This window comes from Enhydra lutris, unplaced genomic scaffold, assembly GCF_002288905.1.
Source record: "Enhydra lutris kenyoni isolate GAN:26980312 unplaced genomic scaffold, ASM228890v2 scaffoldscaffold38, whole genome shotgun sequence".
NCBI classification, from domain to species: domain Eukaryota; kingdom Metazoa; phylum Chordata; class Mammalia; order Carnivora; family Mustelidae; genus Enhydra; species Enhydra lutris.
Window position 1 is genome coordinate 1,908,549 of NW_019154122.1, and position 60,948 is coordinate 1,969,496.

General features: G+C 47.2%; 1 protein-coding gene across 1 annotated transcript; it reads right to left on the bottom strand.

The window, feature by feature from the left end:
* Positions 1 to 8,026: 8,026 nt before the first annotated feature.
* On the bottom strand, positions 8,027 to 59,082 carry LOC111154866 (NIPA like domain containing 3). The gene is made up of 12 exons (XM_022514800.1): positions 58,993 to 59,082; positions 55,371 to 55,676; positions 33,593 to 33,661; positions 31,906 to 32,077; positions 29,196 to 29,255; positions 26,451 to 26,596; positions 22,351 to 22,447; positions 20,203 to 20,338; positions 18,258 to 18,346; positions 16,548 to 16,611; positions 14,348 to 14,442; positions 8,027 to 10,007 (listed from the first exon to the last, which is right to left on the bottom strand). Exons 2-12 carry the CDS (start codon positions 55,461 to 55,463, stop codon positions 9,808 to 9,810), a joined length of 1,221 nt encoding a protein of 406 aa, XP_022370508.1. The 5' UTR covers positions 55,464 to 55,676; positions 58,993 to 59,082; the 3' UTR covers positions 8,027 to 9,807.
* Between the last annotated feature and the right edge of the window lie 1,866 nt (positions 59,083 to 60,948).

The following is a 60,948-nucleotide window of genomic DNA, read 5'->3' on the forward strand; positions in this document are numbered from 1 at the left end:
CTTCTTCCTGCAGCCTCACAGTCCCCCTCACAGGCGGGCAGGGGGCAGCTGGCCCAGCGGAAAGGTGGCGTGTGGGGTTCCAGCCCCAGCATCCCAATGCCTTCCCGAGAAGGGCAGGTTTGGAGCCGAGAGAAAATAGCTTAATGACTTGCTGTCTTAATCGGTTCTGGTTGCTATAATAAAATACCATAAAGCAGGTGGCTTATCAAGAACAGACATCGATTTCTCAGTTCTGGAGGCTGGAAGCCCACAGTCACGGCGCCAGCGTGGTCGGGTTCTGATGACCGCCCTCTGTCTGGTGATGGCTGTCTTCTTCCGTGCCCTCACATGGTAGGGAGAGGGCAAGCTGTCTCTCTGGCCTCTTCGTGTAAGGGCACTAATCCCACTCAGGAAGGGGTAGAATGTGTGCATATCAATACGTGAAAATACCAACAGTTGAGTTCGCCTTGTGCAGGCTTTCCACTGTCCTGATAAGAACAAAATACATCTTCATGTATAGGCGATGAAGTACGAGATGTCTAATATCAGTGATTCCCATACAAGAGAAGTGCTCTTCTGCTTACATTTAAAATGGGTATTGTGGGCGCCTGGGTGGCTCAGTGGGTTAAAGCCTCTGCCTTCGGCTCAGGTCATGATCCCAGAGTCCTGGGATCGAGACCTGCATCAGGCTCTCTGCTCGCTGGGGAGTCTGCTTCTCCCCCTCTCTCTCTGCCTGCCCCTCTGCCTACTTGTGATTTCTGTCAAATAAATAAATAAAATCTTTTTAAAAAATGGGTATTGCATGAAATAAAAAATGAATGGTAAAAAGTTGTTCCTTTGATGGTAATTTTCCTGCTCTTTGAGCAAGGAATCCCTGCATTTTCACTTTGTGCTGGGTTCTGGAAGTTGGGGAGCTGGCTCTGCAGCCATCCTAGTTTGGATTGGAAAAATCCTTGGTCTCTGCCTTCCTCTGAACTCTTTTCTTTCCTCTTGGCCCACCCTGGGCACCGGGTCAAGCTAGGCCCACCCTCTGGGGCCACCCTCCCTGCTTCCACGGCCTTCCCTGGTTCTCTCGCCTCCTCCTTAGTCCTGACCCTGTGGCATTTCCTCATGGCTCCCTGCACTCTAACACTCTCATACTAGCTTATACTAATTCTTCTCATACTATGTGCCCCGTGCTCTGACTCCTTTGCATGGACTCTCCCTTTTGTTCATTGGTGCATGAAGGTACCTAGCACATAATCAGTGCTCAAAAACCCTCTTTCATTTAAAAATTTTTTTCCCATGTTTTATGATGAAAATTTCAAGCATACATAAAAATCGAGATAATAATTTAAACAACCCTTGTGGACCATGGCCCTCTTTATCTACAGTATCCTGTCTTCTGTGTCATCTCACTCATTTGTCTTTCCCTTTTGTGCTGATGGGTTTCCTCAAATGCCTTGTGATTCTTGATCACCAGCTCCCAGTTAGGAATAAAGAGCTGTCTTGCTTTCTGTGGAGAGTTGGTGTGGATCTCCTTCGCAGTTGTCTGGATCTGTGGACCCAAACCAAGGCCTACTGTCCCCTGAATGTGAGGGGTGATTTTTTTTTTTTTTTTTTAATCTCTGAGGAAGTGAGCTGGGGCTGTCCATGGCCTTGTGGGTTGGGTCCCAATTCCGTTAGACCTCTCCTCCAACCCAGAGACATGGCACCAGCCTTGGTTTCAACGTCTCTGAAGTTCGGCTTCGCAAGGGCCCCTCCTTTAGACAGAACATCTAAGTTTTAATAATTCCAACCTCTTCCTCATCTTCCCCCAGCCCTTGGTTGTTGCCTCTATGATACCTCGGCATTCTCTCCATCCCTTTTCTGCTACCTAATCACCAATTCTTTCTGTTCAGTTCTCTTTTCCAGTAATGGGTATGGTTCTGGTCTCCTGATTGGACCCTGATTGATTTACTTAGGTACTAAGTGCTCCAAGGGAAAGAAAGATGGCGTGTCCCAGGCCACCGTGAAGATGGACAAGCCGATGCTCTCACACCACTGCAGACTCAGGGACAGTTACACTCAAATGCTGAACAATGAATGAAGTATTGAGAAGTAAAAGCATTATTGCCTATTGATATAGCAAGCACTGGATTTAAAATACCTGGAGAGAGGGATGCCTGGGTGGCTCAGTCAGTTAAGCTGCTGCCTTCGGTTCAGGTCATGATCCCAGGGTCCTGGGATCGAGTCCCACATTGGGCTCCTTGCTCATAAGGGGGCCTGCTTTTCTCTCTGCCTCTGCCTGCCGCTGTGCCTGCTTGTGCCTTCTCTCTCTCTCTCTCTCTCTGACACATAAATAAATAAATAAAATCTTTAAAATACCCGGAGAGACTCTGGGGTCAGGTATATCTGGGTTTGAATCCAGGTTCTGCCACTTACATGCCAAGTGGCCCTGAGCAAATGGCTGAACTTCTTTGAGCCTTTGTTTCTGTGTCTGTAAAACAAGGACCGAGCAGCTTCCTTGTAGAGCTGTTGCGAGGAGGGAACGAGACAATGCGGTTAGAGGATGAGCTCAGGAAATGGTGGTGGTTGTGGAGCATAGGCTGTGGCGGGACTGAATGGTGCGGTAGAAGAGGAAGAGGCCAGAGATCTGAAGACCTGGGTTCTAGTCCCGCGCCTGGAGCTAACTGGCTGGCAAATCCCTCTGAGGGCCCCCCTTTCCCAACATGTGCAACCCCACATTTGAGTCACAATCAAACCAACTCTGGTTCCCTAATGCCGGTGTCATCTGATGGGCCTGCAACCAAATGAGGCCAATCATGACGCTGTCCTACAGTTTTTCAAAAAGCTAAATTATTCAGCTTAAAGGATTATCTGTTACTGTGAGATTTTGCCCTTCTTACCATTTGGGTGTCAATATCCTGTTTTAATGAAATGGTAATATGGTAATATTTTTTTTCCTTTCGATGTCCTTATTTGGTAAAATATGAAGTATGAGTAAGAACAATGAGAGGAGACTTGCCCTACCAGATACGGAAGCACAGCCTTAGTTAAAACCCTCAATAATTTAAACAGCGTATCAGTGGTGAATGGACAGGCTGACGGTTCAGCGGAACAGAGTGGAGAGTCCAGAAAAATAGAGAAATTTAAAATATTATAGAAATGGCATCTCAATTCAGTTATGTTTGTAAAATACATAGAAAAGGACATATTTTTAAAAAAATTTTAAAAGATTTATTTATTTTGGGAGGGTGAAGGGGGAGGGGGAGAAAGAATCCCAAGCAGACTCCCCATTGAGCGCAGAGCCCTACGTAGCGCTTGATCCCACAAAACTGAGATTACAACCTGAGCTGAAACCAAAAGTCAGACACTTAACTGACTGTGCCACCCGGGTGCTCCTAAAAGGGCATATTTTTTTAGAAATAATTGGATTATATGTAAAATAAAATACATAAAACAAACAAAAAAGGTTTTCCTCATAGCAAAAAAAAACTATAAGCAAATCAAAAAGCAAATAGCAAACTTTGGGGACTATTTTCAGTTCACGTCACAAAGAAAGGGTTAATCAACGCAAAATACAAATAGTATGTTCAAGGCCCTCAGAAGCCCACAGAGCCATAGACTGTGGGCCAAGACTGTGGACAGTTCACAGAAAAGGAAACACAAATGTGTATAAACACATGCAAAGACACTTAGTGTCACTCACGTGAAGGGAAATGTCTGCGACTTGAACATTTCGGTAGAAGATGACATTTTGGCAAAAGGATAAGACAGCTGTGTAGTTGCCTCAATCAGTCTGGGATGCTTACACAGATCAGAGTGCAAGGGACACCTGCAAAGATAGATTTCTGGTCCTGTTGTTTTCATGACCAACAGGTTTCTGGGGAATTAAAGATGGGCTTTGTGGAGGTTTTGTTTTGTTTTGTTTTAACTTATAAAGTAATCTTGAGAATTAAGCACACGACTGTTTCTAGGGTGCACTCTTGAAGATCACATTTCTGCATCAACAGGAGAAGGCAGCCTGCAATGTTTGCCCCGCGATGAGAATCTTCTCTCATTATACTGGCCTCTTGGTCCATTCAGGCTGCTGTAACAAACACTTCCATAGACTGGGTGGCTTCAACAAACGAGCATTTAGTTCTCACAATACTGGAGGCTGGGAATTCCAAGATCAAGGTGCCAGCAGGTTCAATCTAGTGAGAACCTGCTCCCTGGTTCAGGTCTTCTCGCTGTGTCCTCACTTGACGGAAGGGGCAAGGGAGCTCTCTTTTTATAAGGGCGCTGTGAGATAACGGAAAATGCACATATTGGTCTCTGCACCCTGTCGCTGGCACAGAGCTCCTAAAACCCTTGTGATTTCCTCAGTGGTAAGAACACTCAGAGCAACTCTCGTTCTAAAATTGTCTTTGACCTTGTTCCTGACTCAGGGCCCCTGAACTTTGTAAATTTGTGAGTGATACGAGCACTAGGAGTGTATTTTTTTTCTTTTTTTAGAGAAAGACCACAAGTAGGCAGAGAGACAGGCAGAGAGAGAGTGGAGGAAGCAGGCTCCCTGACAAACAGAGAGCCTGATGTGGGGCTCGATCCCAGAACCCTGAGATCATGACCTGAGCTGAAGGCAGAGGCTTAACCCACTGAGCCACCCAGGCGCCCCTGTTCTTTTTTTTTTTTTTTTTAAGATTTTATTTATTTATTTGAGAGAGAGAGAGAGAGAGCACGGCAGGGGGAGGGGCAAAGGGAGAGGGAGAAGCAGACTCCCTGGTGAGCAGGGAGCCTGAAGTGGGGCTTGATTCAGGGACCCCGGAATCATAACCCGAGCCAAAGGCAGATGCCCAACTGACTGAGCCACCCAGGCACCCTGCATATTTTGTTCTACAGAGGCGATGCCGTGTGGGCTCCTGGATGGCTCCTGGGTGGGCTGCTCACTAGAAAAACCAAATCCTGATTAGAAGATGGGAATTTTCAGCCCCGCCCTCCAACCCCGGGAGAGGGAAGGGGCTAAAAACTGACTTACTAATTGTTCAGTCTCCATAAAGTCCAGTCACACAAGGAGGTGGGCAAACACATCCACAACGGGAAGTCGAATGACCTCAACGCCCCGGGGACAGAAGCTCCTGCGGTCAGGACGCCCCCTTGCTTCAGGATAATGTAACAACCTGATGGGATGCTAAACATAGTTGCAAGACTTCACACCTCTTAGCTCATCTGAGCCTCATAATAACCCTTAGGTTGATCCTGTTACTGTTCCTGTCTCACAGATATCACAGATGAGGCTTAGAGAGTTAGCAGTAACTTGCCATTGCCACACAGCTAATAACGGAGTTGGAATCAAACTTAAGCAATTAGCTACATTGTCTATAGCCATAACTACTGCAGGAAAAACAAAAATAAAGTGTTTAATTCAGCCTTCACTGCAATCACCGGCATCTCTAGGACCGTATTACTACAGGAGCCACTAGCTACGTGTGGTATTCGAATTTAATTAAATTTAAATAAAATAAAAAATCTAGTGTCTAGGTTGCACTTGCCACATTTAAAGCGCTCGATAGCCACATGTGGTTAGTGGCTGCGGTCCTTGGCAGCAGACACAGAACAGAACCTTCCGTCACTGCTGAAAGTTCTGCTGGACAGCACTATTCCCAACAACTTTAGGAAGTATTAGCCAAACATAAGACTCGAACTAAATAGGTGTCACATGGTCTTTTTTTAATTAAATACCACTTCATGATGTTATTTGCACCTAACACACACATTTTTTGAAAAATAAGACATGCTATAATCAGTCATGGAGTTAACAAAATATAAGCATCCACATAGAATATATTCTAAGGTGACTTCAGTTACACAGCTTCTCAGAGAAACACGCATTTCTTTTTTTCTTTTTTTTTGCTTATCAGCCACTGTTGGACCAGATATGGAATTCACAAGAGGGCGCAGTGGAGGGTCTCCAGCACTACCCTGATGGATGTCCTGTGTATACCAGTACCACCAAGCTGGCTGGTTTCCCCTGGAAAAGCAGTGGAAACGTCGGTCCTCCCTTCCCTACACAGCAATCAGTTTCACGCTGCAAAGACCCCACATGACCTGAAGCTTAATGCAATGGCCTCATCAGATCTGCGGCTGGGGAGGGTCTGAGCTCTCATTAAAGCCCACTGGGACCAGTCTTGGAACTGGTTCTAATGTCTGATTAGAGAACCCAGAGTCCCAGTCTTTAGAAGAGGCGGACAGAGTGGAGTGCAGAGAGGAAGACCAGGGAACAATGGGAAGTTTGAACCCAAGTTTGGTGACCTTGCTTTAGGTCCTGGCTGCTAGGAAAGAGGGAGAGGCATGCTTCTTAACGTGGCTTGGAGCATTCCAGAGCCAGGAGAAAAAAATAAAGAAACTGGGCTGTGAGTAAAAAGTTGATATCCTCCCCACCTCCCCGGTCCTAACAGCAAGTGCCACCAGCAAACAGTCCATTTCTACTTGGAGACAAAGGGTGGGAGAAGACAGCCCCAGACAGACTCAGAACTCTGGAGTCCAAGGCCCCAGATCGGCTGCTCTCCCAGAGTCCCCAGGAGCCTACCCCCGGCTTCCCATCAGGAAACTGTCCTGCACTCTCTGCTCAGACTTCCTGTGCTCAGCTTCAGAGGACAATGCCATCACCCACAACCTGCAAGCAGAGGTGGCCCAGGCCCCAGAGGTGGGGACTGGTGGTACCGAAAGCATGACAGTCAGCTGACCTGAAACTGAAACACGCTTTTATCCATTCCTCTCATTCTTGCCTGGCTTGAGACCAAAAGGCGCATAGCCAAAAAAGGGAAGGGGCAGAGTGAGGTTGGAGCACATAACACCCCAGAATGATCACCTGGTCTGACACACTGAGATGGCTTCCCTGCTCACCTTCCTTCCTTTTTTTTTTTTTTTTTAAGATTTTATTTATTTATTTAATTGACAGAGAGAGAGAGAGAGAGAGAGAGAGCATAAGCGGGGGAGCAGCAGTGGGAGAGGGAGAAGCAGACTTCCTGCCAAGCAGGGAGCCCAATGAGGGGCTCAATCCCAGGACCCCAGGATCATGACCTGAGCCGAAGGCAGATGCTTAATGACTGAGCCCCCCAGGCGCCCCTGCTCATCTTCCATTTATCTACTCTGCCCTCATCTCACCCACCTTAGAAAAGTCACTTGGAAAATCTGAAGAACAGCAAAACCAGGTCTTAATTCTCCTTTTTTGTTTTGTTCTGGTGGGCTTACAGCTTGACCTTGAAAAGTGACTTTTACTGTCCCTTCAAATTCCCTATACTCGGCATAAAGCTTCCTTTCCAATCAGTGTTGATCCTGCCGTTCTCTCTTATGAATCATCAATGGCTCCCATGCTCTCTGAGATACACCTTGATCTCCTCTAGCTGGCATTCGAGACCTCCATGACTGGGCATCCACTGCTTATCTTTCCAGCTCATCTCCCATCACCCTCTCTACCTCTCTTTTCTTTGCCAACACCCACTCCCCACCTCTGCCCCTTTGCAAATGCTGGCCCCTCTGACGGGGGCAGGGGGAGGTGGTCACCCTACTCACATCTTTGCAAGATTTGCCCCCATTGATGAGCAAAGCCCAAATCATCACCAATTCTTTTTGTTTTCTAATTAATTAAAAACTTTAAAACATTTTTAAGTAAAATCTATACCACACATGGGGCTTGAACTCATGACCCAGAGATTAAGAGTCACATGCCCAACCGACTGAGGCAGCCAGGTGCCCCCAAATCATCTTGGGTTCTGAATAACCTGCTCTGGGCTTGGACCTAACCTTTAGCAGGGCTCCCCTAACTGTCCTTTTTCTGTGGCCCATGGTTGCTCTGTGCCCCCTCCAACCCTCCCTGTTATATCTTCCATTGCGGGTCTGCAGGGCAGAGACCAAGGCTGTTCTTTGTAGCCCTCACCATCCAAATGCTTATTTATTTAGTTTTTTAAAAGATTTTACCCATTCACTTGAGAGAGCAAGAGTGAGAGAGAGAGAGAGAGAGAGAGATCACACACGAGTGGAGAGGGGGGCACAGGGAGAGGGAGTAGCAGACTCCCCACCGAGCAGGGAGCCTGACAGGGGACTAAGCCAAAGGCAGACACTTAACCAACTGAGCCACCCAGGCACCCCCATCCAAATGCTCAGTAAAACACAGCAAATGCATCACAAATATTGTTGAACTGAGTGGATACGCATCCTGAAGAAAAAAGGTCATTGCTGCCTTCTTAGGCACGTCAGACACAATACCGGAGCGGTTATCACAAGCAACAGATGCCAGTTTTCGAAGTCAAGGTAGTAAATCGGTATGAAGCACAATCCATAAAGGTTAATGATCTATCAACACTGTTCTATTAACACTGTTATCTTGCCTATTAGTTAAAGAGTGCCTAGGGAAACAGTAAGTGTCGTTCTAGGTAGTAATCACGGGACGGATAAATGCCTCGGATCCTATGGGAATTATCTGACCTGCTCAATGAGCCCTAGACAGGAAACAAGTTGGGGTAATAACAACTTTCCAGGAGGGGTGTGGCGCCCCTCCCTGCCGGCAGGTTTTCGCAGCCCGTCTCTCTCAATTTCAAGGTGTGTGCTCCTTGGATCGCCTGCATCAGAATGACCCTGCTGTCCATTAAGAATGTGGACTCTTTTTCCTCCCCGTCATTCCCACAGAGGAATGGGTGTAGAGGTGTAGGAATCTGCATTTTAAACACACTCCCTAGGGGATCATTATGCTCAAGTCCGCAAACCCTTCTGTCATTCTCAGAAGTCTATAGTCAGTCCAGGAGAAGATAGTTATGGATGTAGCTAGAAAGAAAGCAGCAATCCCTTACCAAGAATGCCCGCTTTCCCAGACATACGCACATGGTGTGACCTAAAGGGTCTCGGTCAACTCCAAGGAAATGAACCAGTAATTCAAGTTTGGTTTGATGGAGAGAGGATGGAGGCTGTCTCTGCAGTGCGCACCCCCAAGCCTTCCAGAGGGCACTGGTGGGCAGGAACACACCCATGAAACAGCCAGATTTTCTGCCTATCCTTTTATAAGTGGTACAATCACCTTTTGTAAGATGAAAAGGGATTTTTCTTCCTTTATGGGCTAACGCATCATTACCCCTGCTCCTGTCCTTATTTCCCTCCTTCTCTTAACTCTTAACCCGGGGTGAGGTGGGGGGGCGTTGGGAGGAGAAAAGCAATTACATAGTTCACAGAACCAAAACCAAATTAGTTTTCAGAGCAGATCTAATACAAACACACCAAGCATGTTTTCTCCGGAAGGGCACAGACCACTGGAAGGCAGAAGTGTATTTTCTACAGGTGAATGATAGGATGTTCCCAGGGCTGGCCTTACTATGCTTTGGGACGACAGCACAGATGTTAGCGGAAATGTGGAATGTTGAGTGAGATGGGGAGGATTAGGCAAGGGAAGATTAGATTCTGAGGTCTCTAGCCTTTCACGGGATGTGGAAAGTAAGAGCGGAATGTCTGCCTTGCTTTAGCCCCGAGGAACGCGGCAATCTTTGGTCACTGCCAGAGGAAGCTCAGTTACCATCCTCAGGGATCATGACTGCTTTCCCAAGCGGGCTGGACAGAACCAGGCGGAGTCTGAACTCCGTACTCCCTCTGACCCCGGGGAAGGGGGAATAAAGCTTTCATCACCCCCCACCCCGGTCGTCTGAAACCTCTGAGACCAAGATAATATATTCTTTGCCAGAGACAAAGGGTCTCCGAGATCCCCTTCTAGAGAGTTCTCTGCTTAAAAAAAAGTAAGAACTTGAAAGGCAAACTTTAGAATTCAGGGTTGAACGGCTCACTGTCGGCCTGGCTTGAGAGCAGTTATAAATGGAGGGAAGGGCAGTCTCCTTCGAGGCGGGCTCATTCCTTCTTGGTGTGTTCCAGGACTCGGTAGGGCACCCCGGAGGCACCCCCGGAGCTGTGTTCCTCTTGCATGATGGGCAGCGTGGCAGGAGCGTAGATCTCTGAAACGTTGTCGTTGTTTTCCAGGGCCCCATAGGAAAAAGAAGCTTTGAGGTCGGGCTGAACTGTCATTCCCTTGTCATGCATGTTTTGCACACCTGAAATGAAATCCATGTTCTCCAAATCATTATGGGGCAAGGGGGCCCAAGGATGCTGCATCTCCCTCCACCCTACCACGGCCTGATTACAGTGCTCGGGCGCTAATTACGTGCCTTGCCAAGCTCCTGAATGCTTTAGGTTGAAAAAAGAACAACCATAAATGTATGCTAGAAATATTATGGTTGCCAAGCAACAGGGACAAATCTTCAGGAAACAGGCACACAGACTAGTCCCTGTCGAGAGAAGCCCGGGTTGGTCTAGAATGAGGCGGGATTATGTGCTTGGGTCCCAGGGGAAGCACGACCAGCACTGTGCTTCGAACGTGGTAGATGCCAATACTTTTCTGCTGAATTAAACTAGGATCATTATCCCCTGGAGAGAAGAGGGTAACTTCCATGTCATGGACACCTGGTGGGGACACAATGCATCGTGACACTCAGAGAAAGAGATCTGACCTTTAACACTGAACATCGCTGATCTGCAGAGAGGGGAGGTATGATACAACCTGCTGCTTTTGAGCATGTGGGGTTGCTGGATGTCTACTTAGTCGAGAACAAACACTTTAGTCATTAATTCCGTTAGTCTTACTCGGCCAATCCTCCCACAGGTGGGCCCTGGGCTTGGAAGCCAACTCTCTTCCTGGCAGGGAATGGAGATTTCAAATTCTCTTACCCCCAGGCTGTCCTATGAAACTGAACGCCAAGTGTCCTCCGTGAAACTATGACAATAACAGCAGGTGCTAGACTATTCCCTCTGCCCAGGCTCTGGGCTGAGGGTTTAGATCAGGACGGTACCAACAGCAAGCGTGAGAATAGCTAACAGGTACTCGAGTGTTGAGCTGGGGACAGACCCCACTCTAACCAGCTGAAAAGTTTTCTCTCTTCTGATTCTCATAACTACTGATAAGGGAAATGAGGCACTTGGAGGTCAGGTTACCTTGCTTGAGGTCATCAAGATGTCAAGTGGCCGGGCTGGGATTCAAACTCAGGTGGTTTGAACGCTGAGGACCACGCTCAGCTAGAGTGCTGTACGGCCTTCCTAGGCGCTTCCACTGAATGCCCCCCAGATCCCATCCTCCTCATCTGGGTAAGAAAACGGATTCTGAATGGTGAGGTTACTTGCTGAAAGTCACAGAACTGAGATCGGACACCACAGCCCATGGCCTTGTGACTCCGTGAGTGGCCTGGGGAGACTCTATGCTTTCACAGCACTAGCCTTAGCTCATAAGCATTGGGAAGGGTACGGTCTAAGAATCTGTGGTTTGGATTTTTGGGGGGGGCGCTTGGGAGAAGTTGAGGGGTGCCTGTTGGCTTACCAGGCACAGTTTAGCTCCTGGATTTTTTTCATAGTTCCTCAGCCAAAGAGCACCAGGATTACACCTAGAGTCTAGCAGATGTGGCTTTATCATTCATGATAAAGTTGTCCATGAGAGAGTTGTCCACCACGGGGAACTGTGGGATGCCTCAGTAGGAGGGTGCTAGAAAAGTCGGGATTGGCGTTAGGCGATTTGGGAGAGGGTTTAAGGAAGCTGGGCTAGGGTTTGGATTAGATGCTGTCGGGAAGTGGGACCAGTTTAGTAACTGGGAATCTTAATAATTCTTATCTAGATGGAGAGAAGGCCGTGTAGGCTCAAGCTGTAATTGGTAAAGAGGTGTCAGTCCCCCGCAGTTCGGTCAACGTTCACGTTTCGTCTGCATTCATACGTGACAATGGAGTGGCCCTGTTTGTGTCTGGCCTATCATGGTTGGAGTGCCCCTGTCTGATGCTGACGTTCTGGGAAGCTGCTTTTCGTCAGCCAGGGACACTGAGGCCCAGCTGGGAGGGCTAGGCCAGCTCCCAGCTCTCAGGGACAGCTTTATCTTTTCTCATTTTTTAGAAGTCTTTCCCGTGCTGGAATTACTGAAACCCTCTCTAAGTTGTGACATGCGGCACATTTTTTGGAAAACTAAACGCCTCTTGAATTGTAGCTACTGTCTGCTGTGGAGCTGTTGATCTAGATGGACCAAAAGCAAGGTTCTAATGCTGACCAGGGAAACCGAGTAGCTAGGAAAGACAATCTGTTGAAGTGGTTTTTTTTTTTAAATTTTCATTGGTTAATTAATTTATTTCTAAAGTTTCAAAAAAAAATTTATTTAAGTGATCTCTCCACCTAATGTGGGGCTCGAACTCATGACCCCAAGTCACAGAGCCCGGATCTGACATGGATGCTCTTAGGCTCTTTCTCTTCCGACAGAGCCAGCCAGGTGCCCCCCTCCCTTTTTTAAATAGTTTTATTTTTCATGTTCTACCTGGCATCAGGTCAAACAAGTGTCTGAAATTTTCAAGGATTTTTTTTTTTTTAAAGCAAAAGGGACGTGAAATCAAATTTAACCAGGCATCTACCAAGTCCCAAACACTGTGCAAGGGGCCTTTAACATATTATCCCACTACCCCGAAAGAAGGAATCCCAATTCACAAGTGAGGGTCGGAGGTCTTGGGAGGTCCAAGGACATGCCCAAGGTCACACCACAGGTGGGTGGTAGAGCTGGGATTTGAATCCAGGCCACCTGGACTCCAAGCCCACACTTTTCATTGCAGAGAATATGTCTACCCCCAAGTGTCTTGACATGCTACAGCACCAGGGCAGGGTCTCCCTTGGTCAAGATCTCACCTCCCACCCATCACAAGGTACAAAGAGGAGCCCAGAGCCACATCCACGAACAGACCACAGAATGTTGGTATCTAAGTTTACCTTAGGTTACCTTCTATTTTCCACTAGCAGAAACGTCTGTATATATGCATACACAAATACTTAGATGTATACACATACACAATTTGTAAACACACCAACACACAGATACACACACTTGCACACACAGAGTTGACACCTCACCTATCTGGAATTCAGCTATCCAGCGCCCTCATCTATCGGGGACACAGCCGAGAAACAAGGAAGTAAGCAAAAAAAAAGGCATCTGAGCAGCCCGATTAGATGTTTTAAAAGTCCATGCACTAAAGCTCATGCACTTAACTCCTAGGAGAAAGCGTAAGGTCCCGACTCAAAGCTTGTTTATACTAATTTTACGTACAGTTCAAACAAGTGGGGTCAAATGAGATGTTTGACCCGCAAATGCTATACACAGGCGGGTTGGTAAGAGCATGAAGGACAGACAACAGCTTGATAGGAAAGGATGAGGAAATTATATAAAAGTAGACACATACACCTTGGGGCTGTTTAAAGTCGGGGTACCTCAGTTGGCTCTGAGAACACACTGGTATCCCAGAGTACTTTAGTCAGCGGTACTGTATGCCGTCCGTGGGCTTACAGTGTGCTCATTAGGGTGTCTTCATGAAGGGTGGGGCTTATGTTCTGCAGAGTTCCATCTTTTTTTTTTTTTTAAAGATTTTATTTATTTATTTGACAGACAGAAATCACAAGTAGGCAGAGAGGCAGGCAGAGAGAGAGGGGTAGGCAGGCAGAGAGAGAGGGGTAGGCAGGCTCCCTGCTGAGCAGAGAGCCTGATGTGGGGCTCGATCCCAGGACCCTGGGATCATGACCTGAGCCAAAGGCAGAGGCTTTAACCCACTGAGCCACCCAGGTGCCCTTGGAGAGTTCCATCTTTACACCTAAAATAAAAATTCTGACTGAAAGTGAAAGCTAGTGGTCACGGGCAACCCACAGAACTGAGCTCAGCACACCTGGATGAACCTTCCTAATGTGGGTCCCTGTGGGCGGGGCAGGCACTCTCTGGTTCTCCACAGACTCCCCTACTCCCTTCTGTGCCATTCTCTGTGGAGTCACACCTTTGTTACTGTCACCAGCTAAAGGCATTTGAGCTTGTGCTTCTCAGTGTGAACCCCCAGCTCCTTGGGAAATAAGGCTTTCCAGAACAATCTGCACTCTGGTGCCACCTAAGAAGTGAGGCGATAGTCTCTGAATTTCATTCATCCTATTTTCCTTCCCCTCTCTGGTTATTCCATTCCATTTCGATGAGTGGATTTTTTTTTTTTCCCCTTCTGCAGGCATGAAGCCTGATGTACAGATCACAAGTATACCCGGTGTGAATCGGGCCTGTCTTTAAAGAGATCCCAAAATAAACACGGGAACTGGCAAGATGGGCTCAAAACCAACCGAGGTGCCTCCACCATTGCCTATTTGGCACAGAGAGATTTAAAAAAAGAGAGAGGGAGAGAGAGAGAAAGAGAGAGAGAGAGAGAGAGAGAGACGGTCACACCATAATGGCACAGCACACCTTCCCTGTACCGAACCCAGCGGCTGGTTGTCTCTTTTTAAACAGGAAGTAGCAGTCATTCTATATGGACGGGCTGGCCAGCGGGACACACGGGGTTTCAACGTTACCTGGCATGGCATCCATGGAAATGTAGGGCTCGAATGGAATGGCCTTCTTCCGATTACGTGTGATTAAGAAGACGCCCAAGAATGCAATGAGGCACCTGAGGAACAGGGATAAGGGAGGGAGAGAAAAAAGTCCAGGGTGAGGGCAGGAGGGCTCGCTTTCCAACCCCAGGTAATGGGAAAAATGGAAAAAGAGGGCTGCAGGCCGCAGAGCGGGGCTCGCTGCCGAGGAGCCCCGGGAGGCCTCCGGGCTTGAGATGGGCAAGGAGCAGACATGGGATAAAGAAAAGCCTCCCATGCCTTGCAGGCCACACCGCATTCATCAGAATAAATTAGACAATCCAGGGCAAAGCTCCCATGGTTCTTTACTTCCATTTCACCTGTATCTTAGAACCTCACCTTAAAAAAACATTTTTTTTAATTAAAAAAGTTCTTTTTTTAAAAAAGATTTTATTTATTTATTTGACAGAGAGATAGAGAGCACAGGCAGGCAGGGGGAGAGGGAGAAGCAGGCTCTCTGCTAAGCAGAGAGCCTGATATGGGACTCGATCCCAGGACCCTGAGATCATGACCTGAGCCGAAAGCAGCTACTTAACCAACTGAGCCACCCAGATGCCCTAAAGAAAGTTCTTTATGGCCTAAATTCAATCAATACAGGAGGAGAAAAAGAAAAAGTTAAAAGTCCCTGAACGCCCCCTGGTCCTATGTCCCCAGATAGGGGTAGATTCTTCTAGAGTCCTTTTCTCCCCCCTTTTCCCTAGAGCTTAAATAAGTGCACTTTTTAAAAACTGAGGTGAAATTCACACGCAGTAAAATGCACAAACCCTAAATGTAGTGCTTGAAGAATTTTACCTGTGTGTACCCTCTTGCGATGACCACACAGGTCAACAGAGAAGAGATTTCCATCCCCTCCACCCCAGAAAGTTTCCTTGTACCCCTCCCAATCCATGCTAAACCACAGGAAGCCACTGGCTACTATCATCTGATACTTGATTTGCCTGTTCTTGAACTTTTTAAAGGAATTTTTAAAAAGAGTTATCTATTTAGCTGGGGTGGGAGGGGCAGAAGGAGAGGGGGAGAATCTGATGCAGAGTCCACGCTGAGTGTGGAGCCTGATGTGGGGCTCGATCCCAGGGAGCTGAAACCACGAGTTGGACGCTTACTGACTGAGCCACCCAGGTGCCTTATTCTGTCCTTGAACTTCTTACAAGTTAAATCATACAGTGTATACTCTATCTGGTTTCTTTCCCTCGTAAATATTTTTAAGGTTCATTCGCTTTACTGTATGTATTAGTAGTTCATTATTTTTCATTGTTATACTGAATTCATTGTCTGAATACACTGTATCATTTGTTTTTCACTCTCTCTGTTGATAGACATTTGGGTTGTAACCAATTTGAGGATATGACGAACACAGTTACTATAAATATTTAGGTACAGGTTATTTTGTCAAAATATGTACTCATTTCTTTTGGGTATATATCTAGATGTGGACCTGCTAGATCATAGGGTAGACCATACATTCAGAAAAATGTAACTTTTTCCATTAATGCATCCTAGACATGGTTCTATGTCGGTATCTATAGACTGGCCTCAATTTTTCAAAATGGCAGCATGGTACTTTATTATATGGGAATACTGCAATTTATTTAATCTGAATTCTACTGTTGGGCATTTAGGCTACTTTCAATTATTTACTTATACAATTAATTTTAAAATTAATAAACAGCCTCATACATGCGCCTTTGTGTCCCATTTAGAATGTTGCACCAAACATTGCTCATTTGTAATTTTTAGTGGTACTGCCAGATTGTCCTCTGGCATCAAAGGTCCCCTCGCTGTGGCACAGAGCTGGTCTCTTCATTCTCTGGCCGACATGGACACCCTCAATCTTGCTGGGTTTTGCAACATCATGGCATCTCCTGTGGCTTCAAAATGCATTTCTGTGATCTGGGGTGAGGCTGAGAGTCTTTTCATGGGTCTAAGAGGGATAGTCTAGAAACTATGTCAAGGAGATTAAAGCCCAAAATAAGAGAAGGGGGAAGGAGATAAAGCCCTTTGGGGAGTAAAATGCTCACTCATCTCTGGGGGACAAAGCTTTGAATTCTGGCTGCTCTCTGGGCTCTAGAGGATTGTGTGAGAGGCAGAGGCAGTAGCGGGCTAGACAGGTGAGCTGCCCCAGGGCCACGGAGCAGGGACTCACCCCAGTGCAAACATGCAGATGTGCAGTACGTCCTCCCCGATGAAGTCCAGGTAAAACACTGCGCCTGCAGAGGCAGAAAGCGGCAAATACGGGTGAGCTGTCTTCAAATCACCTTCTTGCCTGTCTAGGATTCAGCTAAGCTCTCTTCCCTGCAGGAAACCGAAGTGGTCAAGAGCCTGATGACCAGCAGGGTACATGTCAGAAGAGTGGAATAAAAGTCCTTTTGTGGGGGGGACAGATTGTCTTCTCTTTCTCCTCCAACGTCCCTCTTATCGCCATCTTTTTTTTTCTTAACTTTTTATTTTGCGATAACATTAGACTCACAAAAAGAGTATAGAGTTTGCATGGACCCTATGCCCAGCCTCCCCCAACGAAACATACTAAGAATGAAACTTTTTTCTTTTTTGCTAGTTTTTAACACCCTCTTCACCCATTTTTTTTTTTTTTAGATTTATTTATTTATCAGAGAGAGAGAGAGAGAGAGGGAGGGAGGGAGGGCTGGGGGTGGTGGGAGAGAGAGAGAGAATCCCAAGCAGACATGCCACTGAGTGGGGAGCCCGAGGCAGGGCTCGATCCCACAACCCTGAGATCATGATCCAAGTTGATACCAAGAGTCCGACACTTAACCAACAGGGCCACCCAAGCTCCACTCTCTGGTCTTTCTCAGGATGGAAAAATAAGGCTTCAAGTTAAGCTCAGAGCCTCTGACCTCACATGGCCAGCAGACGGCAGGCCTGCAGCCCCCTCCCAGGAAGCAGCAGTAACATGGGCTTGCCACCCTCACCCGCCCCCCAGCAGCCTCTGTCTGGACTCATTTCACCTCCATGGGCTTCTGGCTGTATCTCTGGGCTCCCACTCCCCATCCAGCTTCTGACTGCTTCGTGCTGTTGGCTATTCCTTTCAACCTTGCCCAGACCCAAGTTCTTGACCAGAACTTAAATCTTCACACTGGGTTCACTTTCTGGCTGCTCCGGGTTGACATCCCACTGGATCCCCCAGTCTGCTCATCGCACAGGCCCCAGCAGGCCGTGTGCCTACCTTGCTCCTGCCTCTATGGGCAGGATTTGAGCAGCGCTGGTTCTAGAGTGCGAAACACACAGCCTTATGGCCAAGCTTTGCTCAAAGGGAGGCACACTGGCCCGTACTGGTCTTTTCACTTTGAAGATTTTCATCTTTACTGCCCCTTAAAAATAAGACAATCTGATATGCTTGCAGCCTCGGAAGCCACCTAAGGAAGAAAAGGGGACTATAAGAATGATGACAGGTTACCCACCACCTGTTCTATCACAGATGTTCATACGGTCATAACCTCTCAAAATTATAGAAAGAAATCTGGGGTCACGTAGAGGAGCTAGAAGACGATGGCAAAAATTGTTAAAGAAACCTTATACACGCTCTACTGAGTACATATTGTACATATTTCAATTCTGGGAGGTGAGTGTTATTATTCCCATTTTATGAATGTGGAACTGAGGCTCAGAGAGGCTAAGTGACTTTCCCAGAGCCACACAGCTCCGTGTCTGTTCTGGGACCCAGGTCTCTCTGGCTTGAAATCTTGCACTTTCTCCATTAAACTATACACAACTCTGACAGGTAGAACATGTCAGTAGAATTGGCCCTTTGCCAGAGGCGGAGCCTCATCCCTCGACACTGGGGTAACGTCGCTGCTGCTAAGGTAGGAGACGGAAATCCAGCAGTTGCCGCCCTTACCTGCCGTGATGGCAATGGTCGTGGACAGAATGTAGCCCACGCTGGCAATCAAAGAGGAGTCGTACATCTGCGAGGCTTGATTTAAAAACCTTCAACACAAGAGCACTCTGGTCAGTGGGCACATTAGAAAGGCTGAGGTGACAGCTGGTGACAGCAGGCTTAGCTTGAAATATGAAGACAATACATGAAAGAAAGATGCCATGCAGGTGCATCTCTGGGGCTGGGGTCCACGCTTCGCTCCCACTTGTCACACAACTTGAGGTCCACCGCCATTCCCCAAGGGGGCCATGCCTTCCCAGGTATATACTTCTGGCCACATGGTTCTCACCCACTGGAAATACCCCTCTCCTCACGTCAGTGTCCCCTACACCGCCACACACCCCTACAAAGGGCCATCCTGTTCCCATGAATAGTCCAAGAAACTCCCGTGGCACTTACTGCATTCTGCCTGTTGCTGTCAATATTTTTTTAAAGCACATTTTCTGCTCAATAAAAAAAATAACATGCTTACTGCAATAAAGGTGGGAAAAAGAGAGAGAGGAAATTAGACTCATTCCTCCTCTCTCCATCTAGGATCGACACTCCCTCATTCTGGAATATATTCTGTGTCCATTCTCTGGGTGGTAGCTGTTCATATTGTCCCACTCAACTGCACTCGTCCATCCCAGGGCTGGCAGCGCCTCCAAGGACAGTGACTGTTGCTCTTGCCTCCGTGGCAGAAGGCCCTGGCACACAGGAGGCCCTTGGTGGCTGTGTGGCTGTGCAGCTGTGTGCTGGCTAGGTGAGTGAGAAGCTCCCCCCGCAGGGGTGGGGGCACTAGATTCTCCTCTGTAACCCTGGAGTGCTCAGCACGGAGCCTGGGGCTGGGCGGGCTCAGGGGCGATGACCAGAATCTCTGTAGTAGGACTCGGGACAGTAATAATCAATATAATCATGGTCATCAAGATCATAAAAGGGGCTGAGATTTTCAGGAGGTCATCCTGGGGATGGCACGGAGAGCTTCATGCTCCTTCTAAGGAGGGTTTGCTGTTATTCTCAGTTGTGGACACGAAATCTGATCCCAGGGAAGCTGCGGCAGAGGCCTGGATTGGAACGGTGAGGGGTGTGGGATGGGGAGCCCAATGCCGGGGTTCACATCTCAGCCCTGCCCCTTTGGTTGCTCAAATGCAAAATGAGGATGGGATCATCTGCTTCAAGGGGTTCGGTGGGGGGATCCAATGAATTAAAGTTCACGTGAAAGGGGTGTGTGTGAGGGGCTTCCCCTGGAGCCCCAAGGCAGCGGTCACTCTAACAACTGCTCCAGGCCACTGCTGGGGGATGGCGAGCCCAGCCAACAGGAGCCCAGGGCCTGCCCTGCCCAGGATCCATCAGCCTCATATGCCACACTGAGCCCTGTGCCATTCACCCTCCTGTCCCCAGCAGGGCCATCCCAGGCCCTCCTGGGCCCTCTGCAGAGCACCTGGTCTCAGATGGGAACAAGGCCCAGGCCCACCCTCAGGACCACTGCTTCTGAGACAGAAATGATGCTCTCACTCTCTGGAGAAGATTCCCGGAGGACAAGAAAGGATGACTTGCTATGTTCCACCTAGCAGACAGAGAAGTGTCTCATGGGGGCACACACAGCCTCTTCTAAAGTTCTTGAAACAGACACCCACACTGGGGCAGAGGAAAAGTGAGGCTGCCCCTTCTCCCAGTTTGAGGCAGAGAGAAAAACACCTCCACTCCCAGCTTTTTCTTTCAAGGGACACAGAGTCCCTCCAGGGGACAGCTCAGCAGATTAGCGACCCCTCTCTCCACAGTGGATGCTGACCCTTGCTCAGCTCACGGGCTGTGTTTGAATGTTCTGCCTTCCCTACAGCTTCAAGAACAAATGAAATCAGGTGTAAGAAATGGAAGTGACCCCAAAACGTGGAGAGGCCCAGCAGGAAAAGACTTTGCAACTCACGCAGCCTGGTAGACAGCGGTGGCCACCATGCACACGAACATCACGTAGAAGATGGGGTAGTCGAGCTGCAGATTCCCCTGTATGGACAAGATGAGCATCCCGGCCACGGCCTTCACGGTCACCACCGTCATAGAGCCTGCAGGGAGTGAACGAGGACCAAGCAAGGGCATCAGACCCTGCAAGTGAGTTGATGACTCCAAGGGACGTGTCGAGAAAAGATGGAGGGAGCCCTGGCTGGGCCACCCCAGGGATGGCAAGGATGCCAGGGGCAGCAGATCTCCCCCGCCTTCCACGAGTTGCCGCTATCTATGTGCTCTGTCCAAGGTGTGGAAAGCAAAATGCCCACATGCTTCCAAGTGTCACTTCTGAACACCAGGAAGAAAGGGCATTGAGTTTAACTCTCTGTGTCTGGACCATGGTCAAAAATCATCCCTAAATGGATACATGAACTTCCTGTGAAGTTCCTGTGAGTACCCTTCTTATGGCAGTTACAGGGGGGAAAAAACACGTGATGTGTCAAGCGCCCTCTATTTTTTATTTTAACGCTCATTCACTTGTATTTTTAAAAACGTTTCATTAGACAGAGATCTCCAAATATTTTGGAATCCTGCCTCTAGGCACATGAATGTACTTTTCCAAAATATAGGTGTTTGTGCATTTTAAAGTGATCCTCATGTAACACTGTGCTTATAGGGTATGCACGTAATAGAACAGGTGTTGGAGGTACCACCGTTCACCTCACTGTGGAGACCACTGCTTTCCCCAGTGGTGCAGAAATGGCTGCTGTCAGGCCCCCCCACCGGCCACCCCCACATCCAGGTATAAACGAAGCCCAGTGTTCTGGCTGAAGGGCTCCACTCTCCTGTTTTTCTCGGCTTCTGCACATTTTCTCTCTTGCTAACAGCCCATCACACAGCAGCTTCTGGGCCCCCCACAAACTCGATGACCATTTCAAACATCAGCAGTCCAGTTAAGAGAGGCACTTTCAAGAGGGTGTCCCTGTTAGTGAGAAGTGGGCAGGAGGAGGGCAGCCAATGTGCCTTAGAACCTTCTGGCCTCCCTACTCTCCAGAGAGGACATTTGGGGACTGTGACATTCCAATTTACTTTGGAAACAAGAGCACTTAGGAATGGACCACCGATCTTAGCTACTCCCGGGACAAACATCTAAAGTGTTATGCTCAGTAAAAGACACCGATCACAAAAAGCCACATGTTATGGGGTTCTGTTTATACTGTATACTTTAAATAGGTGAGTTTTATGGTATGTAAATTATATCTCAATAAAGCTGTTTTAAAAATACCAAAATAATGGAAACTTGTCCTACGGTGTCCCCTGTCTATGGGGCTGAGGGCCTGTCACTGCAGTGGGGGCTCAGTGTGGGAAAGACAGAAGACCAACAACACATCTTGGGCACTTATGCCCACCTCATTTAACCCTGCTCTCCCCCCTGAGATCTGGGCATTCTCCTATGTCTATTCTGAGAGGACGATGTGGCTTAAACTGGAGGGGTCACCAGCCCGAGGCCAGAGCCCCTGGGAAGCAGCCAGAGGGGGTCCCCCACCTCTTCCCTAGAAGCTCAGGTCCTTCTCCCAGCTCTAGTGAGCGTGTCAGACTCTGTGTGGAGTCAGGCCTTGCCTCGGTCTGATGGAGGAGCTGTCTCTCACATGGCACCCATCCCTCCAAGAAGAGAAGGAAAAAAAAAGTCAGAGACCAAACTCGGTTCCTGTTTTTGAATCCAAAACTCATTCCTAGCCTGACCAGTTTGCGGGGAAGCCCTCAGGACTCAGTTGCTGGAGCCTGTCTGCCTTGACCTTCTCGCCCCGCCTCACCCTCCCTCTACCTTCTCGCCCCGCCTCACCCTCCCTCTGCTGTCCTCTTCTTCACCGTGATCCTCACGGCCCAACGTGTCTCTCTTCTATGCATTCGCCTACTTGCTTACTGGTCATTCCTGCCTTCGGAACGGAGAACCCCCGAGGGCAGGGGGCTGTCTGCCTTGTTCACCCCTGTGGCCAGTTTCCAGCACTGTTCCTGGCACGTAGGGGACTCTGGGTATTTGACAGGACTGATGGAAGCCACTTCCTGTCCACGGGGACCTCGTGGTGCTATGGGACGGTGGCCACACTCAACCACCCGGACCCCCACTTACCCAGTAACGCCACCAGGAGAAGAATCACGATGATGTTGTTGGCGTTCTTCTCCTTGTAGAAGTAGAGCAGCAAGCAGAACAGGATGATCTCCACAAGCTATGGGAAGCAGCAAGCGGGTGGTCAGCGGGGCGGGCGCGATGAGGGGAAGACTGGGAGATGCTGGTGGACTGGACTGGGGCTGATGCTGCTGGAGTCACCAACCCTTAGCACTGAAAGGGACCTGAACAGTCAGCATTTCCCAAACCACGGACAGACTTCATGGAAAAGGAAGGGATTCAGAATGAACTCTGCGGCAATCTCTGCCCCTTGGGTAACACCGACAAGGAGCTCACCTCTGAGCTTTGAGGGCGCTGTGCCGGCCGTACACACACACACAGCCGGTCATGGATGGCCAGGATCTGGCTGGGAAGGTTTCTTTCCACTTTGCTGCTCTGCGGGTGACCCCTGAAGGTCGGTCAAAGAGAGGGTCACTGGCTCACTGAGGAGATGAGCTCCCTGGGGCAAGTAGATAGGTATTCACGTCCCCATCCCCTAACCACACCTCCGGTGGGTGCGGCTCGGTGCTGGGGTGGGGGGGGAGACAAGGACATCTGCAGTCAGGGAGGCCAAGTTTGAAACCAGATCCACTACTAAAATAGTTGTGTGACCTTGGGCCAGGCACTTAGCTTCTCTAAACCTCAGTTACCCAATCCGTGAAATGGGGATGATTCTTCCTTTGCAGGGTCACGATCACTGCTAATACTTAACGAACTCATAAACATACCAGGCACCGTTCTAAACATCGTATCTACGCTAAACTCACTCAATCAGCACAATGATTCTATGAAGTAGGCACGATCACAATCTGAAGCTAATAAAAGGGCAGAGCCAGGATCTGAACCTGGACAGTCTGCCTCCAGGCCCCATGTATTTTCCACAAGGCTACACCACCTGAACGAGGGAAGCCCAGGGCCTGGGGCTTAAAAGGCGCTCAGTCAATAGAATCTTCCTGCTAGACATGCACAAGTGTGAAGTGGGAGTTCCCGCCTTGACTTAACAACTGTCCTTTCTACTCCTCAAGGGCCCAGACATTTGGCAACATTTTCCCAAGAAGTCAGACCAGCACCAGCGCCCAGCAAAACAATAGCAGCAAACTTTGACCTTGGCGCGGTCCCATTTGCCTACCCCAACCTCTTACCGGAGTTTATTTATCATAACAACCAACGCAGAAGAACTAATGGGTATTTGAAAATTTTTAAAATTCCTAATTAGAGACCATTAAAAAAAAACCATCTGGCTGTTTTCATTTTCCTGTTTCTTCCTGTCTTTGTGGCCAGGAATACATATTTTTTTTAAAAAAAGATTTTATTTGACAGAGAAAGACACAGCAAGAGAGGGAACATAAGCAGGAGGAGTGGAAGAGGGGAAAGCAGGCTTCCTGTCAAGCAGGGAGCACCATGTGGGGCTAGAACCCAGGACCCTGGGATCATGACCCCAGCAGAAGGCAGACGCTTAAGGACTGAGCCATCCAGGCACCCCCAGGAATACATATTTTATCTGCTTGTCGTCATAGTGGAATGCATAATTTTGTGCTGGGCCATTTTTAGTCACCACAAACCAATTCCCATATTTTATGAAGTTGTCATAATTATCTTTAATCGCTGCAGAATACACCATCAAGCAGGTAAATGACGCATCCACATCCCTAACCATCGGGCGTGCCCAGTTTGCCAATCATTCTTCATGATGCTTAAATGAGCCTGGGAAGAGCGCTCAGCCTTCTGATGCGAGAGGGCGGTGTGGGTGACCTTGAGTCCTGGGAGCATGTCTCTCTCCTCCCTCCCACCCTCTCTCCCCTTCCTGTTTTTCTATCTTTCTTTCTTTCCTGAAGTACAGTTGACACACGCGGTGACATAAGCGTCTGGTGTAGGACACCGAGCCTGGACGCCATCCCCTCTCTCTGCTACGCTGTGCTCGCCAGCGCCCCTACCGTCAGCCCCGCGTCCCCGCTGTTTGGCACCCAGCAGACAACAAAACAAACAATGACTGAATCTGCTGGGGCCAGATCTCTCTAGCTGGCAGTGTTAGGGCACAACAGAGAGTTACTCAGTTCAGAGGACTGAAAGCCATCGGGGGGACGGAGAAGGGACAAACGCAGGGCAAGAATGGGTTTGTTTGGCAGAAAAAATAGCTCCCACCAAGCAGCAGTGTGGGCAGGGATTCCGCAGGCTACCCCGCTGCGGGAGCCACACCGAGATCAATGCCTGCAGGGCAACCCCCTCAGTTGCCCTAGAAATCACCTCTGGCTCCTTCTAATACCAAGATCTCCTTCTACGGGAGGGGTTTTCCGCCATTTTTTTGAACTTACAATGTATGCACCAGCATGCGGACATGCAGAGCATGCGCAGTTAAACCTAAGTGCGGAAGGAGCGAAGATGTGTAAGTTTCTTAAGATGCCAAGCTCTCCACCCCTGCCCCCTAGCACGCTGCATAAAAGCTTCCTGCAGTAACCCCAAGGGGAGACAGTGCTCTGACAGTGATCTTCCTGTCTCCTTACTTGTGACAAGGAAGGAAAGTTCTTTGCTTTCAACACTTCCTCGGATTGTGGTCCATTTAACGCACCCCCAGCAGCCACCCCCCTTGAGTTTGGTTCCAGTAGCACCGCCTCGCAGACACGAGGAAGGAAGACAAACTGAGGGATAACTGGGCCTCTGCTGAGGGATGGGTGATTTCCACACCACCTCGCGTCTCCCAGCCACCAGCTCTGGTCCAGTGGCTCCCACCTGCTTCCAGCTTCCAGGTAGGTGACTTGGGTGAGGTCACACAGCACAGATTCAAGCTCAGGGCTCCCTGAGAGAAGTCTGTGTTCTGGGGGTTAAGCTTTTTCTGAAGCGGTTGTTCTCTGGCTCTGTCCTGCAGCCGTTTCTCCACCCCACCCAGGACCACAGGTGTATGCTGGGGCTGGCTAGAGGCAGGGAGGTGACTCAGGCTCAATCCTGGAGAAATCTATTCTCTGCCTCATGAGCAAACTAAGGAGAAAGAACATTCCAGGCCTGTAGAGCACTGCTAGGCTGTTCGTGTCAGAGGAAAAACAGTGACCACCTTCATTAGCAGGCCAAGCTGGCCTCGAATCCAGCTCTGCTCTCATGGGACTCTGGGCAGTCAGCCAACTTCCCTGAGCTCAGTTGTCTCATCCATAAAATGGGGAGAAAAACATTTACCTTACAGGGCGGTTGGGAGGATTTGAGATGGTATGTAAGAAAGTATTTTGCACTGGGACACCTGGGTGGCTCAGTGGGTTAAAGCCTCTGTCTTCAGCTGGGGTCATGATCCCAAGGCCCTGAGATCGAGCCCCACATCGGGCTCTCTGCTCAGCAGGGAGCCTGCTTCCCTTCCTCTCTCTCTCTCTGCCTGCCTCTCTGCTTACTTGTGATCTCTGTCAAATAAATAAATAAAATCTTAAAAAAAATTTTTTTTAAAAAGTGTTTTGCACAGTGCCTGGCTGGGAACAGGAATCTACAGCAGTAGCTTGATCAAATACCTTACATGCTTCCTCCATCAGTTTATCTGTAGACCTAACACGGGACACAAGTGGGCCTGGGAGTTTAGGAGACCATTTCAGAGTCTCCTGTGTTTCTATCAGCTTCTATCAGCTGTGGGATACCAGGAAAAAAATAAACAACACAAATTTTACTGTTTAAAATTTTAACTGTTTTCTTACCATAAAAGTCTTAAATGCTCACTGTAGAAATTTTGGGTGGTGCATAAAGACAAAAGTGAAATGAAAACTCAATCATAATTCCAGCTCCCAGAGACAACCATGGATGGAATTGCTGATCTTCCATCCAGTCCTTTAGCAACACATTCTACTTACAGACCTACAGTCCAAAACTAAGAACTAAGATTATCATATTATCTATGCCGATGTAGACATTACTTGGAACGTAAGTGAAAAAAGCATTTTCCCATGAACTCCATACTCCTCACAAGCACGGTCTTTGGTGCTGGGAAATACATCATGCGTCACTCGAATCCCCTATTCCTGGAGGTTCAGGTTCCTGGGTTTTAGGACCTGATACTCCCTCCTGCCATCACGGGTAGGACCAAGGGCTTCTCTTACCATGTACAAGAGAAAAGGCCAGCTCACGAGGTGCCTGGTGATGTTCTCGCCTGTCATCTTCTCGTGGCTGTTAGGTGCGAATGTCACCAGCAAGTAGGTGCCCACGATGGCCAGACCACAGCCAACGAAGGACAAAATGTAGCGCCCTGCAGGAAAGGGGGGAGGCTGTCACAGGCTCACCACAGGTGCAGGCTTCAGGCCCGTATGTGTTTCTAGAGCAACACGTGATGACCCGCTATTTTTGGTTTTTCTTCACCTCACAAATAGATCATCTCCCTTATTGTTATTTTAAAAAATGACATTCATATAAAAAATAATGATAACATTTAGGGACGCCTGGGTGGCTCAGTCAGTTAAGCAACTGCCTCCAGCTCAGGTCATGATCCCAGGGTTCTAGGATCGATCCCTGTGTGGGGCTCCTTGCTCAGCAGGGACTCTGCCTCTCTCTCTCCCTTTACTGTTCCCCCTACTTGTGCTTTCTCTAATAAATAAATAAATAAATAAAATCTTAAAAAAAATTACATATAATGTTAAAAAATTTTAGCGAGAGTGTAGCATGTATGCCAACAAGTACTCCACGAATTCTTACAAGGAGAACACACCCAATGTAACCACAACCCAGGTCAAGAAAGGGAACATTAGCAGGACCCCGACGTCCTCACTTGTGTCCCCTTCCAATCACTAGGCCACAGCCCCAGGGTAACACTGACTTCTGCCAGCACTGAGAGTTGGCCTGGTTTTGAACTTTCTCTACGTGGACTCAAGCTATATGATTTCTTGTGTCCGTGTTCACATAAGATGTTTGTGAGTTTGTAAGATTCACTTGTATCCTCGTGTGGAGTATGGGGGTGTTTCCTTCGTTCTCACACCCGTACGGCATGTGAACACAATTTATCCCTTCCCATATCCACACCCATATTTATCCATATGCTGCTCATGTGTGTTTGAATGCTCCCCAGGGTTATAACAAATACTGTCGCTATGGGCATCCTTGTGCGTGTCATTTGGAAAACACACTGCCCCTGTTTCTGCTGGGTATAAAACTAGGAGTGGGAATTCCCCAGTCAGGGGACAGGTGGACCTTCAGTTTCGTAGTTACTGTCAAATGGTTTTCCAAACTCCATTTCCATTCCTGCTGGGAGAGCATTAGAGTAGAACTGCCTCTTTTTCTCCTTCAGAGCAGCCATTCTGCTACTGAATCATGGTTTCAGTGTGCATTTTACAGGGAAGGTTTTAAAGTCAGAATCACTTTATGGGCAATATAAAAAAAACCAAATACAACAAAACCTCACAAGCAAACCTTCAGAGCCTACCATGCACCTTTTAAAAATGACCTTATCATTTCCCATCTGCTAGTTAATCTCATCCCAAGGGACCGGTCCAAAGGACTATCAATGTTCTATTCCACAGACCTGTTGGACACTGTTAGGGAGGCCTGGGAGTTTCCTGACTCTTCCCCTGGGTCCTGTCACACTCCATCTGAACCTTGTGGATTTTGTGAAAAGCCACTTGAAGTCCAGCCCAGACCCGGGCAAGCTGAGAAGGGCTGTGAGTTCTGAGCTACACACAGTGACCACAAGCCTCTGGATATTTCTGGATAGAACTATCTACATATTTCATTCCATGGTCTCCCAAAAATGTGATACATTTTTATGTCTTTAATTTTCATTCTAGGCCTCATAAGGTGCCCTCAAAACAGTTGTTCAGTTTTTCAATGAATGAATGAACCACGGTTAAACTTAGTAATGAGTCCTGTGCTAAGATACAAGAGTCTGTTTTTTTCAGGGAGGGAAAGGTCTTACTCATCTCCATGCCTGTGGTGTACAGCACAGGTCTAGCATTGGGTGACTGCTGAATTTAATAAAACTTTAGGCAGGACAGCCATGTACAGTTGTACAAGTTGCTCACTGCATAAAAGCACCTTAGCCCGTAGGCTAAAATCTAGCCCATGCTCTGCTCACCAAGGCATGTGCCCATGGAACCACAGATGCCCAAAGAGGGTATCTTTTTAAAATTCGCATAGGGCACTGCCTGAACTAGCATGTCTCTTATACCAGGACTTTCTAGAGTGAGCCTGGAAGGGACATAAAACTACACTGGCCTCAGAACCAGCCCAGCTACCCCTGCATCCCCCCCTCCCCCCACCGTTCTGCCATCAGGACTACTGCAAATCACTCTGAGTCTTTTGGTCTTGGCATCGTATATTAACTCTTCTTTTTTCAGTGAAAGATTCTTTTCTTTTCCAGCCACCTGGCCCCATCTTGCCCCCATCCTGTACCCATGATTCAGAACAGTGGTTCCCAAACCTGGCTGCGTGAGCAAGTTCATCTGGCTGCATGTTTAACCCGTAAGCTCTCATCCAGCTTGTACAAGTAATAAAGAATGACTCCTGACCTCCAAGCTTCCCATTCACTTCAGAACTCATTTAAATAAAGAGGGTGCCTTTTATCAGGCCTCCTAAAATCCCAACAATGGATGCTCAATAAATATTGATTGAGTGGAATGAAATCAAGCTCCTTTTAAGAAGTCTCACAGATGATTCTGCTGTGTAGCCAGATTTGGGAACTACTGATTAAAAAGCCCAGCTCTCAGGAGCCCTATAAGGGTGGACTACACAGCACAGAAGGGAGCAGGAGACAGATGATCTCTAAATTGGGGTGAGCTGGTTTTATAATGAAAAAACAAAACAAAACAAAATAGCACAAGCACAGAATTAAGAACAGGGGCTCAAATTGGTGAACTTACTCAGAAAGTCTTTGGGTTTCCATTTTTCTTTGATGAATATGATTCCTATGATGGCGCTAGCTACAAAAAAATAAAAGCACAAGGAAAAGAAAATGGAGGCTGCTCTCAGTCCAGTGGAGTCCCTTTGCCTAGGCCCTAGGATAGACTCATTTGCCTTAGGGTTTGGTACTTCCTACCCTCTCCCTCCTGCTCCCCCAAACTCAGTCCTTCTGGTTCCTCTCTTTTCCCATCTCAGAAAGGGAGGCTCCTCTCTGAGTCTTCCTGAGGATTTCTACAAGTCCGGGAGCACTGGTGTGGAGTACTTGCAGTGTGACAGATCATTTGCACAGGTTATTTCTGGCATGTCTACCCAAGGTGGGTGCCGTTATTATTCCCATCTGAAACACGGGACACTGAGGCTGGGAAAAGTGAGGGTGCTGGTCAGGACCATGCAACTGGTAAGGACTGCTGGACCCCAGGGCCCTCGCTCCTTCCATTGCTGTGACTAGCTCTGACATTCTCCCCATGGTTCTTCTGTCTCCTTCTCAGACTTCCTGGTCACTGCCTGGAGGGATGGGGCTGGCATTACTGGGAAGAGACCTGGATGGCTATTCTCAGCTCTGTGTGTTCTGGGGTGAGTCACTACCTGTGAGTCTCAGTTTGGATCCAGCTCAGGCCAGCTTGCTGCTTGTTAAATACTGAGGAACCCACTGTCGCATGGGCAACCATGGTGGTGGTCTTTACACCGTATAAATCAGAAACACTACACATGGGGTCTTCCTATTCTCCTTTCCCACTTTCCCCTTCCTTTCCTCCTTTTTTTCTCCCTCCCTCCCTTCCCCCACTGCCTTATCCTCTTCTTTTTCCTCTCTCATTTTCTCCCTCTCTGAATGTTGGTTCATCAGCACACCGCTGAAAGCACCCCCTTCTCTGAGCTTAAAGGGCAACTCAATGAGAAAGTGCATGTAAATCATGTGTCCACAGTAAATACTTGATAACTGAGCTATTATTATTATTGAAGTACCTGGGATAGTGACTGATAAGTAATAGGTACGCAACAAATGGTGGCGATTACTTTATTATTTGTTTTTAGTACTGCTTTTTACTGGGTGACTTAAGAAGCTCTGAGAGCCCCTCAATTTCTAGCTGCTGGTGTCTGAGAATCCATTGTTCTACTTCAGTCTCTTATGTTTAAGAATTTGATTGTGAGAATTACTAAGTATTAAAATTCGGAGGCAATGATTTAAAGCACTTTGTCACTCGATCACCTGTTTCTCATTGTGGGGAGAGGTTCCAAAGCCTTTTCAGAGGTCAGCTGCGGGCAGAGGATGAACCTCAATCCCGGTCAGGGCGGACCCAAAATACAGACGTAGAAAGTGGGCCAGAGAACACAAGGAAAGGCTGGGACTGGGGAAAGCTACTCGCCTCAACTAAAGGCACTCGGATTATATTTTATTATTATTACTAAATTATTAAAACTATTATATTTTTTATTTTAAAAATATTCTTTATTTAAATTCAACTTTGCTAATGTATACTGTATTGTTACTTTCAGGGGGCAGGATTTAGTGACTCATCGGTGCTTGTTATATCAGACCTCCTTCATGCCCATCGCCCAATCAGCCCCTACTCCTGGACCCTCAACTCTATGGTCAGGTTATATTTTACAACAATATTGTGTGGATAAAAACACAGCATGTTGGAGGACCTCACTCGTCTTGTGGGCCGTGAGGTACAAACCCAGGTCAAGAAAGAGGGGGACTCTTCGTGGGATCGGGAAAAGCAACAGGTTTCCACTTCTTTGCCAACTTCTGGTCATTGGGGGGACTGCCTGAAACTCTGAGAATTCTCACTAAGGGACCCCCTGCCTGACTGATGACGTCTGCCACGGGCACAGGCCGGGAGCGTGGTTGCTGCCCTTATCCGTGGGGTAGAAGATGCCCTCTTAACTCCAGAAGGAAAAAGACTACTCAAAATGCCACTTTTTCCTTTAAGAGCAGGGAAGGGCTTCCAGGCCATGTGGGGCCTGCCAGCAAGCAGAAGGGAACATTTCAACGCAAGTTCATGGTCCCCGCTCCTGTGTTCACTAATCTACTAACATCTTTTATTTAAGAAGAAAAATTTTTTTTCCCCTAATGCTATTTAATTTGTGGAACACAAATATCAAAGCTCCTTTATCTTTTCCTTGGTTCAAATGCTCTGAGACACTGGTTTGGGGATTACAGAGATCACAGAGAAACGGCAGGTGAGAAAGTGACCAATGCTTCAGTCGTGATATCAGCTGATGCAAAAAGATCAGAGCCTCAGTGGAAGGCATGTCTGTTAGAGGGTAAGCTGTCTGAATCCTACGAAAGCTCAGGTTGTCCTGACAGTGCTGGGATGAAAGCTTCATGTTTGTATCTTCCTTCTGCAGTGGGAATAGAAAGTAATTCTGATAAAGTTTCTGAGTCTTAAACAGATTATGGAGCCAGACCATCCTGTACCCCAACCCTGCCACGCTGTACCCCTAGTTCCTCATCTGTAAAGTGGGGATCGTGACAGTGTCACCCTCAAAAAGGAGGAGTGGAATTAATATCTGTAAAGTGCTTTGCACCAGGCCGGCGTGTATGAAGCCCTTTGTAAGAGTCAGCGACATTACCAAGCAGAAGCTGCTTTGTTTGCTGAGTATGGTGGTGGCCCAGGTGTATGGGTCCCAGGGAGTAGCAGTGGCGGGGAGGGACCCCGGTCTTACCTATCACGGAGACGGCACCGAGGGGCACGATCAGCGACAGCGGAGCGAAGGCATAGGAGGCAAACACGCCCAGCTCGCCCAGCAGCATCAGGAACAGGCCCAGCCACCATGTTTTGGTCTTGAAATAGGCTCGGGGGTCCTTGGAGCCTGCCAGGCGGATGTGGCAGTACTTCTAGAAATCCAAGAAAGAAGGTGATTTGCCCAGAGATTTTGGGAAAAAGAGGCTATGACATCTGTATCCTAAATCTACCACCCACTTTTATTTGGGAAGATGTGTTTTTTTGGAGTTCCAGCTCAGAGAAGAGGCAAGCAGTCCCGATCTCAATGCCAGGCTGTCACTCTTAAGACAGCAGTTCTCAGACTGGCCGGGAAGCCTCAGACACTCCCTGGGGAGACCTGGAAATGTGCATTTCTAATGCACAGCACAGGCAGCGTGCAGTCTGGAGCGGGAGCCGGAGTTGAGGACGCCATCCCAGGTTCCCCTGGCTTTGGGTTAAGTATCTCCCTCTCACAGCAGTGCCCCAGAGTCCCCATGCTCAGGGTGTCTGTTTGGCTGCACTCCCTTCTATAGATGAGCATGAACTCTGCTGGGCAGTCCCAGGGGCATCCGTGGACCCTGCCCTCCCTCAGGTGGATACTTGGCCCAGGCATGGCCAATAGTCTTTGTTCTGGAAATGCGCACTTGGGACATAGAAAGTAGGGAGGTGACCAAGGAGAGCAAGGCAGTCATGCTCACTTAGCGGACCACAGCTCCCACTTGCAGGGGGGAAGGACCGTGATGGGAGCTGCAACCGAGTGGATGCGGAAGCAGAGAGACCACTCTGTATAAAGCAAAGCATGAACCAGACAAGCGGCCAGAAGACCATGCGGCCTCCGAAACACACTGGTACACTCCGGGCACACGGGCGTGCGTGGCGCTGAAAGGTACCGGGTTACCTGTGTGTGTTCACATCTCTGATCTGGGGAGGGAGGGCGCCCCTCCACAACCCGAAGCTGGGCAGTGCAGGCGGAGAGGAGCGGGCCAACGTGCTGTGGGAATTAACCCGTCTGCAGGCGTCAAGCCTCAGTCAGGGTGTCCCAGAGCAGTCCCTGAGACTGGACTTGGGAGGACGTGATTTCCGGAGGCATCGTAAGGGAGTGGGAAGGTGAGCCAGAGAAGGGAGCACACCAGTGGAGGGTGCAGAATGAGTGTCCTGGGCAGCAGGGGGCTCATCCCATGGGGGACCCACTGGGAAACCCTGTGAACCACAGGATGGCAGCCTGGGCATTTATGCACGGACTCCTGTCCCCCACCGGCTGAAAACTGCCCCAGCGGGGCAACCACCATCATGGCTGCCACCCAATTCACACATGTCCATGGAACCAGTTTCCGGGGCGCCCTCAGGAGCTCCCCAATCTATCAGCGTGCATCAAACCACAGCTGTGGACCAGCTCAGTGGCTCCAGGGCACCCCAGGAAAGTCTAAGTCACGGAGTACGCCGTCATCAGAGTTGAGGGCGGTAGGGGATCACGTGGGGGCAAAGAATCAAGAGAGATTCTGGAACAACCACAGGGGATTGCCCAAGGCCCAGCCCAGGAATGGAGGGGGGCAACGTCCCGCAGCGAGGAGGCAGCTGGGCCCGCACCAGACCCCCCGGCTGACCAGCTGTATCTCTGCCCCCAGACAGTGCTTGTGACTGAGACTTACCTGTAGGTTAAGCGCAATGCTGACCACAAGGTGCCCGAAAATCGCCAAAAGGGCGCCGATCAAGTTCTCCTGCAAGGAAAGTTCCCAGGAGCAGATGTGAGCTGGGTCTAAGCCAAAGGGCCCCAGGGACGCAGAAGAAACCCCACCCTTCGCTGTCCCAAAACAAAACCAGAAAGACATCTGCCACAAAGCCACATCCCAGACCTGCTATTGGAGTTTTACTGTTTACTACTCAAGGTTAATGTGGCTACCTTGTTGGTTTACAAAACACCGCCCTGAGCTGGACACTTCCAGAAAGCAACTGTCCTGGGTCCAGGGTCACAATGACCCGATAAGGCCTTAACCTGCTCTGCTCTTTCCTTACTGCACTGACTCGTGCAGTCTTGTGCACACAAGCAACATTCAGAAACTGGAATTTATAAGAGAAACACAGGTGGGGGTACTATTTGCCATTTAATCAATGGACTCTTCATGTTCCCAGAGGGGTCTCAATGAGACTCTTTAAACTGGCTAATTCGCTCCTGGCATTTTTAATGATTTCATTTATAAACGTTTAACTTCTGTCACCTTAAAAATAAAGTTCAAATTCTTTAGCATGGCATCTTCTTTTAACTTCAAAAGACAATTACTAGGCATATATTCATCGTACAATAATCAGGAAATACAAAGAAATGACAGGAAGAGTAAAAATCACAACAAAACAGAAAAGCCACCTGTAATTCTCAACCCAGAGCTAACTACTACAGACATTTTGTTCTTATAAACTTTTTTCTTGTTCTTGTAAATTTTTTTTCTGTCCATAAATTCAGATATGAATGAAAATGTTAGTTTATTTTGTAAAAATAAGATTATGATCTGTTTTATAACCAGTTCCTTTACTTAAGAAATTATAAACACATTCCCGTCAGGCATATTTAATTCATCATTTAAAAAAAATATATTTTATTTATTGTAGGGGCGCCTGGGTGGCTCAGTTGTTAAGTGTCTGCCTTCGGCTCAGGTCATGATCCAGGTCCTGGGATGGAGGCCCACATTGGGCTCCCTGCTCAGTGGGAAGCCTGCTTCTCCCTCTCCCACTCCCCCTACGTGTGTTCCCTCTCTGGCTATTTCTCTCTTTGTCAAATAAATAAAATCTTTAAAAAAAAGGATTTTATTTATTTATTTGAGAGAAATGAGAGAGCAAGAGAGTGTGAATTGGGGGGAAGGGGCCAAGGAAGAGAAGAAGCAGATGTCCCACTGAGCATGGAGCCTGACACAGGGCTCAATCCCAGGACCCTGGGATCATGACCTGACCCAAAGTCAGACTGTTAACCAACTGAGCCACACAGGTGCCCCTAATTCATCATTTTTAATAAATACCAAATAATTCGTCATTTGATATGCTATATTTTATATCATTGCTTCTCCACTATTGGATACTTGGGCCGTTTTTGTTTTTTTTTTAAACACCGCTGTGATCGAATATCTAGTACATGCATTTTTGAACATTTATGAGGATTACTCCCTTGGGATACATTCTTAGGAGGACTGCCGAGTCAAAGGGCACTTGCCTCAGCATGGAAACCACACTATACTACGTCCCCCGCAGGCCCTCCAGGGTTTTTTTTTCACCACTAAACACCAAAGAATGTTCTCTTAGCCAAATATGAATCCTCCTGGTCCAGGATGGGCCTTTTTCAACTCCCCTTTTGCTCTAGAGGTTTTCCCATCTGGCCGCCCTCCCTGTGAAATTGGCCAGCTCTGCAAGGCCTGGGCTGGGTGCTAGCAAACCAAGAGTAAACAAGGCAAACACAGTCTTGGCAGTTCATCTGAGAGACAGGTAATTAGCAAGCATAAGGCAGGAAGTCAACCCTCTGTCCCCTCTGCTCCCCTCTTCCCTGGAATGCTGAGGGCCTAGACAACTAAGAAGGCAGTCGGCTATGAGATAGGGTAGAAGGAGGGAGGGGGCGTCTACGGATGGAAGCCACCATGGCTGTCCTTGACTTTGTCCCCAGCAAGGTGCAGCATTGCAGAATAAAGGAAAGACATTGAGCGGGGAGCCCGGAGACATGGGTTCTAGTTTTAGCTCTGCTGCCTCATCACAGCATGACCTTAGATGAGTCCCTTCCCCTCATCAGGCTTGTATGTCCCTGTCTGGAAAATGTAGATGGTGGCCCAGATAGCCTCCAAGGGGCCTTCCAGCCCTCACCTAAGCTCTGGGTCAGGGCCAGACTGCCAATGAAAAGCAAGTGAAGGACCAGGGCAGGCAGGAAACTGACTTATATTTATTTCACTTCATACAACAACTCATTAATAGAAGGTCACTGAGGGCATCTCATGGACCCAAGGGAGCTGGCTTCCACTTCTTCCCAAGATGGCTCTCATAGCCTGAGCTGTACTTCCTTGATCCTTCGCCATCTCTGTTCTATGTGTTTTGTTGTCTCTTCTCAGACAGAATCAAGCAGAAGCCATGTCTGTCCTGTAGGATCACAGGATCTCAGAGCTCAAAGGGTCACTGGAGATCAACCAGGCCAGGGTTTCCCTAACTGGGTTCCTAGAGAGGTCAATGGAGCTCTGAGGCAAAAAGCACAACATGGTTAAGTGAGTTTGGGAAACACTGGATCCTCGGTCCACTGCTTGGAGGCCCACAGGTGGGTCCTCATTGTCCATCCCAGGTGTCCCAAACCTATGAGGCTCTAGAACTTTTAGTCTGCAGACATCTGTGATCCTCACACCTGCCATCTTAACCACGTTCTTTTTCTTCTGGTAATAACACCCTGATTTTGCTGTAAGCACCCCCCCATGCCCCCAACTTCCCCTTGTATGGTCTTGTGGGGACTGTCATTCCGAGTGCTTCATCCTCTCCTGGACCACGATGGGCCTATGACCAGGTCAGAAACCCTCTCTGGATCTATATGTATATAAACATACACCTATGCATATGTGCATGCATGTGCGCGTGCGCGCGCGCACACACACACACACACACACACACACACACACACACTTTTTTTTTTTTAAGAGAGAGAGAGCCTGCCAGTTGTGGGGGAGGGGCAAAGGAAGACAGAGAATCTTAAGCAGGCTCCACACTCAGCACTCAGCATGGAGTCCGAGACGGGGCTTGAAATCACAACCTGGAGATCATGGCCTAAGCTGAAATCAAGACTCAGACGCTTCACTGACCGAGCCCTCCAGGTGTCCCTCTGGGGTCCAAATCTTGAATAGAGAAGCATGAAGGCTGAAAGAAGTCTGGGCTCATTGCTGCCCAAGGCCAGGCCTGGGCAAGTCAGGCCCCAGGAGCCATCCTGGTGCCTGTGACTTCCAGAAGCCTGCTTCCCTGGCTCTTCCTTCCGTTCCGGGAGCAGTCCCACAGTCTTTTTTGCTTAAGAGCTGGTTTCTGTTACTTGCCCCACAGAGCCTAACTGAGTCAATGCTTCACCGTACGCAGTCTGGGAACAGGTATATACTTAGTTCAATTCCTAGTAAACATGAATGTTTATTTCTTCTTCTTTCTTTTCTTAGAGGGGTGGCTTCTGCAGACAAAAAAAGGCTACCTGTATCACTTTGATTTCTTAAAAAAATTATATTTGCCTTAAAGTAACAGATTCATGAATCTAGTTTATTTAAAAAAAAATCTTACTAAGGAACCATGAAATTCTTAGAAGTTTAATAAATTGAACTTATGATTATATGATTATGCTCTTAAATAGTTCAGTGCTGTTTACCTACAATAAATTCTGTTATTCCTTTCAATTTAAAAACCAAATTACAGAACTTCTGCTTCCACCAAGATGGAGTAGACTTACTTTTCCCTATGCTTCCTGCATTGGACATTATATATAAATTGGACATTATATATAAATTGGACATTATATATAAGGGAAACACAAGACAACTCTGAAAGGTGGAGAGAAGACAGGGTGGGGAGCTAGGGGCCTGAGGAACAGCACCATGGCAGGTTCCCTGGGTCTTCTCTTCACCTCACATACTTCAAACTTGCAGCTGAAGAAGCAGGCAAGCTGGGAGTATCAACGGGTATAGACGAAAAAGCTCTAAGAGAGCATGGGCTCTTTAGTCAAAAGACCAGGAGACGAGCCACCAAGCAAGACAGAAAACTTTAAGACAAGTGCTGTTCCAAACATCACAGGAAAAGAAGATGATACCCACCCATCCCACACCAGCATAAGCCAAGTAGGGGGCCTACATTTCCAACCTTTCACGGTTATCACAGGGCTCCTCAACTCACATGCTGGGACTATGAGAGAAGACCAAGGAGGGATATGAGGTCCAGGGATGAGGCATGCCCTCCTCCCTACCCCCCCGGCCCCACAGAGTGAGAAGAGCCCACGCGGGGAGCCTGGTCTTCTACCCCCAGCAAGCAGCAATGAAACACCCTTCTCCTACTGGGTGGTGTCAGTGGAAACCTGGTGGAGAGGCAAGACCTTCGCCATTATACCCTCACAATTACACTGTCCCAAAGTTGGGGTTAACATTTGTAGTAAATAGCAGTGATGGCCGCCAGCCATTTCTCTCACAACTCCCATCAAGAGTGGGGAACTTTCCCTCCCACCACTTGAATCTGGATGGGTTTGTGATCAACAGCATGACATGGAGTTGAGGGTGGGGGACTTCTGGGCTCAGGCCCTGTAACTTCTACTTTTGCACAGAAGGAAACTCAACCACATATAAAGAAGTCCAATCTATCCATAAGAAGAGAGAGGCGCCCTGTGGAAGACCAAACAGATACACAAGAGGGTCAGGTCGACACCCGGAGAAGAGACAGGCCCAGCCATCTCAGCCAACGGCCAGCTGAATAAGTCAACCTGGCTGAGGCTCCAGGCATGAGTGATTCCATCTTGGATTCTCCAGCTCCAGCCCTGGCCTCCGCCCAACACCACAGATGATACTATATGGAGCAAAGATGAGCCCTTGCTGCTAAGCCCTGCCCACATTCTTTGTTTCTTAAAACAACCTTATTGTAAGAACATGTCACATAAGATCTACCTTCTTAACAACTTGGGTGTGTGGTGTAGTACTGTTAACTACACGCACAAGGATCTCTAGAACGTGTTCATCTTCTGTAACTGAGACTTCATGCCTGTTGATTAGCAACTCCCGCTTCCCCACCCTCCTGCCCCAGCAACCACCATCCTCCTCTCTGATTCTGAGTCTGACTCTGGTAGACAGCTCACAGAGGGGGAATCATGCAGTGCTTGTCCTTTGGGTGACTTAATAAACATTTACTTCTCACAGTTCTAGAGGAAGGGGACGTCCAAGATCAAGGTTTTGGCTGATTCTATTCCTGCGTAGAGTTCTCTTCCTGGTCTGCAGCTGGACACCATCTTCGTGTCCCTTCACATGGTAGAGAGAGATTATCCCCCTCTTTGTTCCTTCTTACAAGGGCACTAATCTCATTCATGAGGGCCGCACCTTCACAACCTAATTATCTCCAAAGGCCCTACCTCCAAAACATCACACTGGGGATTAGGGCTTTAACATAAAAATGGGGAGGAGAGCTGGTGACAAATATTTAGCCCACAGCACTTATTTTTCTTAGCATTATGTCCTCAAGGTTCATCCATTTTGTCACATAGTGCAAGATGTCTTTCTTGTACAAGGCTGCATAATATTAAACTATGTGTATGTATCATGTTTTCTTTCTTCATTCATCTATCAATGGGCATTTAGGTTATTTCCACATCTTGACTATTGTGAATAGTACTGTAATCAATATTGAAGGGCTATTATCTCTTCTAGATTCTGATTTCAATTCTTTTGGATCCTGTCCAGATTCTTGACCTGTGGAATTATGAGCAGTGAAATGATGGCTATTTTTAAGTTTAGGTTTTCAAATGGTTTGTTACAGAGCAGTTGCTAACTGATACACTTCCTTAATAAACCAGAGTTGCTTAATGATCCAGCAATTTCTGTCTGGGACTCAAGATCTGATTCTATTCCAGATATTCACTAACAGTTGACTTTCACCTTCCATCTGATTGGACTGTGTATGATTCTACTGCTTAATTCCCCCACCCCCTTTCTTTGCCCTGCTAAGGTATTTTAATGTCCTCCCATTTTAATGTCTGCCTCTAAATGTTCTTTAAGGACATTCTATAAACCTAGCATACCTTTATTTAACCCATCATTACCTTTTTTATTGAGGTAAAATTCACAAATCATAAAATTTACCATTTTGACCCTTCTGAAGTATGCCATTCGGTAGTTTTTGGTATATTCACAATGTGATGAGTGATGTCATTGAAAAGTGGTGGAATAGAGAATTTCAGGAACCCATCCCTTCAGAAAAAACAACTAATGAGCTGGCAAAACCCACCAGAATCACATTTTTATACAACTCTGCAGTCTAGCCGAATATAACATTCGGAGGAAGGCATGGTGAAGAAGGATGCCATTGCTTTATGGTACGAAAGCATTTTAAATTGCCTGCCTCCCATCTCTTAGATCTGTGGAAGCCACAAGGACACAGAGAAGGCAATATATGAAATTATATATGTATTTTAAGACTGTGGTTGTGGGTTCTGACCTGTCTGGTAACCCCAGAGGAACTGGCGCAGGGCTTGTCTTTGTTTTGTCTGACGTGGAGGGATACCAGGGCTGGGGACAGCTTCCTAGGCTGCTTACGGTCAAAGCCTTGAAAGGCTGTGTAACAACTTGAGGGCAAGAAACAGTACTTAGGATGAGCAATAGGCAGAAGCGAAAGCCTGGGGAGGAATAGTCTGGGAAATGAGATATACAGAGAGATACGAGCTTTCCTAAGTCTCCACACATACCGAGCAATTGAAAAGGCCATGAACGTAGCTAGGGCTGGCTACATGCTCCAAAAACACCTGAGAAAACAGTAACCTTCACCTGTGGCTGGCCTTTAGGCTGAGAGCAAGCCCGGAGCAAAGGCTAAGGCAGAGGGAGTGGGGAACAGCCTGGCTAAGCATTGGAAGGCCCCGACACACAACCAATCTGCAAAGACTGGGAGAATGGGGGGAAGGTTTTTTTTGGTCCCTTTTTTTTTTTTTCTTTTCCTTTTTTGACGGTAGGTGGTTAAGGAAACTGTCAAAACACAAGCTGACCACTTATAGGAACAGAGTTCATCAGAATGCCCACAGAGAGGACACAGACTTTACAAAAAGAGTTTAGAAAAATCACAAAACAAGGAACAAAACAAACCACAACAAGCAACAACAACAAACGGGGTGTAGATCTGATTTCCATGGCTGCAATGTAATATTCGAAACGACCAGTTTGCATGGGTGTTGTAAAACCATGCCACTAAATCCCGAGCGTTTCCACCATCCCAAAAAAAGAAATCCTAAGCCTATTGGCAGTCTCTCTCCATTCCCCACCAGCCCAGCCCCAGGCCACCACTAATCTACTTCCTGTCTCTACAGACTTGCCTATTCTGGACAGTTCACATAAATGGAATCCTACGGGATGTGGTTGTGTCTGGTTTCTTTCACCGAGCATAACGCTTTCAAGGCTCGTATGTTATAACATGTACCCGTACTTCATTCCTTTTTGTAGTCAAATAATATTCCATCAATGGATAGAACACATTTTGTTTACCCATTCACCGGTTACAGTTGTGTCATCTCCACTTTCTCTCTATTGCAAATAATGTTATTAACATGCCTGTACAAGTTTCTGTAGAGACATATATTTTTTACTCTCTTGGGTATCTACAGTGACTATTTTAACATTTGGGGGGGTGTCAAATGGTTTTCCATAGTGGCTGTACCTGTTTACATTCTCACCGGTAGAGAACTCCCAATTTCTCCACATCTTTGCCAACACTCATTATTTTCCTTATTTTTTATTTTTTTACGATTTATTTTTTAATTTTACTTTTCTTTAAAGATTTCATTTATTCATTTGACAGAGAGAGACACAGCAAGAAAGGGACCAAAAGCAGGCGTTGTGAAAGCAGGAGCAGCAGGCTCCCCGCCGAGCAGAGAACCGGATGCGCAGCTCGATCCCAGGACCGTGGGATCATGACCTGAGCCGAAGGCAGACACTTAACACTGGAGCAACCCATGTGCCCCTATTTATTTATTTTAAAGGGGGGAGGTGTACACCAGTGGAAAGGGCAGATGGAGAGGGAGGGAGAGAATCTCAAGCAGACTCCCCACTGAGTGCAGAGCTCGACCTGGGGCTTGAACTCACAACCCTGAGATCATGACCTGAGCTGAAATCAAAAGTTGGATGCTTAACCAACTCACCCATCCAAGTGCGCCATTACTTTCCTTGTTAAAAAATGTATGACAGTTACCCTAATGGGTATGCAGAAGAGTCTAATTGTGGTTTTGATAATGCAATTCCCTAATGACTAATGACACTGAATACCTTTCCACATGTTTACTATCCATTTATCTTCTTTGGAGAAATATTTATCCAAAATCTTTGCCTATTTTTAAAATTTGAGGTTAAGAGTCACAGATACTAAAAATTGACCATTAAAGAGTGCACGTCAGTGGCATTTAGTAGACTCATAATGTTGTGCAACCTTCTGCACATTAAAAAAAACTTGGGTTGTAAGAGTTCTTTACATATTTGGATACTAAACTTTTCCCAGATACATGATTTACAAATATTCTCTTTGATTCTGTGGGTCATATTTTTATTCTTGATAAACTGCTTTGATATACAAAAGTTAATTTTGATGAAGTTTGTTTTTTCTTTTGTTGCTATACTTTCGGTGTCACAAGACAGTTTTTTTTTTTTTTTCTAAAAAATAAACAGAGAAGAGAACAATGTAATCCAAGTTCACAAGGATTTATACAGGCATGCCTTGTTTCATTGTGCTTTCCCTTAGGGCACTTCAAAGATACTGTGTGTTTTATAAATTGAAGGTTTGTGTTAATCTTTCTTCAAGCAGGGACGCCTGGGTGGCTCCGTTGGTTAAGCCACTGCCTCCGGCTCAGGTCATGATCCCAGGGTCCTGGGATTGAGTCCCACATCAGGGTCTCTGCTCGGCAGGGAGCCTGCTTCTCTCTCTGCCTCTGCCTACCACTCTGCCTGCTTGTGCTTGCTCTCTCTGACAAATAAATAAATAAAATCTTAAAAAACAAAAAAATCTTCCTTCAACCAAATCCATCAGCACCATTTTCCCAACAGCATTGGCTCACTTTGTGTCTCTATGCCGTATTTTTAATTCTTGTAATATTTCAAGCATTTTCACTATCACTGTATTTGTTATGGTAATCTGTGATCACTGATCTTTGATGTTATGACTGTAATTGTTCTGGGGTGCCATGAACCATGCCCATATAAGACAATGACCTTAATCAATAAAGGTCTTTATTGACACAAAGGTTTTGTGTGTTCTGGCTGCTCCACCAATAAGCCATTGCCTATCTCTCTCCCTGCCCTATGGCCCCCCTATGTCCCAAGACACAATCGTGAAATTAGGCCAGTTAATAAGTCTACGGTGCCTCTTAGTGTTCAAGTGAAAGGAAGAACCAAATGTCTCTCACTTTAAATCAAAAGCTAGAAATGATTGGGGCACCTGGCTGGCTTAGTTGGTAGAGCATGCAACTCGTGATCTCAGGGTTGTAGGTTCAAGCCCCACGTTGGGTATAGAGATTACTTAAGATTTTTTTTTTTTAATTAAAAAACAAAAGCTAGACATGAATAAGTTCAGTGAGGAAGGCTTGTGCAAAAGCTAGATGGACTGAAAGCCAGGCTTCCTGTTCCAAATAGCCAAGTTGTGAATGCAAAGCAAAAGTTCTTGAAGGAAATTAGAAGTGCTACTCCAGTGGACACATGAATGATAAGGAAGTGAAACAGCCTTATTGCTGATATGGAGAAAGTATGAGTGGTCTGGATAGAAGATCAAAGTAGCCACTGCATTTCTTAAGCCAGAGCCTAATCTACAGCAAGACCCTCATACCCTTCAATTCTATGAAGTCTGAGTGAGGGGAAGAAGCTGCAGAAGGAAAGTCTGAAACCAGCAGAAGTTGGTTCATGAGGTTAAAGGAGAGAAGCCATCTCCATAAAGTAAAAGGGCAAGGGGAAGGAGCAGGTGCTGATGGAGAAGCTGCAGAAGTTCTCCAGAAAATCTAGCTCAGATAATTGATGAAGGTGGCTACCCTAAACAACAGATTTTCAGTGTAGACCAAACAGCCTTCTATTGGAAGATCCATCGAGAAGTTCATAGCTGGAGAGAAGTCGATGCCTGGTTTAGAAGCTTCAAAGGATGGGGCACCTGGGTGGCTCAGCTGATTAAGCATCTAAGTCTTGATCTCGGTCTTGATCTCAGGGTTGTGGGTTCAGGTCCCACCCTGAGAAAAACACAGGCTGACTGTCTTGTTAAGGGCTAATGCAGCTGGTGACTTTAAGCTGAAGCCAATGTTCATTTGCCATTCCAAAAACCCTAGGGCCCTTAAGACTTCCGCTAAATCTATTCAGCCCATGCTCTATAAAGAGAGCAACGGGACGCCTGGGTGGCTCAGTTGGTTAAGCAGCTGCCTTCGGCTCAGGTCATGATCCCAGCGTCCTGGGATCGAGTCCCACATCGGGCTCCTTGCTCGTCAGGGAGCCTGCTTCTCCCTCTGCCTCTGCCTGCCATTCTGTCTGCCTGTGCTCGTTCTCTCTCCCTCTCTCTCTCTGACAAATAAATAAATAAAATCTTTAAAAAAAAAAAAAAAGAAAAAGAAAAAAAGAGAGCAACCAAACCTGGATGAGAGCACATCTGTTGACAACATGGTTTATCAAATATTTTAGGCCCACTGTTAAGACTTACTGCTCAGAAAAAAAGCCTTCTTCCAAGACTTTACTGTTCACCGACAATGCACTTGGTCATCCAAGAGTTCTGATGAAGATGTACATCAAGATTAATGTTGTTTTCATGCCTGCTAATACCTAATCCATTCCACAGCCCATGGATCAAGGAGTAATTTCAACTTACAAGTCCTACTATTTAAGAAATATATTTCTTGGGGTGCCTGGGTAGCTCAGTTGGTTGTGCAACCGACTCATTTCAGCACAGGTCATCATCTCAGAGTTGTAAGATGGAGCCCCACATGGGGCTCCCTGCACAGCATGGAGTCTGCTTATCTCTCTTCCTCTGCTCCTCCCCCTACTCTCTCTAAAATAAATAAATAAAATCTTTTAAAAATGTATTTCTTAAGGCTATCGCTGTCATAGAGAGTGATTTCTCTGATGGCTCTGGGCAAAGTAAACTGAAAACCCTCAGGAAAGGATTTACCATTCTAGATGCCACTAAGAACATTCATGATTCACGGAAAGAGGCCAAAATACCAATATTCACAGGAGTTTAGAAAAAGCTGATTCCCACCCTCATGGATGACTGTGAGCGTTCAAGACTTCAGTGGGGGAAGTAGGTGCAGATGTGGTGGGAACAGTAGGAGAGCTGGAACGAGAAGCGGAGCCTGAAGATGGGACTGAATGGCTGTAATCTCGTGAGAAAACTTGAACAGATGAGAAGGTCTTCTTTAGTTTTTAAAAGATTTTATTTATCTGAGAGAGAGTGAGAGAGCATGAATGTGAGCAGGGGGAGAGGCAGAGGGAGAAGGAGTGAGAGAATCTCAAGCAGACCCCACGATGAGTGCAGAGCCAAAGTGGGACTTGATCCTACAACCCTGAGATCATGACCTGAGCTGAAATCAACAGTTGGCCACTCACCCCACTGAGCCACCCAGGCACCCTGAAGAGGTGCTTCTTATGGATGAGCAATGAAAGTGGCGGATGGAATCTACTCCAGGTGAAGATGTCTTGAAGATCGTTGAAATGAAGCAAATGACTTGGAATATTACATAAACCTGGTTAATAAAGCAGCAGCAGGGTTTGAGAGGACTACGATTTTGATAGACGTTCTACTGTGGGTAAGAGGCTTTCAAACAGCATCACACGCTACAAAGAAATCCTTCATGCAAGGAAGAGTCAGTCAACGCAGCAAACTTCACTGCTGTCTTATTTTAAGAAACTGCCACGGCCACTTCAACCTTCAGCACCCAACACCCTGATCAGTCCGCAGCCATCGACGTGGAGGCAAGACCCTCCACCAGCAAAAAGACTGTGACTTGCCGAAGCTCGCATAGTGATTAGCATTTTTAAGCAATCAAGTATTTTGTTTTTTTGTGTGTGTGTGTGTTAAATAGACAAATTTTCTAGCGTACCATTTTAAAAAAAGATTTTATTTATTTATTTGCGAGACAGAGCTAGAGCACTGTGAGCAGGGAGGGGGCAGAGGAGAGGATGTTCAAACAGACTCCCAGCTGAGCACAGACACCAACACAGGGCTTGATCTCTGGATGCATAAGATCATGACCTACTGAAAACAAGAGTCAGACACTCAACCAACTGAGCCAGTCAGGTGCTCCTCTAGTCTCCCATTTTAATTCCCTTATCATTTCCTTTATTATTTATTTTTGAGTTATTTTCTTAGTGATTGTGCTGAGGATTATAATTACCATACTGAAGCATGTGATAAAGTATTTATAATTACATTTGTATGTACAAATACTATAATATTTGTTTTTAACATAGTATATAATTAAAATATATGTGTTGAGACACTTGGCTGGCTCAGTCAGTGGAGCATGTGACTCTTGATCTCAGGGTCATGAGTTCAAGCTCCATGTTGGACATGGAGCTTACTTAAAATTTTTTTAAAATAAAATATATATATTGCAATACAGTATAGGCAATGGTGTAGTAAAATTAACAAGATGTCAATTTCCTCAATCTTTTCTAGATAGGTTAAGCCAACATGGCTCTAAGTGAAAATTTATCAGCATAATTGATAGTGCCTTTTTGGTAAACTTCACAGAAATTGTTGAGACCATACCTCCCTCAAATATGTCATTTTTGCATAATCATTATTTTGAATTAAAGTTACTTAAGAAATAGCCAATACAAGAAGGGTACTCTGAGACCCCTTTTATCCCTGAAAGCAGGAAATAATTCTTCCATGTGAAAGGTACTTTCCTAATATGCACCAGGAGGAAGAGACACATCCTTATCACCAGAGATAGGGAATTTAGGGCCAAGAAGGCTATATAAACAAACCTAGTTACCACCTCATTAATTTACTACCCCAAGCCCAACCCCTTTGTCTTGTCAATTCTTCAAAAATTTATAGTTTCTTTGTCTAAAAGTTATAAAAGCTGCCTGCTTTGGTTACTTCTTTGAGCATCATATATTTGGGGCTCCCATATGTATGAAATTAAATTTTTCGGGCGCCTGGGTGGCTCAGTGGGTTAAGCCGCTGCCTTCAGCTCAGGTCATGATCTCAGGGTCCTGGGATCGAGTCCCGCATCGGGTTCTCTGCTCGGCAGAGATCTTGCTTCCCTCTCTCTCTCTCTGCCTGCCTCTCCATCTACTTGTGATCTCTCTCTGTCAAATAAATAAATAAAATCTTAAAAAAAAAAAAAAGAAATTAAAATTTTCTCCTATGAATCTGTTGTACGTCAGTTTAACTATTAGGTCAGCCAAAGAATCTAGAGGGGAAAGGAACCTAGATTGTGAAAGCAAAACAAATCCTGTTGTAAATTAACTATACAGGGGCATCTGGGTGGCTCAGTCGGTTAAGTGTGTGCCTTCAGCTCAGGTCATGATCCCCCCAGGGTTCTGGGATCAAATTCCCCATCAGGCTCCCTGTTCAGCGGGAAGCCAGCTTCTCCTTCTCCCTGCTACTCTGCCTACTTGTGCTCTCTCTCTCTGTCAAATAAATAATTAAAATCTTTAAAACAATAAAATAAATTAACTGTATACAGTACTTTGTTTTGAAGAAAAATAAGAGGCTCTCCTTGTATTGTTAGCTGATAAGTCAATAAAAATAATTTATCACTATGTGGGTTTTTTTTAAGTAGGTTCCACACCAAGTACGGAGCCCAATGTGGGGCTTAAACTCATGACCCTGAGATCAAGACCTGAGCTGAGATCAAGAGTTAGAAGCTTGGGGCGCCTGGGTGGCTCAGTGGGTTAAAGCCTCTGCCTTCGGCTCAGGTCGTGATTCCAGGGTCCTGGGATCGAGCCCCACATCGGGCTCTCTGCTTAGCGGGGAGTCTGCTTCCTCCTCTCTCTCTCTGCCTGCCTCTCTGCCTCCTTGTGACCTCTGTCTGTCAAATAAATAACTAAATAAATCTTTAAAAAAAAAAAGTGTTAGAAGCTTAACTGACTAAGCCACCCAGACACCCCTGTCACTATGTGATTTTTAGCATATAATGCAGAAGGAGTTGAAAGAATTTAGGGATGAGCACTATAATAACATTCTTCCATCCCAGGTACTTATGTGAATGGGTTCTCAGGGCTTCTAGCTATAAAACCCAAAACCTACAACAGAACTGATGCTAAAATCTGTCTCATTCTAGCAATCAATAATATTCGTCTTGACTATTGGGGAGAAAAAGTCCCTTTCAGATATTCATTCCTAATACAATGTTATTTTATGCTTAACAATTATTATGAGACTTTATATTACATTCACCAATTGCTTTTAAAGCTTCTGGATTGAGTCAGTACTTCTGAAACTGTGAAAAAGCAAGCCTGAGGCCCAAAATGGCATCACTTAAGCCAAATCGCCAAACTGGGGCTTCATACTTAACCTAACTGAAATTCTAACCTCCTCCAGAAAGCTAATCTTTTTTTTTTTTTTTTTTTAAGATTTATTTTTTCACAAGTAGGCAGAGAGGCAGGCAGAGAGAGAGAGAGGAGGAAGCAGGCTCCCCGCTGAGCAGAGAGGACCCCAGGACCCTAGGATCATGATCTGAGCCAAAGGCAGAGGCATTAACCCACTGAGTCACTCAGGCGCCCCTCCAGAAAGGTAATCTTAACTGGTCAGTCAGGAATCTTCTGATCAGCACCAATAAGGTAATCTGTCACATGGGCCCTCTCTATCCTGTTTGTCCCCAAAGGAAGGTCACTTCACTTGAAATAATTCTTTTCTCTGTTTATAACTTTGTCTTGCCTTTATTTTTTTTTAATTAAAGATTTTATTTATTTATTTGACAGAGAGAGATCACAAGTAGATGGAGAAGCAGGCAGAGAGAGAGAGAGAGAGAGAGAAGCAGGCTCCCTGCTGAGCAGAGAGCCCGATGCAGGACTCGATCCCAGGACTCTGAGATCAAGACCTGAGCCAAAGGCAGCGGCTTAACCCACTGAGCCACCCAGGCACCCACTGTCTTGCCTTTAAAAACTTGGGGCACCTGGGTGGCTCAGTCAGTTAAGTGTCCAACTCTTGATTTTGGCTCAGGTCATGATCTCAGGGTCATGAGATGGGGCCAGGCTCTGCACTCAGTGGGAAGTCTGCTTGAGTTCTTTCTCTGCCTCTGCCCCCTCTCCCACCCCTACCGGCACACACATGAGCTCTCTTTCTCAAATAAATAAACCTTTTTTTTTTTAAAGGTTTTATTTATTATTTATTCAACAGACAGAGATCACAAGTAGGCAGAGAGGCAGGCAGAGAGAGAGGGGGAAGCAGGCTCCCTGCTGAGCAGAGAGCCTGATGCGGGGCTCGATCCCAGAACCCTGGGATCATGACCTGAGCCGAAGGCAGAGGCTTAACCCACTGAGCCACCCAGGCGCCCCTCAAATAAATAAACCTTTAAAAAAAAAAAAAGGCCCCTTCTCTTTCTGTCACCGTTTGGAGCCCCCCTGCCCCGCAACTTGCTAGATGGGATGCTGCCTGATTCATGTATCAGTTAGTAAAGCCAGTCAGAGCATCAAAATTACTTCGTGGAATTTTTGTTATTTCACAAACCCTATGTCAAAGAAAATATTAAAAAGTGAAATTTGATTGCATATTTTCCACTTTCTTTTTTTCAAGATATTTTATTTATTTATCAGAGAGAGAGTGAGAGAGTGAGCGAGCACAAGTAGGGGGAGCAGCAGGCAAAGGGAGAGGGAGAAGCAGGTTCCCTGCTGCACAGGGAGCCTGATGCAGGACTCGATCCCTGGACCCTGGGATCATGACCTGAGCTGAAGGCAGATGCTTAACTGACTGAGCCACCCAGGCGTCCCTTCTCCATTCTTCATTGTAGAGAAGTATGAGAAGTATGGTAAGTATCCATACAATGTTGAAGTGTTAAAAGATAGACACTGTCAGGGGACAAAATTCTGTGGAGGAAACGTAAAGGAAATACAAAATTAAGGAGAAAAAGGAATGATGTAAAATTTCCAACCGCTAAAGAAGAACTTTTTCAGAAGGTACGTATCAAGCGGGCTTTATATTCCAGGGACTATAAAAAAAAATTCTAGTACGAAAATGTGCCAGAAATGACATACCTTGCAAATATAAACTTGTAACACACGTTTTAAGTCTTAGACGTCAACCAAAGAAATGAGTGAGGCTATACATGGGGTTTCTTTAGAGGGTCAAGTCTGAAGAGCCCAGAGGAAGCCCTTCACTAAGGGTGGCTCATTAAGGATACAGAGCAAGGACCTCAGGCTCATGGAGGCCAAGATCTGGGGACCAGGCGGAAGCTCGGCCCAGAGACTCAGTTTACCTACGCTGATGATAGTTGAAAGAGTTAACTGGCACTGATGTTACAGGAACTGCCTCGGGCAGGTAGGAGACAAAAGGACTCTGGTTCTGGCTCCAACAACACCTCACAGCTGCCTTATTTCCTTTATAGGTGACAAAGGGAAGAAGGAAACAGGCTCCAGGCCTTGGGCAGAAAGCTGAGCCCAGAACCCATGCTGTTCAGAGGACACTGGGGGTCACACAGCTACAGATAGCTTCCAAGGTGGGCGGGCTGGGAGATGGGCTTCAGCTCCTCCGCCAGCTGGCATGACAGTGCCCCTCGCTCAGAGCTGGCGCGTGGCCTTCCTGAGGTCATCGGGGGAAAGCGCGGAGCTCGGGAACTTACAATTACAGTGAACCGTATGAAACTGCCACTGTTCAGCCATTGTGACCTATGAAAATGGTAGTTTCATTTGGTTCGTTTGACCCATACACTGGCAGCCACTGTTTTACTTTTACCCTAAGAGACCAAGCTGTCCTCTGCCGAGATGTGGATGAAATCCACAAGGCTGAGAGTGTGTTGTTAACGACGCGGCGGGCGGAGGTAAAGAGATGGAGAAGGGAAACCGGAGGCTACCGCCGAGCACGCAAGTCAACACTGTTTCGGGGAGGGAGGTGGGGAGGTCTGAAACCTAGAAATAAAAATTGTAAAGCTCACAAGGATAATATCCATCTGAGCAGCAGAAAAACAAGGCTAAAAGGTTACTATGATAACAAAGCCTGGTGTTGCTGGAGTATTTTTATCTATACACATTTGGTGTGGAAAGCCCTTCCACGCCTTGCCTTTGGGCCACGTCCAATCACTAAGGTGGGGACTATTATGAATCCTAATTTCTGCACGCAGGTCAGAGGGACTTCACACACGAACAAAGGAAGGCCTGGAGATGTGCAAGAACTTGTGGGAGGATTTCTGTGGCTCAAGGCCGGATTTCTAGTCTCCAGATGGTAATTACCCCTCTAGACCATCTCCCACTGTCTTATCTCTGGTGTCCTTCAAAGGTGGTAAAGTGAATTAGGGGAAAAATAAATACATAACCCTGCCTCCTAAGTGCTACATGCCCACTAGTGACATGAGCAGCTGAGGTTTCCTTTAAAGGTCATTTCCACCAGCATGTTCATCTCCGTGCCTAATAAGGGGCCACGGACAGACATGGTTAGTAACAGCGCAATATAATTAAGTGTCCTTTCATCCAGGCATTTCAAAGGGCTTCGGCAACGTTAATTATGCCCCAAGTCCTTGTGAAGTGGCGCTTGGTTCCATTCTATGAGCATTTAAAGTCAAGCAAAGGCGATGCCACGGGCCCAGGGGTTACACACTTTGAACATACACCTATTAGTGGCCCTCAAGTGTCTGGCAAAAGAGTTGGGGTGTGCAGGGCTCCTGACATGAAACTCTTCCTCTGGAGCTCAGAGCTTGAAAACTGTAAAATGGGGGTGTCTGGGTCTGCTGGCAGGGAGGGAAGTGAGGGGAGGTACTTGGGTGGCTTCTGCCACTGGACAAGCCACCGTGTTCCTCTTCTGCAGAGAGATAACAGAAATTTTCTGAAGTGGTTTAAGTGCCAACGAGTGCACGTACATGGACGGCTAACCCAGAGCAGGGATCTGATCCCAGACTCAGGGATTCTGTCCCAGACCGAAACAAGGGTTTCCCACAGCGGGGCAGCTTGTGAGAATTGTCTGGTGCTGGCCGTATCAAGAGCAGGCCGCATCAAGTCACTTCTCTGTCTGCTTCTGCTTCGCTGTGTAGACAGGGAAGACCAGCAGTTCTGGACTGGGGTCCAGCCACTGCCACTTACTGCTGTGTGACTTTAGTGGAATCACCATACCTCTCTGAGCCTCAGCTGCCCCTCTGAGAAATGGAGTAGCTGTAAATGCTCACGGGATTATCACGTGACATGAAATAAGGCACAGGTTGAAAGACCACCCAGCGCATGAAAAATACTGACACAATTCTAGTTTGTTACTATTATTTTTACAATTTTCCTTCGTATTATCATTATTATTAGCAACAGTCTAAGGACCCTTCTGGCTCCAAGAATTGCTTTTTTATCAGCTATAACTCTGGGAAAGAACAGTTTCCAGAAAAGGAACAGAGGTCACAGAGGCAGGAACCCTTGCTTGATCAGTGGTATCTGAGTGAAACTAACTCAGATCTCCCATTCTAACACCTGCTTTCCATCTGCCAACAAGAACCTCTATTTAAACATCACGGTGATAAGACCAGTCATCACTTGCTATTTAAACTGACCTCCCACAATCCCTTGGGCTTGAAACTAACAAGAGTTAAGTATAAATTGCAGGTTTTTGGCTTGTTCTGAAGGTTACTCACGTTCAAATACAAGAGATGCATTAGTCTGGCTACACCAGGTCCTGCTACCCTACCCGTTCGCCTGGCTTCAGGCCAGCTCCCTGACACTTACGTTCTCCAGCAGGGGAGGCATTAGCTTCCCCAAGACTGTCATTTCAACACTTAATAACTGACATCAGAAAGAGAAGGGACCTCGCAGAGTAGCTGGCACAATGCGGGCAGCGGGGAGTGGTGGATAAAAGCAAGGGCCTTGGCAATGCACAGACTCATTTCGAATCCTAGCTTTACTACCTATTGACTGTGTGGCCTTGGGTAAGTTAATTAACCTCTCTGTGCCAGTTTCCTAATATGTGAAATGGGGTTTTAATAGTACCTACCTTATGGGGCTCTGTGGGGATCAGTACGGTCCCTGCCATATAGTAAACACTAAAACCAATGTTCACTGCCATTATGATCATGACGATTACTATAGTAATTGGAATTGGTTAAGGAAGCATGATAGAGAGGACCTATATTTTCCTAGGAAAACTGCCAAAACTGGAGCTGGAGCTGGAAGGATAGGTAGGATTTCTATGGGGGATGGTGTGGGCAGCTTCGGGTTCCTTCATCCACACATTCGGGTCATCCTCCAAGCACGCCTGTAGGATGGATTTAAAACTGACCTGCAGAAGAGCTGCATGACTCTTCCCCAAGTGATACTGATAGAAAGCGAGAAAGCTGGGATTTGAAGCAAGCTCTGATTCTAAAGGCCATGTTCTACCTTTGTATCAAATTCTGTCCTGAAGGGTAAGGTACTGACAGAATTAGCTCCCCCAACCTCCCTCCTAGACTGTAAACCCCTTCCGGGAAGAGATATCTCAATTATTTATACAGGCCCCCTCCCCCACACCCCTTGCAGGCATGGATAGCAGATGCTCAGCTGAAATGCCTATTTGCTGAATGGAAGAAACTGAGGCCTGACTCTTTCAGACTGAGACCAAGCCTCCAGGGCCAGGAACCTCACACGATGCTGCCTCCTGGGCAGCTGGCCTCCTGGCCTCTCTTACAAATTCCCCCCTCCATACCCCTCACCCCCACCCCAACAACCAGGACAGAGAGCAGGGCTGCCATGAAAGGCCAATGGTTTGCTCCTGACTCAAGCCCAGTGATGAAGTTGGACTTGGGCCTGCTAATGTTTTCCTTGCCTCAAAGACAGACGATCTGGGGTCAGCCTGCCCAGCTGACCCCAGATCGGTATGACCACCTCCCACTGAGAGCCAGCCAGCCAGCCAGAGACAGAGAGAGAGAGAGAGAGAGAGAGACAGACAGACAGACAGACACACACACACACACATGGAGCCCCCATAAAACCTGTTAGCTGTGTGACTCCACCCCCATGCCCACCACAGATTGGACCAGAGGTCTTCCCTCTTTCCAGCGTTGGGTGAACGCCCCAGTCGTTCCAACCTCCACGGCCCTTCCTACCTACCAGGAGCTACCCTGTAGTCTCATAATAGTTTTCTCTTTTGCCTCACTGCCTCTGAAATAGGTTTTTATTCCTTGCAACCAAAATAGCCATCACAAAATTGAGGAGGAGGAGGAAGACAACTTTCCCAGGCAGAATTAACTACACCTTTCTCTGCTTCAGGTACCTTCATCTCCTCCTCCTTGTAACAGCAGGCACTCCTGCCTCCTGCATGGGCTAGGTGCTTTTTCACTGATCCACATGACTGGAGGGATGAGGGTTGGAGGCAGGTATTCCTACCATCAGTCTACCTATAACAGAAGCTCTGAGGGGCTAAGCCATATGTCCAATGAGAGGGAGCAGAGTAGGGATGCGAACCCAGGCCTTCTTCCCTTTATCCCTCCCTGGAACTTCAGTTTGCTCCTAACTTTGCCCATGTGCCTGCCTCCCACCTCAATTTTTTTTTTTCTTTTTAAAGATTTATTTGTTTGAGAGAGAGAGTGCAGCGGGGAAGGGCAGAGGGAGAGGGAGAGAGTCTGAAGGGGACTCCGCTGAGTGCAGAGCCCAAGGCAGGGCTGATCTCACAACCCTGAGATCAGAACCTGAGCAGAAACGGAGAGTCAGAAGCTTATCGGACTTACGCAACCCAGGCGCCCCCTCCCACCTCAACTTTTCAGCTTGTTGGTAAAGTCACCATGATTGATTTATCTCTGCTCTGGCATGAAGGTACTTCTGCAATGAGTAATAATGGAATTAATTTGTAATTTTTATGGAAACTAAATAGAAGTCTCATCCGGTAGAGTGTTCAGTGTTTTCTGAGATATTGTATTTGTCTGTCTGGCATCCATTCTTCACAGAACCAACGGTCTTAACTGTATATTCTTAGATTCTGCATGCGTGATGCTTTGGCATTTGTGGCCTCCCTCCCCAGCACCAGACCACCTCTCCCAGGGGTGGCCAGTTCTTAGGGCAAAGGAGTGGCACTGCTGCACTGTTTCCAGCCACCCCAGATTAGAAACAGCCTCGACAGCCAGCAATAGGGAATCTGTCCAGAAAATTTTGATATGGCAACTCGACAGATTATTGGGCAACCATTCAAAAAGTATGTGTTAAATCACTATTACTTGATGACATGGGGTAATAGCCCACACACAGGCTTAAGTGAAACAACTGAGACACAAAACTTTCTGTACAGTCTGATCCTAAATGTGTAACACCAAAAAAAGACAGGAAGGAAATATCCTGAAATATGAGCAAAGCTTGTCTCCAAGTAATAGAGTAAGTGAATCTTCTAAGCGGGAATGCATTCCTTTAACAATGTTTCTCTACCTTTCCATTTTGATGTCTTTCTCTAACCCCCTATTTTCATGTATTTCCACAAGCATTTCTTTTCCCTGGATTACACGTTCTCCTACCCGTAGGGTGGGGGGGCAGCTGCCTGTTTCTGCCAGTGACAGGTACACAGACCTTGGACATGTCTGTTAGCCAGGGCTGTACTGTGTTACTTACTGGTTAGAAAAACACAACATTGCAAAACCACAAAAACTCTTGCCTTGTAGGAGAAGGAAAGCTCGGTGAGCGGGTGGGCGCTGCTTGTGGGCGGCAGCTGGCGCAGCTGCAGGGCCGCGCCGTGGGCTCGGTCCATGGTGTCCTACAGCCACATTCCCTGGGCCCAGCCTGGGAGCCGGAGCTGCTGCTGCTCTGCGGGGCCAACCCTGGAGACCATCTTTCCCGGCGGTGTTCACCTCCTCTCACCAGCCATGGGAGGACGGACAGCTTCTCTCTCACCTCCACGCAGAGAAGTGCCAAATTCTGTCGCTCCCAAGCAGACAGTGTGATTCCTTGTCCTGGTGGTGCTCTAGGGAGGTGGGGAGGAGCATTAAAAATGCATGTACAGTGAGACATAGAGCCCAGCTTTGTTACCGGAGGAGGAAACACTATGGGCACAAAACACAACCTATCATGAGAAGTGAAACCATTAAAAAAACTGTATCAGGCCTTTGGCTCCCTTAATAAAGATGTGGTTAATTTGCCTCAGAACCTTTTCTCCTGGCCCATAAAAGTCAACTTTTCTCTTCCTCTGCTTCTTTCCTCCCATCACATCCTAATTTAAATCCTCCCTTTTCCATTGGCTCCCCTACACATAAGCGGTGGAATACTGAACTTATCTACCTCTCTAGGACTCCAAACAAATATCCCAATGCCACAAAAAAGGAAACATCTGTGTTCTAACTTAGGGAAAGAAAAAATGAGAAGAAAAGCTATCTCCATGGATGACAGAAGAACTAAGCTACTACCAGTGGTCAGCTGAGCGCAGGTGAGGTAACATTGGTTACCTCAGTGTAGGTAACACTCCCCCCCGGGAGAAGATCTGTGTGACCAGATCACATCAGCTCTGGGAAACTCAGGTGCCTCACTGTAAAGTGGGGGTAATAATGTGGCCTCAAATAAAATCGGCAATGATAGCAATTTGGACCATTGTTGTAAATTTCATCAGGGGGATATTTTCAGCGCAGGTCAAGTTTTTCTAAAATAAGGAAGAAAGATGAAGCATATGTTCCTAGGGTTCTGGGAGGCATGGCCAGAGCACCTTATACCATGGTGCTAGGTGTTTCTTTGAGGTCCTCATATAGTAAAAAGAAAAAAAAAAAATCCATACAAATTTGGATTCTACTACAAAGTCTATGGGTTTTTTTTTTTTTCCCTCTGTGGGGGCTTGAACTTATCACCCTGAGATTAAGACCTGAGCTGAGATTAAGTGTCAGATGGTTAACTGACTGAGCCACCCAGATACCCCTCGATGTTTATTTTAATATAAAAATGTTATAGCTTTTCATCTGTCATATGCTACCTGTTTGCCTTGGCCAAGTCATTTAACTTTCCAGGCAGTTTTCTCTGCTGAAAATACAGATAATAACACCTCTACTCCCCCCCACCATAGGGTTGTTGTGAGAATTTGGTGAAATAATGCAAGTATAATGCATGCACAGCAAATGGCCAGATGAATGTCAGCTGTTATTAGTATTAATTTTATTCCTACCAGCTTAATTATTGAATTGACCCACAGATCTTCCTTTCTTTCATGTAACCAGGCAACAAATATTTATGCAGGGCTTCCTATGTGCCAAACAGATACAGCCTCTGCTATGCCCCCACGGCTTCAGAAAGTTGCCTTCTATGTCTTGCAACTTCCAGTTCCTTCTGTTATCTAGCTCTACCCCCAGGAATGCTGGTTCCTGGTGTGAACAGCACAGTCATATGTCACAGGGCTAACACTGTGTCCAGCATCTAGGAGACACTGGATGCAGGGCTTAGCACTGGGGCAGCCACAAAGACCATTTGGCTCAGGTCTCACTTTGTTGAAGAGCCTCAAAATTCAATGATTGCTGCTGCCTCCAGATGAGATTATACATTTGGTATATATACACATATACATATGGTATGTGTGTGTATATATGTGTGTATACATATATATGTATATACATACATATATATTTATGTGTGTGTATATATATATATACACACACAAAGTATATACAAGGTACACTCATCAGATAATTTCATAACTGATATTCCAGAACCAGACCTCCCTGTGAAAACCAATGAATATTTGCAACCTTGTGAAAAGCATAATTATTCTTCACTGTACTTCCTTGTGTGGGTGAAAAGCATGACTGTGTTAAATTTAGGTATTTTAATGTTTTGAATATAGCAGCCTTAGGAAGGAAGAATGGCCCAGGGAGAGACCTCAGAGAGACCCTTGCAGGCCTTCAAGCTGGCCTAGATCTGAAGGAGGCACTGCAGCCCGAACTGGAAAGATGTCTCCTGAATCCCCCGTTCAACGGCAGCTTGCCAAGGCCCGGCCCAGAGCCCAGCATGGTGACCTCCATACACCACCTACTAACTGGCTAAAGGCAGGCCTGTGGAGCACCTGGGGCAGCTCGCAGTCAAGAATGGAATGGCTTACTCAGGCCTAATCAACCACAACTCCGGAGATCCCACAGCTGTAACCAGCCCCGCCCACAGGATGTCAGAGAAAGCAAACAGGCCTTGAGGACATGCCAATGGGGGTGATGGAAACCTGGGCCTCCTAACCTTCTTTGGACCAGCTGCTCTGTTCAGGTGGGTTTCTGTTTTTGCTTTTGTTTGTGAAGTTGTTGCTGTCATTCAAGTCCCTTCTAAAAAGCAGATTCCCTCTTTGCCCGTGGGCCAAGGCCTCTGAGGCATCCCCTGCAAAGTCAGGAGGCTTTCCCTCAGCTAGGTAGGAGTTAGGACAAAAAGCTCTGGAGGAACTCTTTGCACGTTGCTCTCCCTTTAAGGTGCACATTGTCTACCTAGTGAATCTCCTTTTCTGCCTTCTGAGCACTTTTCCAGCACTAACATATGCCCAAGAGGCAAGTGGCCAACTCTGTGTTCCCAGCGACCCCTTAACGCTGAGGCCCTCAGAGCCAGCAGTAAGCACAGAGTCATTGGCTCAAAAATGTAAAGATAATTCTAGGAGCTTGCTTCCATTCCATTCCCCCCGACCATATCTCAATGAATTATTTCACCAACCCACAGAGCAGGCTGGACAGATGAGAGGACCACAGCTCATAGCTGCTGAGAGTAGTGTATTAGAATTTGGCTCTATCTGGGAAAAAAAAAAAAAAATCAATAAAACACGCCCTTTTCCACCACCTGACAATTCAGCTTCTGGCTGGTAGTGAGTGCCGGTTACAAAGCCCTTTCCCTTTCCTGGGCTTTGGCTCACTAAAGGGTTACATTCCTCCCCTACCATTGAGCTGGAAACTATAACTTCCAGCAGCCAGTGTAGATCAAGAATTCCTTCCCGTATCCCACCTGCTAACTCCACCATCTGCTATTGCCAGGAAGCCCGAGCCGGCATGTAGAGGAATAATTTTGGCAAAGTTACGGCATTTCACTTCCTGATTTGGTAAAGCCTGCCATCACCTATATTAAGGCAAACCTATGCCCCCCTCCCTTCGCTAAAATGGGTGGTGGGGGGGAACCATTGCAAGGCAGCAAGACCCAGACCTGCAAGGCAGGTGACAGCAAGAAGGAAGGGTATTAGTACTAGGGGGCGTTAGATGATTCCAAATGCATTACCTTTCCTGAAAACAAAAAACGAAGGCTGATTTCAAGTCCCCCCTGCCTCTGGATTGATCACTACTCACCCGGGCGGCGTCTCCTCTGAGGCCCACCTATCCCAGGTTTCTGAGAAACGACTCAGACTCTCCGCACCACCCGGAGGCACAGCCTCCTTAATTCCTTCCCCAACTCTGGAGCTGCCTGGGTGCTGCAGTGTTTTGCTTTCAAAGGCCACGATCTGATTTGTCAGGCCGCCTGCCGGTCAGAAGCTGGCGGGGACTTCTTGCAGGCGAGTGGCTGCGAGGAGGGAGGTGGGCGGGACAGTCCCCGGCTATTGGCTGCGCCGCAAAGCTTGCTTGAGGCGTAGGGGGAGCGACTTGGGGAGGCGGCCCCGGTCCTGAGCTTTGCTCTCACCTGGAGGGGGCCCCTCTAGCGGCCGCGCCAAGGACGTTGGAACAAACCCCTCTCTCCCTTTCCACCTGTACGGGGTGCTGGGGTGACTGCTCACTTCCCCTGCCCGACAGGTGGGCAGCCTGCCAGGAGTCCAACCTTCCAGTTCTCAGCGCCACCTCCCGGGCTTTGCTCCTGCTGTTCCTCCACCTTACACTCTCCGCGTGCCTTCAGATCCTTCACGACCCTCAAGACCCGGCTCCCACAAAGCCGTCTCAGTACCCGGGGCATATACAATGTCCTTGCGGACGCTCCCCTAACACCTGTTAGCTGCGCTATGTGACAACCCACCCAGCGCGTCCGCCGCTCCGCAATGCCCAAGGTCCTAGCACGGCGTGAATGCTTCCTAACGTACAACGGATACAGTAAGCAATAAGAGTAATCAACACGTGCATGGAGCTTACACCTTTTCACTTACACGCATCTCATTTCAGATCCTCGCAGGAACCCCCTGAGTGAGATTTTGAGCTCATGCCCATTTTACAGATGAAGAAATGGCATTCGGGCCCAGACCCCAAGGAGGAGAAAGAGCCAATTTGGGTTCAGATCTGGAGGCAGAGAGAGCTCAGAGGGAACACCAGAGAGCAGAACGAGGTTGGCATTTCGTAGGAACCTCCCAAAGAACAGCGTGGCTGGTGCAAGATTTTTCTGGGGCGTGGGTAGTAGGAGCTGCCATCAGCAGACCTGGCTAGGGACAGAGGTTTGGATTCATCCTAAATTTAAAGGGGGGCATTGCGGGTGCTGCACCGGGAAGTGACAAGATCACTGTGAGTGCTCTGAAGCTTGCAAAGAGGGGCTCTAGGAACACTGTATGTCTGTTCTTGTATCGTTGCCCGTATCAGTCTTTTTTCTTTTACTATTATACACAGGGCTTGGATGAATGTTAGTTGTTTTCTTCTTCCTTTTAAAAACATATTTTATTTATTTATTTGAAACGAGAGAGCAGGAGAGCACAAGCAGTGAGAGTGGCAGAAGGAAAGGGAGAAGTAGGCTCCCCACTGAGCAGGGAGCCCGATGTGAGTCTGGATTCCAGGACTCCGGGATCACAACCTGAGCCAAAGGCAGTTCTTAATCAACTGAGCCACCCAGGCGCCCTAGTCGTAGTCTTCTAACTAGGATTTCCGGGTAGGCAAAATTCTAAGGCTCTTGGTCTATAGCAAGATATTTGAGGGGTCATTTAGATAACCCCCTATTAGGTTTCCCCACTAGTTGTGATGTAATTAACCCAAACCCTAAAATTCTAGCGGTTTCCCTAAGGTTGTTTTTTTTTTTTTGAAACACCTCTAATGATTGGCCAACAACTTTTCACGCTAAAGAAACGGAAGAAACCATTGGCTGATTACTCATGAGGCAGCCTAAAGGAGGACTCTAGAATGTTAGGCCCGTGGTTGCCATAGCAACGGGGAAGCTGGGTAGCCCAGATTCAGCCCAGGGAGACCCAAGGAGGTAGGAGGCAGTTCCTGTCTGGGAACCTGTGGGGTGGGAGGGTCGTGGGGAGGAGGATCTGCTAGGTGCGTGTTTGTTGGTGCCCCAGGGTGGGAAGAAGCCACAGTCGCAGGTGCTCCTCCCTGATGGTGTGCCCTCCAAGGCCC

What these genes read in the sequence shown, in the direction of transcription:
- LOC111154866 (XM_022514800.1), bottom strand. Translation starts at nt 55,463, where the DNA reads ATGGACCGAGCCCACGGCGCGGCCCTGCAGCTGCGCCAGCTGCCGCCC. An exon ending in GCATTGCGCTTAACCTACAG is followed by an intron (nt 32,078 to 33,592) that starts GTAAGTCTCAGT and finishes TTGGATTTCTAG; the next exon opens with AAGTACTGCCACATCCGCCT. An exon ending in TCTCCTGGTGGCGTTACTGG is followed by an intron (nt 20,339 to 22,350) that starts GTAAGTGGGGGT and finishes CACTCCCTGCAG; the next exon opens with GCTCTATGACGGTGGTGACC.